The sequence below is a fragment of the Myxine glutinosa genome, chromosome 14 (assembly GCF_964187855.1).
Source record: "Myxine glutinosa chromosome 14, kmMyxGlut1.1, whole genome shotgun sequence".
NCBI classification, from domain to species: domain Eukaryota; kingdom Metazoa; phylum Chordata; class Myxini; order Myxiniformes; family Myxinidae; genus Myxine; species Myxine glutinosa.
The window spans coordinates 88,798,408-88,870,496 of record NC_136274.1 but is presented as its reverse complement, the minus strand read 5'-3'; the positions used below and the strand labels follow the sequence as shown (position 1 = coordinate 88,870,496).

Here is a 72,089-nt window from a genome sequence, read left to right as displayed (position 1 = left end):
GTTTCGAACAAAATAAAGGGGATGATAAGAAGGAAGCTGCATGTGACGATGAGCAGCTAAACGAATGAAAACGATATCCATGTTTCTGATCCTGGGGAGATTTGTGCCTCAGAAATAAGTTTGCATCAGGAAGAAAATGACAAAGATGATGCGTTTGATTTTGATGAACCCTACTCTACCCTGGCAGGTAGTGGGTTTTGTGCCCAAGAGGATGAGGATGGGGACACTGTCGTTACAGAAGATGAAATTTAAAAATTCCTCGATGAATCCTTCAGGAAAAGGAATGTTAGAATTCAGGATTATTTCCGAAACCTACATGCTTTTCTAAAAACTACTAGAAACATGATTCGTGAACCCCAGCGAGTTGGGATCTCCGAACCTCAATTTCAGCTGTTGAGGAAGTGTGCCACTAAGGCAGGAAAAGAACTCCAAGAGGAGGAAAATTAATAAAGAGTAAATGAAGGTAACGTCTCTCAACATAAACGGAGGGCGCAACCGTATGCGGCGTCTGGAGGTGTCACAACTATTTGAGAAAGAAAAGTTTTTATATTTTCATGTTACAAGAGACACACATCAACCAATCTTGTGAAGACGAGTGGCGCAGAATGTTTAAAGGGTGCCATGTTTTCTCCAGGGCGGTTGAAGAAGCGAAAGCGGGGGTGGCAATAATCTTGTATCCTCGCCTTCAACCATCTGAGATTCACAACAGAGAGATTTGTGAGGGTTTCTTGATGGTGGTGGATTTTATTAGCAGCAATCAAATGGTTAGCATTATTAATGTGTATTGCCCCAGTGACAGTGCTGAAAGGGCTCTATTTCTTCCAAAGTTAGCGGATTGTTTAAGCACTGTTGATTTGACTTGTGTAATTTGTATGGGGGGAGACTATAATTGCACACTCAACCCTCGACTGGACAGGAACACTCCTGAGCCACTTGTACCCAGTGCAAAGTCCTTGGCACAACTTGTGAAAAATTACAAACTTAGAGATGTATGGCGATTACAAAATCCAAACACCCATCAGTATACATGGGTGTGCTGTGCATAAAACCAGTTAACCATGGGTCGACTGGACAGATTGTACGTGAACCAAGGAATGGTGAATCTGCTTCAGAGAACATGTACAACTCCATCTGGCTTTTCTGATCACCATATGATTGTAATGGAATGTATGTTACCCTATCATTGCTGTAAGAGTGTACACTGCACTTTCAATGTGAAATTGTTGCAAGATGAACATTTAAAAAATGTCTTCAGACTGGTATGGGAAGGATTAGAAAAGAAAAAGTGTTCCGATATCAATATGCGACAGTGGTGGGACTGCACCAAATCACAAATTCAGATTTTCTGCCAGCAATATTGCTCATATGCCACCAGTATTATGTCTGGGTTGATAAGTGCTCTAAAAGCAGATGTACTTAAATATGAACAAGAAGCTGGAACATCTTGGGGAAATGACCAATATCAGCAGCTGATAGAAAAAAAAGACCCCGCTCGCCGAACTCGTCAAAGAGCGTGCGGCTGGAGCAATGATTCACCTGCGGATGAGCAGAATACACCTCGAGACTCCAAACAAAGATTTTTTGTCCCCCATCGCACCGCGGAGTGAAAGGGGGACTATGGTTTTCCCCTCCGTACGTCCATGCGTGCGTGCGTGCATACATGCGTGCGTGCGTGCGTAAGTGAAGGACCGCATTCGAATTTGGTGTGTGGGTGCAACCCACGTCAAAATCCAAGATGGCCGCCGCAATGTATGTCTGATGCCATGTATATCTGAACCTTGTGAGCTGAATATCTTGAAAAACAAGCATTCTGAGTATTGCGCTGCAATACATGTCCCCTACCAAAGTTCAAAGTGCCATAACTTTGTCAAAAATGATGGAATATGCAAATGTATGCACGGTTGATTATGGTTTTCAAACTTCATCTGAGGTATGCTGAGACACGTGTGTCACGCCTCGCCTCGTTGATAAGCCCGCAAGGTCGCTCCGTGGAGCGGCCTGCACGTGTTGCACTGTGTGAATTATATAAATTATTACCAACTCACGGTATGAGGTACTAGCGATTCAAGAGATATCCATTTTTTAAATATTTTCGTTTAATTAATGATATCTGCCAAACCACGTGCCCTATCAAATTCCAAAAGGACATTTAAGTAGACTGACATGCTGAACAGATTTGTGAAGTTTCCCCTCGATTGGATCAAAAATGAGGGAGGGGCTCGGTTTTAAAGGTTCATGCTTAAAAACGTCATAACTCTGAAACCATCAGTAATTTATTATATTTTTCAGTTCACGATCAATGATCGATGTGCATATATATGTTGCTCGGCTTGGCTCCGCGCCTCCGGAAAGCGCGCGCGCTGTGTCGCGCTGTTGACGTTCGAGAGACGAGGCTGAAGACGCGCAGTGCGGCTTGAGGAGAACTCGAGAATAAACAAGAGATATCCATTTTTTAAAATATTTTCATTTAATTAACGATATCTGCCAAACCACGTGCCCTATCGCAAATTCCAAAAGGACATTTTAGTGCTGAACAGATCTGTGAAGTTTCCCCTCGATTGGATCAAAAATGAGGGAGGAGCTCGGTTTTAAAGGTTCATGCTTAAAAACGTCATAACTCTGAAACCATGTGTAATTTATTATATTTTCCGGTTCACGATCAATGATCGATGTGTATATATATATGTTGCTCGGCTTGGCTCCGCCCCTCCTGAAAGCGTGCGCTGTGTCGCCCTGTTGACGTCCGCGAGACGAGGCTGAGGACGCGCAGTGCGGCTTGAGGAGAACTCGAGAATAAACAAGAGATATCCATTTTTAAAAATATATTCTCGTTTAATTAACGATATCTGCCAAACCACGTGCCCTATCGCAAATTCCAAAAGGACATTTTAGTGCTGAACAGATCTGTGAAGTTTCCCCTCGATTGGATCAAAAATGAGGGAGGAGCTCGGTTTTTGAAGGTTCATGCTTCAAAACGTCATAACTCTGAAACCATGTGACGCATGACGTCATGCTCGCTAACTTTTTTGTTCGTCATGGGTATCCGATTCTGCCTGCAAAGTTTGGCCTCGACCTCTTCAGCCATTGCAGAGAAAAATTGGTTTTCGTGTTTTCACGAAAAACAATATGGCGGCTGAACCACGTGACCTGTGACGTCATAATTACCATTAAAATATTCTACAGACCGAGTCCATCATATGGTGAAAATTTTATCTCAATCGGTCCTATTATTGCAGAGAAAATCTTTTTTAAAGGAAATTAAAACTTAAAATGGCACTGAGTTAAGGATCATCAGAATTATCAGAATTACCAAAGTTCAAAGTGCCATAACTTTGTTTAAAATGATCGAAACGTCGTGAAGATCGAACTTGACCTGTAACTTATCATGAGGAAACCATGTGCCAAGTTTGAAATTATTAGCATTAAGCGTTTAGAAAAAAAGTCCGGAAAACTGTTCTTTGCGCGACGGACTGACAGACTGACGGACTGACGGACTGATGGACTGACGGACTGACGGACTGACGGACTGACGGATGGAGGGACGGCGTGCAAACCTATTGTCCCTTCCGGTGTACACCGGTAGGGGACTAATAAGCGAAGTACCAACTTATAATCTGGTGTGTGGGTGTATCTCTGCAAAAGGAAGAACACTATTGAAAATTGGGTCGCCACGTCAAAATCCAAGATGGCCACCACCATGTACGTCTGAACCTTGTGAGCGAAATATCTTGAAAAATAAACGAACTACTAACTTCTAATCTGGTCTGTGTGTGTATCTAGGCATAAGGAAGAACGCTATTGAAAATTGGGTCGCCACTTCAAAATCCAAGATGGCCGCCTCCATGTATGTCTGAACCTTGTGAGCGGAATATCACATCATAGCATGTTTTCTGCGTCTTCCACTTTGTCAACTCACATCACTTCCCCGACGGGGGACCTAGGCGTAACGCTTGTTTCAAAATGCAGAAGGCTGCCAACACTTCTCGGCAGATTCAGAGTCTACGCTCTTCCGACGGTGTTCTGACTTGCCAGAGTAACATTAAACATTCACTGCAAGAGTTTTACTCAAACTTGTTTACTCCAAGAACGGTGGATAAAACTATGGCAAATGAGATGATTGAACTTCTCCTATCTCTTTCTGAAGAGCAGCAACTCCAACTGGAATGTGACATTTCTCTTGAGGATTTCACAACAGCAGTGAAACAACTCGAAGACGGCAAGGCCCCCGGAATTGACGGACTTCCTGCTGAATTTTACAAAGTTTTTTGGAATGTTCTGTGTCCTGCTTTAATTTAGATGTTTCATGAGAACCTAAATCAGGGGGAATTGCCCCTGAGCTGCAGAAGAGCTGTCTTATGTCTTCTTCCCAAGAAAGGGGATTTGCAGCAGATTACAAACTGGCGGCCTGTGTCATTCTTAAATACTGACAATAATATTGTGTCAAAAATGCTTGCAGTGCGTCTTTAAAAGGTCAGCTCTTTCTTAGTTGGGAATGACCAAGTGTATTGCATACCTGAACGATCCATGTGTGACAGTATTTTCTTGGTTGGAGACTTGATTGCTATCGGTCAAACTGCATTGCATGCTTTTGGGTTATTACTCCTTGATCAGGAGAAAGCTTTTGACAGTGTGGATCACTCATTTTTGTTTGCAGTTCTTACTAAAGCAGGATTTGGAGAAAAATTCATTTCTTGCATTAAACTTTTATACAACAATGTGTCATGCCTGCTAAAAGTAAATAACAGTCTGTGTCATCCTTTCCCCTTTCAGCGTGGCATCCGTCAGGGCTGTCCACTGTCAGGCATATGTTGTACACACTGTCCATCGAACCCTTACTGGCTCTCCTTCGTACCACCTTATCTGGTTTGTCTTTGTCAAACAATTCCAAAATTGTTACGTCAGCATATGCAGACGACCTGTGTGTTGTGGTTAAAAACCAGGAAGATGTTTTTGAGCTATCCCGGTGTTTCGCCAAATTTGAACTTGCTTCATCAGCAAGAGTAAATTGGAACAAGAGCGTAGCTCTTTCTCTGTACCCAGATACCCTATCTGTGTCACAGGCTTCACATATGGGTCCCCCAACTCTTCCAGGAGGAATGTCATGGAAAATGGATGTGTTTAAATACTTAGACATCCATTTGGGAACTACAAGCTATATGAAGAAAAACTGGGATGGTTTCCGAAATAACGTTAAGCAGAAACTATCAAAGTGGAAAGGGATGCTCCATATCTTGTCACTTAAGGCACGGGTAACGATAATAAACAACCTGGTGCTTCCAATCGTATGGCATAAGATCATAGCACTCCAGCCTCCTCAAGCTCTGATCACCAACATTCAGAGGGGCCTAGTTGACTTCTTCTGGGGAGGCCACCACTGGCTTAAGCCAGATGTGTTGTGCAGACCACGTAATTCAGGTGGCCAAAACCTGGTGCACATCCCGAGTCGAATAATGGCTTTTCGGCTTATGACATCTGCTATACAGCGAGGTTGTGCCCTGGCGTCCTCACGAATGCCTTGCTCAGGCAAGTAGGTAGAATGGACTATGACCAGGAACTTTTCTTTATGGACTTGAAGCAGGTCGATTGAGCTCGGCTCCCTGCATTTCATCTGTCTCTCCTGAACGCCTGGCAAGCTCTAGGAGTGCAGCGGTTGGAGATCTCTTACGATCCCAGGAAGTTTGTGCATGAGCCATTGTTCCAAAACTCCTTATTCACTGAAATATCTACCAGCCGAGCTTTTATGGAACATCTTACGAACAATGGGATTAATAAAGTGCACGATCTTATGGAGCTATCCTTGAAGCGATGGTTGTCTGCCAGCACTGTTTCTGAAAAAATTGGCTTGCGTTCAATTATAATAGTGAGCAGGGTCATAAATATTGTATCCAAGACTTTGTTAGATTTAAATATTGGGTGGAATGGGGTAAATGAGGAAGTAGATTTTCGTTTAACCTTCCCTGAACTCTCAGTCACTGCCCAGGAACAACATGGTGTGTTTTCCTCCAACAGCGAAGAATCCGGTGTGTTCCACATCATGGGGAAAAGGGCAATGTACAGAATTTGTCTGGAGGTGTACTTACCGGGCTGTGCAGCACCCTTAAGAAACAAGTGGAAAGAGCTTTTACCTTCAGGAGCATTTCTCACTCCAAATTGGGATGAAATGTACAGGTGTCCGACTGTCGGACGAACAGGAGACCTAAATTGGAGCCTGGTCCATCATGCCCTGGCCACACTGGTGTTAGTTCAGAAGTTTAACCCTGCTGTGTCTAATTTATGTCCTTTTTGTGGTAATGTTGAACATTTGTATCATGTGTTTATTGAGTGCATGAGATTGTCATCTCTGTTTCTGTATCTGAGCCGAATCTTTTGCAAATTCAAAATTGTTTTTTTCTGTTACAATCTTTGTTTACGGATTTGCATGTAATACGAGGAAAAACTCTGTGATTTTGCTTTTGAATTTTTTGCTTGGAATTGCTAAGCGTGCAATTTATAAAACCAGAAAAGCGAGATTAGGCAGTGGAAATAATGAAAATGCACTTTTTTGTTTTATCCGGATGGTGTCAGCACGTATAAAGCTCGAACATGCTTATCATGTAAACATGGGGAACCTTCTTGTGTTTGAAGAGTTATGGGGCAGGGGGGGGGGGGTGTTTTGTGCAAATGCATTGGAAATGAGGTTGTGATTTGTATGTAAATTGGAGGTTGAATACTTTTCATTTTATACTTTTATAACAAAAAGACACCAAAGTAAAGTCTCTCTCCCTCTCTCGCCCTTTTTCCTGTTCATTTTTTCCCCTACTTGTGTCCACCTGTGGCCATCTATCACCTTGCTTTCAATGACCTTTGCAAGCAAATTTTTATCTTTATCATTTTCTGTTTATTTTAACAATGAAACATTGAAAAACAAAACAACTTTTAGTCAACTCGTGTTTTCTCAAAAATGAAAAATCTCATTGCCTCGCTCTTGTATGTTTCTGTCTGATGTGTGCAGGTTCACTCGCTTCCCAAATTCATTATCTGAGGAATCGTCCAGAAAGAGAGTTGTGGTTTCCCATGAAGCAGGTGAGCGGAAGTTGGTTTCAGCCTCAGTGTGATGTTTATGACGTGGTTTGAAATATAACACAAAGAATTGCACTCAAAATTGTAAAATCTCAACAACCACAATCTGTGTTCATGTTTGAATATTTCATCTCCTCCCTCCAGATGGCTGATGCTTTTGAGTACATGCACTCCCGGAACGTTGTGCACAGGGATATAAAGGTAACCAACTGCACCAGTGCAGACCGTGATACGTTCTGCGTAACACTGCAATGAAAACCATTTTTGGTGCACCAAAGGAAGGAATGGGAGTGGGAAGTGGAGGGGGCAGGAAAGAACAAAATTCATATTGTTGGGTAAAACCTACAATGGAGGGAAAGAGGGGCGGGATCTGTCACATATGGACCCTTTTGTGTTCATTACATAATGATTTAAACTTCAAATATAAATAGAAAGTAAGAAATCAAAATTTAATACTCATTCCAGCTCGGTTGTAGTCTGTGAAAAAGTTGGAATTTGTTTTTAATTTTGATATCTCTACTATTTACCGCGACATTGTGAAGATGTTGTTGCACATTTCCTCCTGGAAGGTTGCCCATTTCTCGGATACTGATTACAACAACAACAACATGCATTTGAAGGCCATTTTCCCTGCGAGAGCGGGGGTTAGCCTTGCGGTCCCAATGACAATCTTCTCCATTTTGCCCTATTTTCTGCATCTCTCTTTGTTAACCCCCTTGTCCGCATTTCTTCTTCCACCATCTTCAACCAAGTCTTTCTCGGTCTGCCCCGTCCTCTACTTCCTTCTACATTCATTTCCATCACTCTTCTCAACCAGTCACTTTTATCCTTCCTCAACACTAGACCAAACCACCTCAACCTGTTCCTCTTCACAACATCAATCACAGGTTCTATTCCCATCATCTTTCGCAATTCATCATTTGTCTGCCTCTCTCTCAACGATACTCCGCACATCCACCGAACCATTCGCATTTCCATCCTTTCCAGCCTTCGTTGCTGCTCTACGTTCATTACCCATGTCTCGCTCCCATAAATCATAACACTTCTCACACATGCAGCATACACCTTTCCCTTCAGCTTCAACGACACTCCCCTCCTTGTCAGCACGCCACTCAGTTCCCGAAACTTCTTCCATGCACATCTCACTCTTGCAACCGTTGCCGAGTCTGATCCACCTTCTCCATTCAGCATGTCTCCGAGGTAGCAAAATGTTTTCACACCTTCCAGCTTCACGCCGTCTCCAAGATCCAAATCAACATTTCCTCCATCTGCAGCTCCCTCTGTGCACACCTTACATTTGAATGTAGCTGCCACACTGGTTAATGACCCTCTCAGACCACTACATTTTTGATGAACCCACTCAGCGCACATTGTACATTGAATGGAGTTCACTCCGACACCCTTCCTGCACACAGCACATGGCCACTTCCCAGTTCTTTCCACCTCACCACATGCTTTACCACTTGCCATCACCTTCGTCTTTCCGATATTCACCTTCAGACCTTTTGTCTCCATACATCCTTCCACTTGTTCATCTTTTCCTTCAGTCCATCCATACTTTCCGCAATCAACACCAGATCATCTGCATACAACAACTCCCACGGTAAACCCTCCTTTACATTCTGAGCCAGCACCTCCATCACAGCTACAAATAGTAGTGGACTTAGTACCGGCCCCTGATGCACTCCCACCTTCACCTCAAACTCACCACTGTTCCCGTCCTTCGTCCTTACAGCTGTGCGCGCTCTTTTGTACATTGCCATCACTACTCTGGTCAACCATTCCTCCACTCCTAACTTCCTCAATGCCCATGTCAATACTTTGCGTGGAACCCTATCGAATGCTTTCTCCAGATCAACAAACCCAAGAAACAACTTCTTCCTCTTCTCCATGTACTTCTCCTGCAACTGCCTCACAATAAAGAGCGCGTCTGTCGTTCCTCTTCCTGGCATAAATCCAAACTGCATTTCATCGATCTTCACCTTCTTCCTTATCCTCCTCTCCAACACCCTTTCCAATACCTTCATTCCATGCTCCAATAACTTTATCGCTCGGTACGAGCCACACTCCAGCGGGTCACCTTTCCCCTTGTATAGAGGGACGAGGATACTCAGTTCCCAATCCACTGGAATGCGGCCTTCTTTCACCACCAGATTACAGATCTCTGTAATTCTCTTCACACCCCAACTTCCTGCTGCCTTCAACATATCTCCCACAACTTCCGTCGGCCCTCCCGCTTTTCTACTCTTCATTGCTTTTGTCGCTTCCTCAACTTCCTTCTCGGTTATCTTCTCTGCCGGTCCTAAAACTGGGTTACTCTCTATGTTGCCAGCCCATTCATTCTCTGTATTCAACAGCATTTCCATATATCTTTTCCATCTTCCTTTAATTCCATCTGTGTCCACAACGATTTGTCCCACTTCATCCTTCAAGCAACTCACCCCCATCACATCACACCTCTCTTTCGCTATCTGCTTTGCAATCCTGAATACCGCTCTCTGACCCTCTTCCGAATCCAAGCGTTCTCCGATCATTTTCCTACGTTCCTCCTGCACCTTTGCTACCTCTTTCTTTGCAGCCTTCTTGGCTGCCTGATAACTTTCATGCTCGTTCTCGTTCCAAGCGCCCCTTCCCCAATGTCCTTCTGCACGCTGCAGTTCTCGGCAATGCGTGCCGCGCGCTCGCGCTTTGTAAGCTGGTTGCCACAACGCGTCTCTCCCTATCGTACTCAACTCTCGTACCAGTCCTTCTGAATGCGCTCTTTATACCACGAAGTTCTTCTGGCCAGTCCTCATATAATGAGTGCAGTTGCGTCAGTCCTTTTGAGGGCTTTGTGTCCGCGCTTTTATAAGCCAAGCCAGCGAATGCTCTCGAAGCCCCAACCACGCCCGGTCAGGCGATCTCCCCTCAGCCCTGGTTGGCTGGTGAGGGCTTACCGGCTCCGCCTTGATGGCTGCTTGACATGGCCGCACCTCTATCCTTGCACTCCGCCCCCTTTTTCCGGGCTTCACCTCGTGGCGTTTGGGCTGCTTTGAGCGAGCCCAAGGGCAGCGAAGGCTGCTGGCCAAGGAGCGTAACAAATTGGGAGGGCCGATGGGGTATAGACTGAAGAGCGGTATAGCTCAGTGGCGTCACTTGGAGTGAGGCTGCCAAAATGAACGAAAGGGGCCTACTCTTATTTGTTTGACACAACGCAGATGCAACTACTGGACATGGCCTTATCTAAACACATACTAAGAAATAACTACCGTCCTAATGTGACCTACGTGTTGCTTGTGGCCTATCTATGGGGTGCAACCTTTAACCTTTAATGATGTTATTTGTGTGGGTTCTCAAAACCGCAACAGTAGGTTTAATTCAGTTTTGATCTCTGGCAACACCAGTAAGAAATAATCAAGCATTGTATCAGTATTTCATAATCATGGGAGTAGCAATTAATAGCAATTAGTGCAAGCAAGCCTGGATCATCTAGATATACGCACCATTCGAGTATACACTATCACACAGAATAAATGCCACAGGAATGTCTCGGAGCGATGTTCGTCCGAGTTCATATAGAAGCCTCTCAGTGGTTGGAGACAGCATAACACCTTTGTTCAACTTAGACACAATTTCATTACATTCTCCCCGCCATTAAAACTACACTTCCGCTAAGGCAGAAATCAAGCTAGCAGCACATAGTAGCAGAGTAATATCAGTGAGCAGCAGTTTCCAGTCCATGTCAGTCAGACCCAACCATAGTGATCAGGGCAGCGAATCTCTCTCCCGGCACGGGTCCGGTAACTACCGGGTACTACATCCCCAAGACCGGAGACCCCCGTGTCAGAGTAGCCGCCTAAATCGGGTGATGGCGGTGGCCCCACCAGGCTAGCCGGATCGGGTGCATGTAGCGGCGAGGAAACCGGCAGATACTCCATAGGCTGCTCAATGGGCGGATCAACGGAATCGTAAGCTGGTTCGTCAACTTCCCCGCATGGGGCCGGGTGGCGTACTGAGACCGTCGACTCCCGTCCATTGGGCAACAACACACGAGCGTGCTCGGGGTTAGCTTGGAGAACTTGCACCTTATCTACCAGCAGGTCATATTTACTCATGTGAACTGCCCATTTGAGAAAAGCCGGTCCCGGCTCAGCAAGCCAACCCGGTAAAGGTCGGGCACTACCCGAATACCTCGGGTAATGAAACATCCGTTGCTAGGGAGTTTGATTGGTAGCAGTACACAATAAAGTCCTGATAGAGTTTAATGCCCCAGGTAGTGACCAAGCCCATTTGTCTAGTCCTCGGCCGCGACTTAAGACTCAGAGTAACTGCCCTCCATATAATGCCATTAAAGCGTTTGACCTGTCCATTCGCCTGTGGCCTATACAGAGTAGTATAGCTTGAAGCGACATTATGCTGGAGCAAGAAGTTCCTCACGTCCTGGGACAAGAACACCGCCGCTCGATCGGTATGCACATAGGCCGGATTCCCATACATAGAAAACAAGTTCTGCAAGCACCGGATAACCGTAGCAGCCGACATATCTCCGCACGGGAAAGCAAAAGGGAATCTAGAGAACTCATCAACGATCGTGAGTAGATAACGAGAATTACTCGAAGCCGGTGACGCCGGCAGTGGTCCTTTGAAATCCATCGCCAATCTCTCCGACGGCCTGGTGGCTTGGACTAGCGTGCCCATAGGAGGGTTGTAGAAGCGAGGTTTGAGTTCAGCGCATACGGAACAAGTGCGACAGAGCTGACGAATATCCTCAACGGAATAGGGCAAGTTACGACTGCGCACGTAATGAGCGAAACGCGTCACACCGGGATGGAACAAGGTGTCATGAAGAATGCGCAGGTCCTCAACAGAGGTGAGGCTCGCACACATCGCCGGCCGCGATAAAGCATCGGCAACAAGGTTATCCCGCCCTGGGCGATATTTGGTTGTGTAGCAGAAATCGGTGAGCTCGATCCGCCAGCGAGTGATTTTCTCATTCTTAATGCGTTGAGCATGCTGTGTGTCGTACATAAATGCAACGCTCTTTTGATCTGTGATAATTTGGAAACATCGTCCAAGCAAATAGGGACGCCAACGCCTGATCGACTCAACGATGGCATACGCCTCCTTTTCGACTGACGAATGTCGCTGTTCCACGGAGGAGAGAGTCCTTGAAAAGAAGGCCACAGGGCGCCCCCCTTGAGAGAGCGTCGCAGCTATCGCATGATCCGACGCATCGCTTTCCAAAACAAAGGATTTATTTTCGTCAATCATCGACACAGCGGCGCCAGCGATGTCAGACTTAAGGCCATGAAAAGCGGCCTTGGCAGCGAGACTCATGGGGAACGCATCGCAGTCCACAAGTGGGCAGAGCTTCGCGGAAAATGTTTGAACCCACTTGGAATAATGAGCAAACAGCCCGAGAGCACGCTTCAAGGAAGCACGATCGCAGGGCGGGGCCATGTCGAGCAAGGGTCGCAGACGCTCCTTATCCAGAGCAACAGAGCCATGGGTCACGGTGTACCCCAGGAGATCTATCGTGCGAGCAGAGTAGCGACATTTAGCCTCATTCATAGTCAAGTGATACCTGTGCGGTGTGCGCAACCTCGAGGAAGCGCTTCAGATTAGCATCATGATGTTCTTTGTCATACCCGCAAACCGTGAGATTATCCAGCTAAACAAAGACATCGGTTAAGTTCTCCTTAGCGATGAGGTCGTCCATAGCCCTTTGAAAACACGCAACTCCATTCGTGACCCCAAAAGGTAGCCGGGTGAACTGGTACAACCTCTGGCCTAATTTGAACACAGTATAGATGCGATACGCCGCAGAGATGGGGATCTGATGATACGCACTACGTAGATCGAGAGTGCTATAGACCGAATACTGTGCCGCCTGTCGAACCAGGGAGTCCATTCCCGGGAGTGGGTAGGCATCCAATTGGGTAAACCGATTAATCGTCTGCAAATAGTCGATTACCATGCGTTTGCGATGTGATTCGGTCCGAACCACCAGAACCTGGTCCCTCCAAGGCGACCGACTAGGTTCTATGATACCTTCCTTTAGTAGCTGCACAGTCTCTTCCGCAATGAATTGCATGTCAGCTCGTGAGTAGCGTCGTGATTTAACCGCAACAGGTGTACAGTCTGTGGTCATATTGGGAAACAGCGACAGTGGCTCAATTTCCATCACTGCAAGAGCACACACAGCAAGAGTATCAGTACCACCAAATTCCATTTCCAAGTGCCCATGTCGCTAGAGAAAATCATGTCCTAACAAAACTGCATATAATGCTGGTAAGACCATTAAATGCACATCCGGAAACATTCGACCCTTTATGACAAACTTCAGTCGATATTCCCCCTTTGTGCTAAGCCATAGCCCCTGAGAAGCCATGAAGATTCTGAGTCTTGTCCCAAGAATTGGCCATCCATGTCTCTGTACAAGTCGAACATCTACATAACTATCAGTGAAGCATTTGCAAAAAATTCCTTCAATCATGAGTGGGATAATCGCGCGGGCCAGGCCAGTGGCCCTGTAGATGTCGAATCGTCGAGGGGAGGCGCGCGAGCCTCGCGTGTGGATCCGACGCCAGCTAATGTCTTCCGTGCCGTTGAATTTGCTTGTAGGCCAGTCCTGCCGCCTCCAGAGGGCGCTCGTGCCACCCACGAAGATCCCAGCCTTCGTGCAGTCAAAGTCGATTGGAGGTCGATCGTGCCGCCTCCAGAGGGCGCTCGTGCCACGTGCGGAGTTTCAAAGCCAGCGTTCACCGATCGGGTGGCCGATCCCGGAAGTTGGCTGGGCATCGAAAGAATTCGTGTCAAGGACGGTCGTGCTGCATACTGAAGTGATCGCGACACTTGTTTAGTCGGCGCGGCGAGTCTCATCAAGGTCGAGCGCTCAGCTCGGGGCCCACGGAGGGCGAGGCGCGCCAGGCGCCGTTCGTACTGCGGGCGCGGAGATAAGCACATTCAGCGCCCGAGTGAGCTCGCCGGCCTTGTGATGCTCGACAAACTTTAGCAAAGTGACCCGTCTTTGCGCACAAATGACACTTTGCTTCCTTAGCCGGACAAACTGACCTGAGATGGTTCCGGTTCCCGCAGAAATAGCACTTAGCGTTACTTCCTGGCTTGGGTCCGGCAGCAGCTGCCGCCGTCAAACCCGGATCGGGATCCTCGAAGGTATCCGTTGTCCCCGATTCCGGTGGAGGTGCCGGTGCTGCATCCTCAAACTCGGCGGTAGCTCTCCCCCGATAGATCTCCTGGGGTACCCTCTCCCCTCCCCTCTCCCGCTTTTCCTCCTCCTCTCTCCCTCTCCCTCCCTCTACCTCTCTCTCCCTCTCTCACCTTCTCTCCCTCTCCCTCCCTCTCTCTCCCTCTCCTCCCTCTCTTTCTTCTCTCTCTCTCTCTCTCTCTCTCTCTCTCTCTCTCTCTCTCTCTCCCTCTCTCTCTCTACGCGTCTGCTACGCTGTGTGCTTCATACCTATGTACAGCTTGCACCTAACTGGGAGCAAGTCCAAGCAGACAACGAACAAGGTGCTTCTCCTGCTACCTTTCCTGAACTTATTTGCAAGTTTTCTCTTGCCAACTCTCCTCCGTGTACCCCCTTTAGCATAGGATTCAATGGGTTTCCTAAACAAAAAGACCTCTATTTGGGTTGCGTAAGTTTCCTTTTGCAAGGGCAAATGACACAGCCGAGGGTTCGATGGAGAGACCTCTTACCTTGTTCCCCCCCATATTTTCCTAATTGGAAAGGATTCTATCATCCTCCTGTGCCGCCACGACATGGTGACCTCCAATGGAGACTTGCACACTGGATCCTCCCCTCTAACCACTTGCTGCACCGCTTCTCAAGTCTCCTAGCAGATGAATGTCCCTTTTGTAAAAGGCCTGAAAACCTCTTTCATATTTATGTTGAATGTCAACGGTTGGCTCCTTTATTTATCTTTCTTAAGAATTGTTTTGGCAGGATTGGCTTGGTTTTCAACACTTGTGTTTTCATTTATGGCTTAGACATCTCACACAAGAATATGAATGATGTGTTAGGTAATTTCCTGCTTGCACAGGCAAAAATGGCAGTGTATAAATCAAGAAAAAGAAAAGTTGATGATCTTGGAGCTAATGAGGAAAATGCCTTGTTCTTGTTTAAAAATCTTGTGACGAGCCGTGTAAAGTTAGACTTTGCCTTTTTCTCCATAACAGGAAGGCTGCCACAGTTTGAGACCAAATGGTGCGTGAAAGAAGTCATTTGTAAAATCCTGGAGAAACGTTTATTGTTTTGTGAAATGTTTTGTGCATAATTTTACTGTATTAATATTTTTTGTTTGTTTCTCTGCTTGAAATGAGAATGTGACCCCTATTTGGGGGTTTTATTTTTCTATTTTTATAATAAAAAGATACAAAAGTCTCTCTCTCTCTCTCTTTCTCTTTCTCTTTCTCTCTCTCTCTCTCTCTCTCTCTTTCTCTTTCTCTCTCTCTCTTTCTCTCTCTCTCTTTCTCTCTCTCTCTCTCTTTCTTTCTCTCTCTTTCTTTCTCTTTCTCTCTCTCTCTCTCTCTCTCTCTCTCTCTTTCTCTTTCTCTTTCTCTTTCTCTTTCTCTCATTCTCTCATTCTCTCATTCTCTCATTCTCTCATTCTCTCTCTCTCTCTCACTCCTCTCTCCCTCTCTCCCACCCCTCTCTCTCCTTCTCTCCCTCTCTCCCCCACCTCTCTCTCTCTCATTCTCTCTCTCTCCTCTCTCTCTCATTCTCTCTCTCTCTCTCTCTCTCACTCCTCTCTCCCTCTCTCCCACCCCTCTATCTCCTTCTCTTCTCCCTCTCTCCCACCTCTCTGTCTCTGTCTCTGTCCCACCCCTCCTTCCCTCTTTATTCTCTCTCTATCTATCTATCTATCTCTCTCTCTCTCTCTCTCTCTCTCTCCCTCTCTCTCTCTCTCTCACTCTCACTCTCTCTCACTCTCACTCTCACTCTCTCTCTCTCTCTCTCTCTCTCTCTCTCTCTCACTCTCTCACTCTCTCACTCTCTCCTCTCTCTCTCTTCTCTCTCTCTCTCTCTCTCTCTCTCTCTCTCTCTCTCACTCTCACTCTCACTCTCACACTCTCACTCTCACTCTCACACTCTCACTCTTTCTCTCTCTCTCTCTCTCACCCATATCAAGCCAATGAAGCCTTTGTCACCCCTGTGTGAAGCGGGGCCATCGCCGTGAAATATAAAACACACAGGAAATGGTACATTGTGCCGAGGCGCGGCGGTGATGGTCATGGTTAACCCTTGGCCATCCAAAGATCCCCGGAGGGTTAAACAGCACGGTGAAGTCTGCATGGCCGTTTTGTACATTGCTCTTGTGGGGATGGTAGCCTTCGTGAGGATGGTCACTGTGGAAATGTAACTCATTGATTAGAACTGGTAAATCATTGATTGGAACTGGTAACGAGGAAGAACCAACGACTTGAAATGAATGTCAGGAATGTGCACGAAAGTAGTAATGACTTGTTCACCTGGTCACAGCCCCAGGCTAGAGCACTCTCCTATTGTAAGGCAAATATAACTCACAGCAGGAGGGGAGCGAGTTGGTGCCAGTAAGGCGAGCGGGATGACAGAGCAACCTTTCAGCGGAGAAGGGATTAACTCAAGCGTGCCGATATAAACCAGAACAGTCTTTGATTCAGGAGCACTTGTCCTCAGAAGCCCTGCCCGACGAACGAACGAATACCAACGAGTACGGCGCTACGGAGAAACATCGGCTGAGAAAGAGGGACTATGCGGATAGAGCTATCTGGTCCATTGAGTTAACGGTAGTTATTAGTATTTGAATGAAGTGAACAACTAGTTAATAAAGTCTGGATCTTTGTAAACCTGTTTTCCGGTCATTGGTCTTGAGTCCCAAACCACTTCCACGACAATATGGAGGCACCGCTGGCATCAAATGGACACAAACAAGATCTTTAAAAGGTAAGTGTGTCTTGTTTTTGTCCAGTATGATTTCCGAACCTGGGAATAGTTTTTGTACATACATGGTGGAGGACGTGGTGTGGGGCTTCCTTGCGCACCGATGCCGCGATATAGGTGGTGTAACGAAGTCACGGATGGAACATCGACAAACGATTGTAGCTATTATTCGTGTTTTTCTAAATGATTTCTGTAAATACGTATTTTTTGCGCTGTCTAAATAAAATGCGCCAGGTCGGCGCTGGTCATTAAGGGCCTTACTGTGACCTGGGAGCAAACGGGGCATGAGTGCACCATGCGACCATTTGCTTCCAGGTCGTGTAAGGCCGGTACACTCGTTTACATACCCGTACATGTGTAAAGTAGTTTACACTTGTTTTTTTGCACTTGCTCAAAGCACGCGACTTGCTCGGCGTGCGACAGGGAGCAGGGAAATGGAGTTATATTTATATATATATATATTTTCCCTCATTCCAATTTATGGTATTGCAACAAAACGGCTTATATCTTTGGAACGGCTGGTCGGATGTAGACAAATTAAACGGAATTGTGTAGGACGAAAGCCGTGGGTCCAAAGTAAAAAAAAAAAAAAAAAAAAAAAAAAAAAGGGGGGGGTGGAGGAGAGGGAAAATTTTCGCAAATTTTTTCCCACCATTTTATAACACCTAAAAATCGTTCGATCAACATATAAATTAATGACAGACAACGCCATCTCATGCCGGTCCAGAATTATTATGAAAGATGGCGATTGGATGAAAATTGCATACCGACACTCCCTCACTGTCCCTCATTGTCCCTCATGTCCATTCCGGCTACCTGTCTCTTGCTCCCGCTCCTTCCCCCTCCCTCTAGTTCCCATTGGCGGACGTTTTGCGAGAAGCAAAGCGTTTTGCAGGAAGCTTCCAGGAAGCAAAACCAGTGCTGTTGTTTTTTGATGAAATTTGTCAGACAGATAGCATGGGTTGTTGTGGTTGGGTCGATTTTACGAAATGAACGTTCTTTGAACAAATTAAATGGTGAATCGGATGAAAATTGAGGATTTTTGAACTTGCTGTTGGAACTTGTTGTTGGTACTTGTTGTTGGAACTTGTTGGAACTTGTTGTTGGAACTTGTTGTTGGAACTTGCTGTTGGAACTTGTTGTTGGAACTTGCTGTTGGAACTTGTTGTTGGAACTTGTTGTTGGAACTTGCTGTTGGAACTTGTTGTTGGAACTTGTTGTTGGAACTTGTTGGAACTTGTTGTTGGAACTTGTTGTTGGAACATGCCGTTGGAACTTGTTGTTGGAACTTGTTGTTGGAACTTGTTGTTGGAACTTGCTGTTGGAACTTGTTGTTGGAACTTGTTGTTGGAACTTGTTGTTGGAACTTGCTGTTGGAACTTGTTGTTGAACTTGTTGTTGGAACTTGTTGTTGGAACTTGCTGTTGGAACTTGTTGTTGGAACTTGTTGTTGGAACTTGCTGTTGGAACTTGTTGTTGGAACTTGTTGTTGGAACTTGTTGTTGGAACTTGTTGTTGGAACTTGTTGTTGGAACATGCCGTTGGAACTTGTTGTTGGAACTTGTTGTTGGAACTTGTTGTTGGAACTTGTTGTTGGAACTTGCTGTTGGAACTTGTTGTTGGAACTTGTTGTTGGAACTTGTTGTTGGAACTTGTTGTTGGAACTTGCTGTTGGAACTTGTTGCTGGAACTTGTTGTTGGAACTTGTTGTTGGAACTTGTTGTTGGAACTTGTTGTTGGAACTTGCTGTTGGAACTTGTTGTTGGAACTTGTTGTTGGAACTTGTTGTTGGAACTTGTTGTTGGAACTTGCTGTTGGAACTTGTTGCTGGAACTTGTTGTTGGAACTTGTTGTTGGAACTTGTTGTTGGAACTTGTTGTTGGAACTTGCTGTTGGAACTTGTTGTTGGAACTTGTTGTTGGAACTTGTTGTTGGAACTTGTTGTTGGAACATGCCATTGGAACTTGTTGTTGGAACTTGTTGTTGGAACTTGTTGTTGGAACTTGTTGTTGGAACTTGTTGTTGGAACATGCCGTTGGAACTTGTTGTTGGAACTTGTTGGAACTTGTTGTTGGAACTTGTTGTTGGAACTTGTTGTTGGAACTTGCTGTTGGAACTTGTTGTTGGAACTTGTTGTTGGAACTTGTTGTTGGAACATGCCATTGGAACTTGTTGTTGGAACTTGTTGTTGGAACTTGCTGTTGGAACTTGCTGTTGGAACTTGTTGTTGGAACTTGTTGTTGGAACATGCCATTGGAACTTGTTGTTGGAACTTGTTGTTGGAACTTGTTGTTGGAACTTGTTGTTGGAACTTGTTGTTGGAACATGCCGTTGGAACTTGTTGTTGGAACTTGTTGGAACTTGTTGTTGGAACTTGTTGTTGGAACTTGTTGTTGGAACTTGCTGTTGGAACTTGTTGTTGGAACTTCTTGTTGGAAATTGTTGTTGGAACTTGCTGTTGGAACTTGTTGTTGGAACTTGTTGTTGGAACTTGTTGTTGGAACTTGTTGTTGGAACATGCCGTTGGAACTTGTTGTTGGAACTTGCTGTTGGAACTTGCTGTTGGAACTTGTTGTTGGAACTTGTTGTTGGAACTTGTTGTTGGAACTTGTTGTTGGAACTTGTTGTTGGAACATTTTGGGAACATTCAAAGTTGGGTTTTGCTAACGTTTCCACAACGTCGCTACAACGTTTCACTTTCGTTGTTGCAACGTTTTGCTCCAACGTTTTGGGAACATTCAAATGTTGGGTTTTGCTAACGTTTCCACAACGTCGCTACAACGTTTCACTTTCGTTGTTGCAACGTTTTGCTCCAACGTTTTGGGAACATTCAAATGTTGGGTTTTGTTAACGTTTCCACAACGTCGCTACAACGTTTCACTTTCGTTGTTGCAACGTTTTGCTCCAACGTTTTGGGAACATTCAAATGTTGGGTTTTGCTAACGTTTCCACAACGTCGCTACAACGTTTCACTTTCGTTGTTGCAACGTTTTGGGAACACTCAAATGTTAAGTGAATCGGATGAGAATTCACGAGTTATTTAATTATTAGAAATTAATGAAGTACTTATTTAATTAATTACATTTTTTCTCTTCTGACCATGAACTTGGTGTCGACCTGCAGGCCAAACCGTTGGTCAGATGAGCTTGATACCTTGACCAATCATCGTAAGTCACTTGATTGGATGCATACATTAATTATGACATCATAAGTCACGTGACATGGCGGCCATGGTGGATTTCTTGAAAACCTTTAAAATGCATCCCTGCGTTCATTTTCCGATCAATTGAGTTGAAATTTTGAACAATCGGATCTGCACTGTCGTTGTTAACGACTCTGGCATGCACCCGTCCAATCAGGATGGAGCGGTATGGTCCCCGGATCATCACTGCCCGCAGTTTTAATTCGTTTTACTTTTACCTTTCACTCTTCTGTTCATTGTTGTTGTGGTCATACAATTTTTTGAAGACATGCACATGTCATGATATAGGAAATGTTTGTTCTGTTGAACGGAAGAAATGTTTATGGGTAATTTAATTCAATGTGGTAGGTGGGCAACACCACAAAGCATACCTCTTTTAAGGTGTGTATAAACCCTGGAACATTCCAGCAATCAATACGATGCTAAAATGGTGTAATTTAATTAAATGTGGTAATTTAATTCAATGTGGTAGGTGGGCAACACCACAAAGCATACCTCTTTTAAGGTGTGTATAAACCCTGGAACATTCCAGCAATCAATACGATGCTGAAATGGTGTAATTTAATTCAATGTGGTAATTTAATTAAATGTGGTAGGTGGGCAACACCACAAAGCATACCTCTTTTAAGCTGTGCATAAACCCTGGAACATTTCAGCAATCATGACGATTTTCTCATGTCACCTGAAATGGTGTAATATTGTGTAATATGGTCGACCTTGGGTTTGTTTGGGTTTGTTTATTTTTGTGGGTATATATTTTTGTATATTTTGTATATATTTTCACGACAAATTCCAGTTAACATCCTCCAAAATTTGCTCGTTTTTCTGGCCGAATCGAAATTGCGTTGAGTTCCTATGGCATGCGCCATTAAAAGCGCCGTGTAATGGTTGAGCTCCCTTTATTTCGTTTTGGTCACGCGAATGAGCAGACAAAATGACGAATGCTGCGGCTGGAGCAGTAGAAGCGATTTTTCTTTTAATTGTTTAATGATTATTCGATATTGTTATGACTTATTGTCAATAGGAATACTAAGTGGTCAGGAGGTAGCCTTTTGCTATGTACAGTTTATTTATTGTTGAGTATACCACATAGCTGTGGTGATAAAGGAAATGTTTGTTTTTCAAATAGATGATTATGATATGACCATGATTATAAAATCATGATGATTATTATGAATGATATCATAGGGTTCCGATGCAGAATGATTGCACGAACTTGGGAAAGAACTTTCAAGCCCTATGGGATAAATTGGGTATTACAAGTGATGGAGTTTCAAAATTTAGCATGATTGAAGGAATTTGACAGTCCCATTTCAGGAGTTTTACGAAATTTATATTGCCAAGAGATTTTGGGTACTATTAAAAGAAAAATGATGAGATATTTTTCCCAAAGAACTTTAATATCTGCCATCCATTTTGGCTGTCTCACGAATGAAGGATGAGTTGCCTTTAGTGGTTGCAAAGAAAATTTGTGGAGACCAGACAAAATGGGAAAATATGTCAGATATGACCCTAGGACAGAACAGTGATTCGTCAATTGACATGAGATATGAACTAGAGGTGACGACCGATGATCTTCAATCTCAGTCAATAGATGGACCTGTCCTGACATCATTGGGGAAAGGGCTTATGCAAGGAGTCATCCAAAATGATTAATTTGATTTATTGATGAATATTGATAAATTAATTGAAATTGAATAATTGAATTAAACTGAATAAATTTAATTGAATAAATTTAACTGAATAAATTGAACTGAATAAATTTAATTGAATGAATTTAATTGAATAAATTGAACTGAATAAATTGAATTGAATATATTGATTGTTTGATTGATGAAAATGCGGCCTCAAGAAAGAAGTTTTGATATCTTTGTGAGATATTATCAATGTGAAGACAACCTTGGAAAATTGAGCAAGGTGGTGAGTTTATATATAGATATTGTTGCGGATATGGAATTTGGCCTCCGTATCCGCTTGTAAATATGCCCCTATTTCCCCAATACTCCCCAACTCTCCCTTACCCCATTCCTTAGTCCCATTGTCTGTAAACAATACCCAGTAGAGCCGATCTTCCCCTTCATCCCCCCATTAAATGTCGTGCCCAGGTCCACCACAGCTCACGTAGACAACTATAGGACATCTTGCTAGTTATTCTTAGTCTATGTCAGTTAAGGACTTGTTTCCATTAATCTTGACTCTTCGTTGCACCAGAATGTGATTATATGGCACCTGTTAGGAAGTTTAGGACCTCCCCTTACCTCCCCGCATCTCTTCCTCAACAACAACAACAACAACGAAGCAGCAACACCAACTACAACAACAGCGGGGGGCGGCGCGGCGGCGGCGCGGGGAGTGCGCGCCCTCACTCCGGCTCGGTTAGCCGCCATGGCCCATGTGCTCCAGGTTACGGGGTTACCACGAAGGGGCTGGCCGTCAGTCCCTCGTCACTGGGCGGAGCCCAGTAACCCCCCTCCCGCACCCAATGAGATGCCATGGGCCGATGCCATATGGGGCGGAGCTAACGAGCGAGGGCGTGACTCCCCGCCGGATATACGAAGGGACTCACCGGAAGTGAGGGGAGATGCGCCCTGAACCTGGAGACGAGAAGACGCCACCGCCTGAGCGCTGCAATACCTCCCCGCATCTCTGGACCGGACCGGACCGTGTGGATTCTGCCCCGGAGCCAAGGTGCACCTTGAGCCACCAACTACCTGCCCTTCCTTGCCATCGATCCCTGTGTGAGTCCGTTTTTGTCCTGTTTATCTGTCGTCTGTCTGGGGCTAACATAAGACCGCGAATAAGTGCCCACCTTTCTATGCTGTCCCTCTTGTCCCTGTAGTCTGAACCTTCCGCAATCTTGTAATAATAACCTCTGAGAACTGTACCCTTGGTGTCGTAGTCATTTATCCCAGCCGTTGTGTCCTTTCCCTTAATTGATTTAGCATAGCGCGACTTAGTCAACGTCCGGGTACAATCGGGGTAACTTGTACGGATACGGCGGCCATCCCGCTCGGCCCAGCATAACATCTTAAGTCGTGTCCGTAACAATTGGTGTCAGGAGTGGGATTCGATCCGGAGCACGTTTTTACGCGCTCGAAATTATAACGGCGAAATTTGATTGTGTTTTACAAAATATAAAAACCCGAATTTTGAAAGTCGCGCTATGGCGAACCAAAACGGCTGGGTTCCGGTAGAGGAGAGTGGGGTAGAATCGACCCAGGACCCCAGGGAAGAAGTGGGGAAAATGGTGGAGGAGAGTAAAGAAGGTGTGGTTGAGGAGATATCAGACGCACAAAATGGCGCTCTCGCGCACGTGGTTGAGGGGGCCGCGGAACCAATGAGCGCGGCCCAAATGCAAGACTTCATGGCGCAATTCACCGAGATGCTGAGAATAAACGAGGAGAAATTGAGTAATAAAATGGAAGCAATAACGAACGAAAGGAGGGCTAACAGTGAGCGATTGGGAAACCAAATTGAAGAAATAACGAACGGAATGAAGGCCGATAGAGAGGCAAGGGAGCAGAGGGACAGAGACCGCAAGTTGGGAGAAAGGGTCCCAGGGGTGCACGAGGAGGTAAAGCGGGTCGAAAAGCGCTGGTTGAGCGAAGCGGAGGAAAGCACGGGTACAATGACGGGGGTAGAAATCGCGACACGGGGTTTGGAAAAGCCGGCGACCGCTGAGGAAGAAGAGGAGGGTGTTTTATTAAAGCCAGCGGTTGCCGAGGTTAATAAAGAAAAAGCAGTGCTGGGAATTAAAATTGAAGAGATGACGGAGGTAGCCCGGGAATTGCAGGGAGAAATGGATTATGTGCAAAGTCCCTGCTCACATCACGATGCTGTGCTTAACCCAAATGGAAGTTTGCAGGTTCGCGTGGAGAAAAGGATCCCCCAGGTGAGTCGTGCTGTGGTGTATTGTGCGGGGAGATTTTGTAAGAGGATGTTTGGCGACAAAATAATTTTCACGCGCTTGGGATCGAGGAAGCATCCGGGCGTTGGTGAGGGGTCCCGTGTGAGTGGAAATGGCACGCGTGGGAGGAAAAAGTGTGCGTCGGCGAGTGGGTGTGTTATAAAGTGTGGGAGTAAAACCGAGTGCGAGCGAGAATGCACGTCGGGGTGTACGGAGTGTACGTGCGAGGGTGAGAGTGACACGAGGAGTGAGTTGGTGGTGGAGCGGGTGCGAGAATGCACGCTTGGAATGGTTGAGGGTGTGCGAGAAAGCACACCTGAGTTGGTAGTAGCGCGAGTGTGGGAGAGCCCATCTGAGCGCGTTAGTGGGTGGATGCCAGAGTGCACGCCCATGGTGAGTGTTACGGAGGACGTAACGGAGGAGAGGTGTGGACCGAGGTGTGCGCAAGAGTGTGTGCGAGAGGTGTGGTGTGTAACAGGGAGTACGTTGGTGGAATGTACGGACGGCGTTGGAACGTCGGGTTTTGTGAGGGTAAAAGGGGTAGCGTATGCGTGTGAGCATGCCGGTGAAGCATCGACGGTGACCGGGTTAGCGGTTAGGGCGACGGATAGCCGATGTGAGCACTCGGGGCGCGGTGTGATTTGTTGGATGCAGGGCCCGGCGCGGATCGAAGCTGCGTCGCTTCTCTTCGAAGCGTCGTTGCCGATTCGGGCTTGGCCCCGCCCCGCACGGTCGAGTCCGGGCCTTGGCGGGCGGGGCGACCGGTCCGGTTCAAGGGCGAGTGGGAAGAGGCGGAACGGTGCCCCCTCGTGGGGACGGGGTTCCGACCGGGGGAGATTGAGCCATCGGGCCCGGGACCGCAAGGTGCCGCGCCGAGATGGTGCGTGGAACCTCGGTCCAACCAAACCACCTCCCTTGAACCGAAAGCCGGACGGATTCAACCTGCAGGCGGCCAAACCACCCGAATTCATTGCTCGGCTTTGTGAAGCCGAGTTTAATGTCATGGCGCACCGAGAGGATGTAATAAGTGGACTGTGGTGATGGTGATAGTGATAGTGGATTTGATACGAAATTTATAATAGTGGGTAGAATTGGCAGTAAATGGAAAATTTTTGATTGGTTGGAATTTGGATGTGCAAAATTTATAGTGAGACCCCCGATGTGGTGGGATGGCAAATCCACCATCCCTCACAGACGTGGGGCAAATGCGCAATAGATTATGGGGTGTATGGCAGTGGAAACTAGCCCGGGTGGGTTAGGATATTGATAGGGACCTAGAAGATGACATTAGGTAACGTTAAGGTTAGTTAGTGACTGATACCTGTAGTGGGGACGCAGGTAGTTTAGTGTGTTTGATAATGACGTGGGAGCGCAATAGTTTAAAGGGACGACGGGAAAGCGCAAGTTTCAGAGGGGAGTAGTTAGATGAGATGATGCTGTGTGAGAACTGGACAGGTGTGTGGAGCAGCGTATGAGTAGTGAGTGTGTGGATCAGCGCGAATGCGCTTGGGGAGAGAAGGGTGCAGGTGGCACCAGGTGTGAGAGCACAGGTGTGCAAGTACAGGTGTGTGGAATACATGGAGTAAGTGGTACGGAGTGGTGTGCATGGTGCGAAGGTGTGGATGGGGGAAGAGTGGACCCCTTTCACGAGTACCCGGGGTGGGTAGTGTAAGTGTTAGGTAGAGGGTATAGGTAAATTGTGGTTGGATATTGGCATCTGTGGTGCGGGTTGCAGAATGGTATTGTGGAGGGGTGCATTAGTGTTGTGGAAATGGCTGGGCGTGTAGCCTGTTAGTGTGTGTAGTTGGTTGGGCACTCCACCACTGTGAGGATGTCGGCCAGGTGAGGCCGCAGGTGGGCTCTGGGAGCCGGTAGAGTTGTGGATGGGGCCCGAGGATCCGGAGGACGGACCCGGGTAGCCCAGTGCCAGAGAGGGCACCGAGTGGGGAGAGCGCCAGAGGGCCTTCCCCAGGTAGATAGGTTAGGGTAAGGAGCAGGTAAGCTCGGAGGCAACTGCAGTGGTGGAGGTGTGCAGGTGGGTAGACCTGCTGGGAGAGCTACACGTCGCGGCCCAGAAATTGTGCGAGGGCACCGAGTGATGAATCGGGGGAGTGAGACCCCAAATTGAGAAGCACCACAGTTTGGTCAATGGGAATTGGTTTTTAGAACCCATAGTGTAAGAGGGCCAATGGTTTGGCAGGGAAAGACCCCGGGTAATGTAAAGTTGTTAAAATCATTTAGAGGATAGTTAGGATGAAGGATCTCCTCGCACCATCTGCATCCACTCACCTGAGGTGACAGGTAACTCCACACCATGCCATGTTTGATTATTTTTTACTGTGCAAATGTTGGATTGTGAGACGCATCATGACGTGGGTGTGACATTGTGCGTAATTCCATCTCTCCCTCCTTATGAGGATTGATGACGAATTGGGTGATGGCAAATTTTGAAGTAGAGGGATTGTGGAGACGAATTTGGTATAAGGGAAATATGGGGAAGACGTGACAGTAGTGACGAATTTGTAAATGTGTAGATTTTGTAAATATGGGGTAAGGGCAAGGGTAGGGTAGGTGACAGGGGGGGTGACGTACGGTAGGGACGAGCTTTCTTATTTCGCTCTCCGTACGCATTTCGCCTTGCATTGCCTTGTTGATGTGTACCCTTGTGACCTTACCCCTCGCTCATCTGTCTGTTCCCCCCTTTGTCTCCCACATGAGGACCTGTGCGCCATCGGGCGCCGAGGGGAGCGTGCGTGAGTCGGCCATTGTGCGCCCGAAATTCCCAGAACCAGCTGTCTGCATCGATGCACCACATTGTGGACCACATGCCTGTGGCCGAGCACCACTTATGGACCCCATGGGTTGGGGCGTGGCCCCTCTGCTGGAACCGGCCCGGCCATGAGGGCCCGAAATCTTGCTGGCGGACCTTGGCCACAGGGCACCGATGCCCCACAGGTGAACCACACTAGTCGGCCCTGTGGGCCATAAATAAATAAATAAAAATGGACACTTTGGGTGCATTTCATTTTATGCTCAAATAGGCCGCCAGTAAGAAAATGAAATGAGAAAGACAACAACTGGAAGACAATAATAATAATAACCAGCAGAGGGAGCCGAAGAGCAAGAGACACCTGCAGGGTTTGGGTTTGTTGGTTTTATTTTATTGATGAACAGTGATGACTGTGCACCGATTGGTGCTTGAGGGTGCTTGTATTGGTGCGTTTTTGGGTGCTTTCATGGTGCGTTGATGCAGAGCAGACTGTCTCCCCCCAGAAAGAACAATCACAGGTCCTGGGTTAGTTTTGTAAATAAAAGTAGTGTCAACTGTAAATAATGCTCCCTACCGGCTGTATGTTTAGTTTGAGGATTCTTTCCGGATTCGGTTATCCTGTGGGTGTGTTTCTGTGAGGAGAAGGGTGCAACGTCGCAGGGGGACATATTTACTCATTTGTGAATATCTGTAAAACTGTCGCACTCAGGGTAGAGTTAATAGTAGAGGGAACTACATCTGAGTGCCACACTAAACTAGGTAAAAATTTATCGGGTCGGGACGCCCCGAGGGTAGAGAAGGGTGCAATGTTGTGGATATGGAATTTGGCCTCCGTATCCGCTTGTAAATATGCCCCTATTTCCCCAATACTCCCCAACTCTCCCTTACCCCATTCCTTAGTCCCATTGTCTGTAAACAATACCCAGTAGAGCCGATCTTCCCCTTCATCCCCCCATTAAATGTCGTGCCCAGGTCCACCACAGCTCACGTAGACAACTATAGGACATCTTGCTAGTTATTCTTAGTCTATGTCAGTTAAGGACTTGTTTCCATTAATCTTGACTCTTCGTTGCACCAGAATGTGATTATATGGCACCTGTTAGGAAGTTTAGGACCTCCCCTTACCTCCCCGCATCTCTTCCTCAACAACAACAACAACAACGAAGCAGCAACACCAACTACAACAACAGCGGGGGGCGGCGCGGCGGCGGCGCGGGGAGTGCGCGCCCTCACTCCGGCTCGGTTAGCCGCCATGGCCCATGTGCTCCAGGTTACGGGGTTACCACGAAGGGGCTGGCCGTCAGTCCCTCGTCACTGGGCGGAGCCCAGTAACCCCCCTCCCGCACCCAATGAGATGCCATGGGCCGATGCCATATGGGGCGGAGCTAACGAGCGAGGGCGTGACTCCCCGCCGGATATACGAAGGGACTCACCGGAAGTGAGGGGAGATGCGCCCTGAACCTGGAGACGAGAAGACGCCACCCCCTGAGCGCTGCAATACCTCCCCGCATCTCTGGACCGGACCGGACCGTGTGGATTCTGCCCCGGAGCCAAGGTGCACCTTGAGCCACCAACTACCTGCCCTTCCTTGCCATCGATCCCTGTGTGAGTCCGTTTTTGTCCTGTTTATCTGTCGTCTGTCTGGGGCTAACATAAGACCGCGAATAAGTGCCCACCTTTCTATGCTGTCCCTCTTGTCCCTGTAGTCTGAACCTTCCGCAATCTTGTAATAATAACCTCTGAGAACTGTACCCTTGGTGTCGTAGTCATTTATCCCAGCCGTTGTGTCCTTTCCCTTAATTGATTTAGCATAGCGCGACTTAGTCAACGTCCGGGTACAATCGGGGTAACTTGTACGGATACGGCGGCCATCCCGCTCGGCCCAGCATAACATCTTAAGTCGTGTCCGTAACAATATATATGTGCGGTTACCATTGTGTGATTTCCCCTTCAACAGAGCGGACACCTGAGGATTCACCCATTTCATACTGACCCTCTGGCTCATCTGCAAATACTGATCTGTGAGATTGGATTGTGCAAAAGCCACAGGTGAGAGAGATTCTCTGGAAATCACCGTTTGAACAGGTGGAGAGATCCTTCCTGGAGGTACGAGTGAAGCTTTAGAGGAACAAGCTACAACACATCCAACGCTACTTTGATAAAAGGCAGAATGGGAAATGGAACCTGCAAGAATACACAAGGACAACCAGAGATTCCACAAAAAGGTACTTGTACATATCATATGTACGACCGTTATGGTGCCGAAGCTATAAGGCAGGTCGAGAATTGGTATTTGTGGACAAAGGGAAATGCTGAGGAGTTTCCAAGAGATGGTACATTTGAGCGAAGTCGATTGGAAAGATTGGGACAAAGATTGAAAGCCAGGGAGAGACAGAATCTAACGGTAGATTGGCTTGCATTCCATCTTTGGGATGGTGAATCCAGACAACGGGAACAGCAAGAACGGATAACGGATCTAGAATTTAAAATAAAAAGGATACAGGATACAGTGGAGGAGACAAATGCACAACTGCCCTCGAAATTAGGAATGAAAATGACAGTTGTCCCATCTGATTTCCAGTTGTCTCCCCAAAAAGGACGATACAGAGAATTTTTTCGTGTTTCAGGAGATAACGAGAGATTGCAGTGGCAACTCAGGGATGTAGAGATGCAGCCCAGCAATACAAGTGCACAGGTGCACAGACCAGGCAACGACAGAAACCGGTGTTTCAAGTGTGGACGGATGGGACATTGGAAAAGAGGATGTCCGTATTCCAAAAGGAAGACAAGTTCATAGGGTAAACCAAGATCAAGGGTACCAGTGCTGACCGATACCTCAGACAACGATTAGGCCTTCATTGTGACAAATCCCAAATGACGATTGGCCTCAACAAATTAGATTACTGGACAAACATGAATAACTGTCGATGATTCTTGTGTCTGAAAAGTTTTCGGAGCAAGAATTATTCATTTTTTCTTTTGCTTGTAAGCAAATTGATAATTAATTGATCAAATGCTGAAATTGGATCTTTTATGTTGGGCACAAAATTTTAAATTTACAAAGTTTGGAACAATTGCTTTGCAATTTTTTTTTGGCAAACCAAGTGACAAGAGTCACATGATGATCAGGTGGGAATTTCGGACTATTGTTCTGCACGATTGATAGGTCAGTGGTCGACTGACATACAAATGGGTGGGTAGTCAAATTTGGATAAATTATTGTGGAAACTGAAAGGGTAATTTCAATGTGACATCATAGGGGTTTTCTAAGAATAGACTTTTAGTCTATTTGTGTATTAGCATTTTAAATTTGATGGACAAATTTTATGAAATTGAAATAAAATTGACACCCATCTTGATCTGTAAATAATGGTTCCAACGCAAACAAATATGCATAATGCATGTGTGTGTGTGTTTTTGTGTATCAATCTTACAAGATTGTTGACACCGACAGTGTGCCTTGTCTGAAAATAGATAGTTCCATGTGGATGGGATCACATATCGAGAGAATTCGTAAAATAAAATAGAAATATAATTTGATTATGAACATTATCATTTTTGTCAAGGGAGATGGAATATAAAATAATTTGATTTGCTGAGTTATGAGCAGCCATTCATTGATAGTAAATTCATTGATAGTAAAAATTGGGAGTAATCTTGAGATTCCATTTTGATAGAATTTATATGAGAATCAAAGCTATTTATGGATATGAGCTTCATAAAAATGTGGGAGTACACAATTAGCCAAATTTGGGAGAGGTCTTACACTGACTTCCCAGAGTACTCTGCTCATGGATTTTTATATATATAAACTTGAATTTTATCAGCATATAAATTGTGCTGTATGTATGGATGTGTATTAGGCATAGATGATATGGGAAAATAGTAAAGAAAATTTTGCTGGTTTGAACTATTGTGAGTTTTGAGTTCTGGAGTTCAAACAAAGTCACTGGTTAACAGATGAGAAAGGATAGTAAATAAATTATTCGATGCTGGGTAAATTAAGTACGATATTACTAAGAATTATGAGAGCTATTGTTCTTCCTTGCAGCAGTGGGAAATTATTGAAAAATTAGATCCAACATAATGAATCTATAAATGAATGTGATAGGGATAATATCCTCAATTTGTACTAATTATTTGATTGTGGGTAAAGGAATTAATTTATCATAGTGGATTGTTAACAGCAGCCTGAAAATGTCCTGAGTGCATCCATGTAATCAGAAATCCCAGATTTGTTTTTACAAACAACATTTTGGTAGCGGTCTTGTGTGGACGAGCACTTCCTTGGTAGATAAAAAACGGTACTGCATGCTGGCAGCCACTTTTGCGGCCAGTTAGGCCAAACAAATTGAGAGGATATTGTAGTTAAATACGTAAGTTACACATGGCTATTTGTAAAAAGGAAATTTGTTGAGATGGGAAACATTTTTCGAAGGTTTATTAAAGTGTTATAATATGGCATGTGGCAAGGCAAACTATTGGATGGGAAAATTAGATCTGGTTATAGAATAAATTTATTGACCCCTTGAAGATAATTCTTCGAATCATTGTTTCACTGGCATTTTTGTTCACATTGGAAATAGTTTGGTAGAGCTTTGGTTAAAACCTTTGGTTGCGGTATCTTGGAACAAATTGATAAACCATAGGAGATTGATAAGAATAGGAACAAATATGGACCCAAAATAGAAAGTTGGATTCATGCCTCTCATTGCAAGCAAGCACATGGGGCTAAGATGGACGATCCCACAGAAAATGAGGCTGCACCTAGCAGCCCAGCAGAACATTCAGTGGCGGATAAATGATAGTCGTGATTTACATTCATTTGAATTACATTTTAACACCTCTTGCATTGATAAACATTACATTTTCAACATTTAATATTCCGACTTGAATTAGGGAAGATAGTGACATTTATTTGCCTACATGACATACCATTATCTACTGATATTAGCGCAACATGAGGGATAATGTATCACAACTACACTCATGATTAGGGGATTTAGTTCGACCACGGGAGATAGGGGGATCAGGGTAAGACAAATAATCTGATTTATGTTACATATTAAGGGATTTTCTTTATTTACCTTTTAGGAAGCTTGTTAGTTTGGTATATAATGTTGAATGTCATCGACATATAATGATGTCATAGGTATGAATATATACAAGGAGTAGCAGACTTGTTTGTGGGTTTAGTAGTTATATTGGCAATTGTTTTAGTGGTGGCTTGCTTGAAAGCCTTAGTGACGGTGTGTTTGAATAAGGTAACCAACAACACGATGATAACGCATGAAGTTACAAATGAGGAAAGAAATGTGGAACCAGAAAAGGAAGACTTTTATGGCGACATAAATACTGAGATTAAAAGATTAAATCAAGTGATGTTGCAAATGAATACAGTAGAATTAAGATAATGGCATAACGACAATGTTATGAGTTGTGTCAATTACAAGACCAGTGAACTCATATCACCACGACTGACACACTGTTAGAAAAGAAAAAAAAAAAAGGGAAAAGAAAAAGTGGAGAGGAATTATGGTAATAATACATTATGCTTAATTTGTTGGTTTGGGAAAATTGTTGTTGGGAATTAGATATTCCCGTTTGTGATTGTAATCATATACAATTTATTTTCTTAGAGTAGTGCTAAAATACCTGCATGAGTTAATTTTTGAACTATATTAACCTGAAAGCATTTGTGGATGCTATTCTTAGTTTAGTAGTGAAATACATACCTGATTGAATATTATTTGTGTGACGCATATAAATGAATATAACTTTTAAATGTTTTAAGGAAAAACAACAAATTGTTGAATGTGAAACTGTCGGAAGACATACATGATTATGCTGATTTCATGGTAAGATGTACCCTATCTGATTCAGTGTGTGTGGAAAGCAGATTCAGATGTGACTGAGCATAAGGATAAGACGAGATCACATTTTGAAGGGAGTGCTAACGGAAGTGGGAAGAAGTTCGAGAAAGAAAATTTGTGGCTAAAATGAAGTTAATCGCGGCATACACCCTCTTTCTCAAAAAATGATGAAGACATTCTCCCGTGTAACTTGGAGATGGATGCTTACCTTCACCAAGGAAATTTATGTGACCATTTGCCTGGATCACACTGCAACATATGAAAGGAAGGCGATCACTTACTCTTGTTTGAAGGCTTCGAACATTCATCACATCAGAAGTTGCAGGACAACGACATTTTACCTGCAACCTCTGTGAAATGCGGGGACATATGTTATTACTTCAACAACTTCCGGGGAACCAGCATGGAGCTGCAAACAAACGGCTGTGCCCTTGTCACAACAGCTGTGCGCGATTCTGCTGGTTGCTCCTGGTATGGACCATGAATGACCTGAACACCATGGTCCCAACATCATTGTGGATGCATCCGGCATCCCTGTTCCACATCTTGCTGGCCAATCAACGTCACACCAATACTTGCTGCCCACTCACAATGAGGGAGGAGGCAAGTCGACTACAACTGGGCAAAGGCCTTGTTCAGGAAATTACTATGCTACAGCAAGAGTGGCAAGAATGCTACATGGAGAGCAGGGTCAGTCTATGACTCCGTGCAGTTATTACAACAGCAAGACCCTACACGAAGTAGTGCAGGTGCTATGAAGACATTAGGAGAAAATGTTTCATACCTGGATTCAAACACAAGTGATCAGCCCTTCCTTTCAAACAAAGAGTCAACATTTGTGTAGAGGCAAACATTTTTGCCAGATGTTGCAGATGCTTTACAAAACTTGAAGATGAAGTGAAATTGTTGTATCTTGGTGATGGTGAAGTGTTGTTTTGAAAAGATATTTGTGATGCAAATGCAATAGATCGAACAATATGGAAGGAGTCAATGACCAACGAAATGTTTTGTGATTCTTGCAGGAGGACGGTGTATGCCTAAGGGAAGTGGATTACCAAAGTTATGGTTTGAATACTTGTATTGATATTTACCTGTAGTGATTGATTATTTACTTATACTTGTATTGATGTTTACATGGAGTGATTGATTGTTTACTTATATTGATGTTTAGATTAATGGTTAATATAAACAAAAACAAAAAGATGAGGGAATTGTGGAAATGTAACTCATTGATTAGAACTGGTAACTCATTGATTGGAACTGGTAACGAGGAAGAACCAACGACTTGAAATTAATGTCAGGAATGTGCACGAAAGTAGTAATGACTTGTTCACCTGGTCACAGCCCCAGGCTAGAGCACTCTCCTATTGTAAGGCAAATATAACTCACAGCAGGAGGGGAGCAAGTTGGTGCCAGTAAGGCGAGCGGGATGACGGAGCAACCTTTCAGCGGAGAAGGGATTAACTCAAGTGTGCCGATATAAACCAGAACAGACTTTGATTCAGGAGCACTTGTCCTCAGAAGCCCTGCCCGACGAACGAACGAATACCAACGAGTATGGTGCTACGGAGAAACATCGGCTGAGAAAGAGGGACTATGCGGATAGAGCTATCTGGTCCATTGAGTTAACGGTAGTTATTAGTATTTGAATGAAGTGAACAACTAGTTAATAAAGTCTGGATCTTTGTAAACCTGTTTTCCAGTCATTGGTCTTGAGTCCCAAACCACTTCCACGACATCACCCTGGAGGTAGAAATCTAACCAGCGATATTCATTTTGAGGCCACTCTAGTTAGACCTTTGCGATTATTGTCAGTTGTTCCTCCCTGTTTATAAGCTATAATTCTGCACAGTGCACTTTATTCTTCCAAAACTAAACCATAAGAGTGTATTTTTAAGTGACATCATAATTTTGTTGCACACTGTGGCGTGTGGCAGTTGAGTGGTCATTATATGTAATTCATCCTGTATTATTATGTTTATTGTCAGTATTTTTGTTTTGGCATAAGTGTTTTCTTCTGCAGGAGAATGGACTTTTAAAAATACAATACTGTTGTGAATTTTGGGGTAGAGTAATATATAGATCAGGTAGATCTGTGTCGATATCATGCTCCCGATTGTTGTGAAGAAGAACAAGCATTTTGATGTACATAAGTAGAGGACTTGTCTAGCCCGGATGTCGGATTAAGCTCGTACATTTGTGGTCATACAAGGATGGCCTCGTGTTCACTCGAGTCGGGATTATGCTAATTCCCCTGTGTGTGAGACCTTGTGATTTATCCATTGTCCCTTATGGCACTACACCAACAGACACTAGGTATGCCCAATAGCAGCACACACACTAATAAAATTCCCCCCACAATAAAACTCACCGGAAGTGCAGGCAGGAAGCGCCCACGCATTGCGCCAACATGGCGATAAAACATTGAGCAAGCAGGCAATAGACATGCCCAGAGGGCAGCTATTGGACGAGACACCACTAATAGGGAGACGAGGCAGGATGAAGCCCGCCGATTGGTAGAGGGTGGGGCAAGAAGCTTCCCTCTGATTGGTGGAAGGAAGGCTGAGAAGGAAGCCGAGGACCGATTGGCTGGGATTTATTATTTTATTTTTTGGGGGAAAATCTTTTTTTTCAACTTAAGTTTTCAACTTCAATTGTTTATAAAATGTGATATCACGTATATTACAAATACATTTGAATATTGAATATTTTGAATTATTGTTTGAATTATGATTGGTTTAAACCATGACAAAACGGCAACTCGGGTACAGTCATTTGTCTATATATCTACACATCTGGGCAGTGTCTGTGTTCTCACTTAACGACGCCCTAAAACTTTTGTTTCCGTGGTTGTGAAGTGTTTTTAATAACGTTGTGGTGGTTTTGAATCATGTGGTGGTGAGGTATTTTGAATTATGTGGTGGTGAGGTGTTTTTAAATGACGTGGTGGTGAGGTGTTATTAAATCACATGGTGGTGAGGTGTTTTTAAATCACATGGTGGTGAGGTGTTTTGAATTACGTGGTGGTGAGGTATTTATAATTACGAGGTGGTGAGTTGTTTTGAATTATGTGGTGGTGAGGTGTTTATAATCATGTGGTGGTGAGGTGTTTTTAAATCACATGGTGGTGAGGTGTTTTGAATTATGTGGTGGTGAGGTATTTATAATTACGTGGTGGTGAGGTGTTTTGAATTATGTGGTAGTGAGGTGTTTATAATTATGTGGTGGTGAGGTGTTTTGAATTATGTGGTGGTGAGGTGTTTTGAATTATGTGGTGGTGAGGTGTTTTTAATTATGTGGTGGTGAGGTGTTTTTAATTATGTGGTGGTGAAGTGTTTTTAATTATGTGGTGGTGAGGTGTTTTGAATTACGTGGTGGTGAGGTATTTATAATTACATGGTGGTGAGGTGTTTTTAATTATGTGGTGGTGAGGTATTTATAATTACGTGGTGGTGAGGTGTTTTGAATTACGTGGTGATGAGGTGTTTTGAATTATGTGGTGGTGAGGTATTTATAATTACGGGGTGGTGAGGTGTTTTGAATTATGTGGTGGTGAGGAGTTTATAATGACGTGGTGGTGAGGTGTTTTTAAATCACATGGTGGTGAGGTGTTTTTAAATCACATGGTGGTGAGGTGTTTTGAATTACGTGGTGGTGAGGTATTTATAATTACGTGGTGGTGAGGTGTTTTGAATTATGTGGTGGTGAGGTGTTTATAATTATGTGGTGGTGAGGTGTTTATAATTATGTGGTGGTGAGGTGTTTATAATTATGTGGTGGTGAGGTGTTTTTAATTATGTGGTGGTGAGGTGTTTTTAATTACGTGGTGGTGAGGAGTTTATAATTATGTGGTGGTGAGGTGTTTTTAATTACGTGGTGGTGAGGTGTTTTTAATTATGTGGTGGTGAGGTATTTATAATTACGTGGTGATGAGGTGTTTTTTAATTATGTGGTGGTGAGGTGTTTTTCTGCATGGTGTGTCTCACAGCATGGATGTGTGTATTTTCTGAACATGACGAGCACATCTCAACTTTAATGTTCCACTTTGTTATTGAACGACCAATTCAGTTTTGAGCTTTACCCATTGAAATTTGTCATCAAGGGAAGAAGGGATGTGTGTGGGGACAAAGCAAAAAAATAAATAAATAATTGCTCTAGAGATTTCAAAACTGTTTTTTTAATTACTCTTCCAGAAAATCTGCTAATCTTGCCAACTTAGCACCTGGTACCCAGCCACCTTTCCTGACCTTCAATGGTGGAGTGAAAACAGACACACTCAAGATTGAAGAGTTCCTTGAAGATATCCTTTGCCCTCCAAGGTTTGTTTGTCTCTGTCTCTGTCTCTGTCTCTCTCTCTCTGTAACATACCTGCTTGAATGTTTGGCTACCATGGTGTATTCCCTTATGGAGAATGCAACAACTTTCATAAACAATGCAATGGAAGCAGTTATGTCGAGCATATATGACAGCAGTCAGTCATACATGCCTGGCATCGTATGAAGTAATTTGAGCAATACGTAACTTTAGCATCCTAGTTATGATAACACTTCAAAGTCGAGATACAAAGACTACACAACATGTAACATGAATTTATTCATTGTAATATCAATGTTATTATTACTCCCGCCAGGGAGTAATGCATTCGATCGTGTCCGTGTCCGTGTGTGTGTGTGTGTGCGTGTGTGTGTTCGTGTGTTTGTGAACAAGATATCTGCAAAGGTTCTGAACTGATTTGGATGAAAGTTGGTGGGATGATTGCCCTTGGGATAAGAAAGAATTGATTAGTTTTTGGTGAAGCTCAGGATATTATTCCGGATCCAGGAATTTTTTGAAGGATTGTTTACCATTGGAAGACAGGGCTCATTTTTTTTTAACATTATCTTCTATATATTCTATATTTAACATTGTGATATGAAAATAGTTTTCATATTTGTTGTAAATGTCGTTTAAACTCGTGGTTACGCATTAGAGCGGTGTATTTTGTTAGCAGCGTCGTCTTCAAGGTTCTTTTTTTTTTCTTTTCTAATAAAGACATATTCTGTCATTTTAAAACCACCAAAGTGTGTATTAGGTTTCCCCGTTTCATAAAATGTATCGTTTGATACGTATAATGCTTTAAAACTGTTTTTTTTAACCTCAGAAGAGATATCAACATTTATCTAAGCGAATTTCATTCACGGTGTCAGTATTTGATGAACTTATAAAGACTTAGTTCCAGATTTGTCAATGGCTGAGGTATATTAACAAACGAATAAAACAGATTTGGCAAATTCCAACTCTTTTTTAAAAGATCGCATATTCACCCAGGGTTGTTAGAGGCTGAAGAAGAAGGAACCTCGCATGGCCTTCCCAGGCCAAATAAATCATTCTGGTTCTGGCTCTGCGGTTTTCGGGTTTATTACTCCTGCCAGGGAGTAACGCATTCGATCCTGTCCGTCCGTGTGTGTGTGTGTGTTTGTGTGTTTGTGAACAAGATATCTGGAAAAGTTCTGAACGGATTTGGATGAAAGTTGGTGGGATGATTGCCCTTGGGATAAGGAAGAATTGATTAGTTTTTGGTGAAGCTCAGGATATTATTCCGGATCCAGGAATTTTTTTGGGAAAGATTTTTTTCTGTTTTACTGCATTAAAGCTTTTATTCTTATTCTTAAATGATGTTTTTCTCCTCTAATCCCGAGATATATCAAAACAAATTCTCTGACCGTTAGGGCTTACTTTCTTTTTCATTTATTGTTTTGGGGAGAGGGGATGTTAGACAAAACGTATTGTTGCGGATCTCGGATTACGGCGCTCCCCTTACCGAGGGGGGTTTAATCCCCTCGTCTATTAAGCTGGCCGTCCGAGTCCTAGAAGATATCGCGCTCCTTTGCGGGGTTGAGGTTGATCAGGGTGACTGGACAACGGGTTCCCAGATACCTTTGCCAACCTCTTCGCAAAGCAGGGCGATACTTCTGCTCGAGCCACGGACAAGATGGAAGATTGCCGAGTGGTTTAGCAATCCGAAGCTCGAGCCGTTAGCAATAAAATTAACCCGATCCTGAGCGTTGGCCAAATCGTGCCATGTATATCAATGGAGAAATCACTAAAGCAACTGGATGAGAGGAAACCCAAAAGAATAAGAAGGAAGAACACAGGTTTATTAATTATGTACAAAACCAAGGAAGAAACAAAAGGTAAGACTGTACAGGAAGAGGAAGAAGCAGATACACAGGGCAATCCTTAAACACTCTTATTTTATCACACGCCCAGTACAGTACAAACACACTTACACGAATGGGGAATAGCAGGGATGAAAGTTCCAGGCGATGGGGTCCGGTCCAGGCTCCGGATCCGCTGCAAAGAATGGCAGGCAGCTTCGCGTGTCGTCGGCGCGCGACTGGACCTTATAATTATGCGAGGGACTGGGACGCCACGTACATAATCTTTGTGGCAACTCTCTCTCGCCCAACGTTCATCTCAGAGGGTACCCTCGCGCAGATCGCTCAATGCAGTGACAATCAATCGAGTGCTCCCCACGCAGTTAGTTCACAATTACCTCCCCTCGCGCAGTCCATCAAAGGGCTTGGCGCTCGCACTTATATGATCGCGCGTTGAAATCAAGCTGCCCTCATAGGGCTACGCCCACTAACGAGCTCACCTCAGCCCTGTTTGGCTGGTGGGGGCTTACCGGCCACACCCTGGTGGTGAGTTGACGTGGCCACACCTCGTTCTTGCCGCTCCGCCCCCTTCTTCTCCAAGCCTGACCTCATGTTCAATGGCGTTTGGAGCCAGCGCTAAGGCAGCGATGACGGCTCAATGCAGCGAACGCTGCTAACCCAGCCACGTGATAATTTGGAGAGAGAGAGAGAGAGTGCATAATGAGCGAAATGGGGCCTATCTTATTTGATTAATGCAATGCAGATTCAACTATTGGGAACAGATCCTTAACTAGAACACATACTAATGAGATAACTAAAGAAGAAGCCTATGGTGTCCTTCGTGTTGCAATATGACCTAACTAGGGTGCGACCTTTGACCTTTACCCAAAAATGGGAATATTTACAGGGGATTATTTATAAGGGATATTACAATATTTACAAAGTGGAGGGTTCTAAAAACCACAACACTGCACCCTCATTACCTCCAGGGCCGTCCCGGCCCGACAGAACTTTAACTTAGTGTGACACTCAGGTGTGGTAACCCTCTACTATTAACTTCACCCTGAGTGCGACATTTTTAAAAACAACTAAGTATGTCCCGCCTGCTGCATTGCATTCTGTCTATCAGACTCATGCCCACAGAATAACAGAATCACGGAATTAATTTTCAAACTACACATTGACGGTGGGGAGCATTATTTACAAAGACACTAGTTGGTATTTACACGCGAACCCAGGACCTGTGTTTTTGGAAACAAAAAGAAGATCTTTTGAGAAGTGGAAAGGCATACACCGCACTGCACCGATACCACCAGCACCAATAAGCACCAAAGCACCAAAATGCCAAAAAGCACCATCCGGTGCACAGTCATCACAGTTCAAATAATAATCAGCAGATGACGTGCGATGTATTCTCTGCTGGGCCGATGTTTTTGGCTGCTGGGCCGATGTTCCTGGACGACTTCTTGCTTGCTGCCTAGTTGGTACTAAAAAGAAGGCACAAAACATGTCCATTTCTTTAATTATGGCCAGCAGGGGCCAACTAAGGTGGTCCACCTGCATGGCTTAGGTGCCACCTTTACCATGGTCCGCAAGCAAGCTCTCCCTGGCCACAATAGCCGGTCCCCAGCAGAGGTGCCAGGCCCCAAAATGTGGGGTCCATGAATGTGGTACTTGGCCACAGACCTGTGGTCCATATGGTGGTGCTTGGCCACAACAACGTGCGGTCCATACGTGTGGTACCGGTCCAGGCAGGCAGCAGTGAGGGCGCGGGCACACAACTGCGACACCTGCACACTTTCCCCTCTGCACACAAAGACCACGGTCCATGAGTGAGGAAAGACGACAGAGCAGGGTTAGCGGGGTGCAAGGGCGCAAGAGCACACATCAACACAAGGTAATGCAGAGGTGAGGTGCGCAGGAGAGCGAGCCGAGAAAGCTCGTCCCTACCATACGTTCCCCCCCTGTCACCTAATCTACCCTTGCCCTTACCCCGTATTTACACAATTTACAAATTCGTCGCTACGTCTTGTCTTCCCCATATCTCGCCTCTATACCAAATTCGTCATCAATCCCAATTTCTCATTAATCCCTCTATTCCAAATTTACCATCAATCTCTCATAAGGAGGAAGAGATGGAACAATGAGCAATGTCACACCCACGTCATGATGCGTCTTACATACCAGACATTTGCACAAACCGGTGGTGGGGAGTCCTGTCACCCTGGTGAGTGGATGCAGATGGTGCCAAGAGACTTCCAATCCTAACTACCTTCTAAATGACTTTAAAACTTTTACTCTAGCCGGGTACTTTCCCTGCAAAACCATTGGCCATTTTACACTATGTGGTTCTAAGAACCGAACTCCCATTGACCAAACTGTGGTGCTCACCAATTTGGGGTCTCACTCCCCCGATCCTACTCCCTGTGCCCTCACACAATTTCAGGGCTGGGTCGTGTGGCGCTCCCAGCAGGTCTGCTCACCTGCACACCTCCGCCACTGTAGTTGTCTCCCGAGCTTACCTGCTCCTTACCCTAACCTACATGGGGAAGGCCCTCTGGCACTCTCACCCCACTACCGCCCTCTCTGGCGTCGGGCTACCCGGGTCCGTCCTCCGGATCCTCAGGCCCCATTGAACTCTACTGGCTCCCAGAGCCTACCTGCGGCCTCACCTGGCCGACAGACTAACAGTGGCGGAGTGCCCATTTAACCATACGTACTAACAGGCCACACGCCCAGCCAATTTACTCCACTAATGCACCCCTCAAAGCAGTACTCTGCTTCTCTCGCACCACAGATGTCAATATCCAACCACAATTTACCTACTCCCTCTACCTACTTTTAAACTACCCTCCCCGGGTATTCGTGAAGGGGTCCATCTTCCCACATCCACTCTTCCGCACCATGCACTCCACTCCACATATTCCACACTACTCACTCCACACCATCGATTCCATACTCCATTTATTCCATACCATCTATTCCATACAACCATTCTCCATACACCTGTACTTTCACTTGCACACCTTGTGCACACACACCTGGTGGCACTTGCACCCTCCTTTCCTCCAGGCACATTCACTCAATCCAAGCAATGACACACATCTCTCACGAGCATTGCCTCACTTCATCACCCTCACCACAAACACACAGCATCATCTAAGCTGACTACTCCCTTCTGAAACTCGTGCTCCCCATCTTCCCTTATACTAATCACTCCCTCATCGTTATCATCCAAACTAAGCTATTCTGCGTCCCCACTACAGGTATAAATGTCGCTACTTAAAGCTACAGTTACCTATTGTCAGCTATTTCCCGAATCATTAACCTAACCCTCCCGGGCTAGTTTACACAGCCAATCCCCATAAAAATATAGCTCCTTTGCCCCAGGCGTGTGAGGGATGGTAGGGATATCACCCCCCGATACTGGGTATCAATTTCCAACCATCACTATTCCGAATTTCGAATCACTAGTAATTTCAAGCCAATTCCCTATCAATTCCAAACAATAACACCATCATCATCACAGTCCGCTATATCTGAGCCTCCTCGGTATGTCCATGCATTCTTTACAGCTCGGCTTCGCAAAGCTGAGCAATGCATGCGGGTGGTTTGGGTCTACTGTAGGTTGAGTCCGTCCGGCATTCGATTCAGGGGAGGAGGTTTCGTCGGGCCAAGGCTCAAGGCACCATCCCGGTGCAAGGCTTTGTGCTGCCACGCGCGATGGCCCAGCCTTCCCCGGGTGGAGCGCCACCATCACAAGGGGGCGCCGCGCCGGCCCCTCCTACCTCCCCTCAAATCGGGCCGCCCGCTTTGCCTGGCAAAGCGCGGAACCGACCGTGCAGGGCGGGGCCCGGCGCGGATCGCGCACGGCGGTTCTTTTGAAACCGCCGTGATTACGACCCTCGCCGGTTCCCCCAGTACACAACGAACACCGTGCACCGAGGGCTCGCGTCGGCTATACGTCGGCCTAAACGCTGTCCCGGTCAACGTCGATGCTTGACTTGCATGCTCACATGCATACGCGACCCCTTTTACACTCACACATCCAGGTGTCTCCATACACTCCGTACATTTCGTCACCGCCCTCTCTCTCCGTGCACACCACCCAGGCACACTCATTCCGCTCACAGACTCCATTCCACACCTCTCCTCCGTTACGTCCTCCGTAACACTCGTGGGTGTGCACTCTTACCACTCACTCGTGGGTGTGCACTCTTACCACACTCACGGTGTGCACTCTTACTCTTGCACATACCCACTCACGCGCTCTGATGTGCCCTCCCGCACATGCGCCACAACCAACTCAGGTGTGCGTTCTCGCACACCCGCCACAACCAACTCACCCTCTGTATCACAATCACTCCCACTATCACACTCTGCCGTGCATTCTCCCTCGCACTCGGTATCACACTTGCGCTTCGGCGCCGTTCGCACACGCGTGCCATTGCCATTCATAACGCGCACCACGGACCTTTTACGAGCTCCCGGGTTACGCCTGCACCCCAAGCACGCGAAAATTCTTTTTGCACCAAACACAACCCGACTCACCTGGGCGCTTCCTCTTCTTTGTTCCTCCACCACCTGCAAACTTTCATTGGGGTTAATAAGCACGGCATCATGATGCGAACATGGACCTTGGGCACATTCCATTTCTCCCTGTCGCGAGTGCTTTTCTACGTCCGGCGTCTTTTCTAACCCAATTTCCACTATTTCTTTTCCAATTTGAATTAATTATTTTTCCTTGTGAAGCCCGACGACCGCTGGCGCGCTTACAATTTTTTCTACTTCGGCGGTCGCCGGCTTCCCCATACCCCAGGTCGCGATCTCTATCCCGGTCATTTTAACTGCGCTCTGCTCTGCCTCGCTCAACCCCGCGCTCCTCGAGTCGCGTTACCTCGCTGCGTACCGATGCGCCTCTCCCGCCTGCCATGTGGTCTCGGTTCTCCCCACATTTTTGTATGCGGTCACTCATTCTGTTTCCAAACCCCTCAATTTAGTTTCCTAATCCCCCCAATCTGCTTCCTAATCCCCCCAATTTGCTTCCTAATCCCCCCAATTTGCTTCCCAAATCATTTTTAGTCTGCCAATTTGGTCTGCCATATCATTCCTCAATTCATTTCTCAATCCCATATTCCCCATTTGTATGGCTGCATGAATCTGCGCCATGAGGTCCTGCACATTCATCCCCCCGATTTGTGCAGCGGGCGCGGCCCTCGTTGCCACGTGTGAGGTGCCGCCATCTTGTGCACCTGCAACCCCCGCTACCGCACCTTCTTTGCTTTCCTCCTGCATTACTCCCACCTCTTCCCTGGGGTCCTGGGTCGATTCTACCTCCTCATTCTCCCCTACCGGCATCCAATCGCCTTGATTATCCATGGCACGACCTTAATTTGGGTTTTAAAAATAATTTTGGCCTCTCCTAATTTTTTCGACCAAATTTTTTAGATGAATTAAAAACTGTGGTTCGGGTCCAATCCCACTCCCCGACACCAATTGTTGCGGATCTCGGATTACGGCGCCCCCCTTACCGAGGGATGTTTAATCCCCTCGTCTTTGAAGCTGGCCGTCCGAGTCCTAGAAGATATCGCGCTCCTTTGCGGGGTTGAGGTTGACCAGGGTGACTGGTCAACGGGTTCCCAGATACCTTTACCAAACTCTCTGCAAAGCAGGGCGATACTTCTGCTCGAGCCACGGACAAGATGGAAGATTGCCGAGCGGTTTAGCAATCCGAGGCTCGAGCCGTTAGCAATAAAACAAACCCGTTCCTGAGCGTTGGCCAAATCGTGCCACGTATATCAATGGAGAAATCACTAAAGCGACGGGATGAGAGGAAACCCAAAAGAATAAGAAGGAAGAACACAGGTTTATTAATTATGTACAAAACCAAAACCAAGGAAGAAACGAAAGGTAAGACTGTACAGGAAGAGGAAGAAGCAGATACACAGGGCAATCCTTAAACACTCTTATTTTATCACATGCCCAGGACAGTACAAACACACTTACACAAATGGGGAATAGCAGGGATGAAAGGTCCAGGTGATGGGGTCCGGTCCAGGCTCCGGATCCGCCGCAAAGAATGGCAGGCAGCTTCGCGTGTCGTTGGCGCACGACCGGACCTTATAATTATGCGAGGGACTGGGATGCTGCGTACATAATCTTCGGGCCAACTCTCTCTCGCCCAACGTTCGTCTCAGAGGGTACCCTCGCGCAGATCGCTCAATGCAGTGACAATCAATTGAGCGCTCCCCGCGCAGTTCGTTCACAATGACCTCCCCTCGCGCAGTCCGTCAAAGGGCTTGGCGCTCGTGCTTATATGATCGCACGTTGAAATCAAGCCGCCTTCATAGGGCTACGCCCACTAACGAGCTCACCTCAGCCCTGGTTGGCTGGTGGGGGCTTACCTGCCACGCCCTGGTGGTGAGTTGACGTGGCCACACCTCGTTCTTGCCGCTCCGCCCCTTTCTTCTCCAAGCCTGACCTCGTGTTCAATGGCGTTTGGAGCCAGCGCTGAGGCAGCGATGATGGCTCAATGCAGCGAATGCTGCTAACCCAGCCACATGATAATTTGGAGAGAGAGAGAGAGAGTGCATAATGAGCGAAATGGGCCTATCTTATTTGATTAATGCAACGCAGATTCAACTATTGGGAACAGATCCTTAACTAGAACACACACTAATGAGATAACTAAAGAAGAAGCCTATGGTGTCCTACGTGTTGCAATATGACCGAGCTAGGGTGCGACCTCTGACCTTTACACAAAAATGGGAATATTTACAGGGGATTATTTATAAGGGATATTACAATATTTACAAAGTGGAGGGTTCTAAAAACCACAACAGTATTATTCCAACTAAACCCACGGCGGGAATATGCGCTCTACTGAGTGGCGTTCTAGTTTACCAATGGATTTGAAAATGCTACTTGTTGCTTACTTGCTTGATGCTCAGAATTTAAAAAGGATATAGCATGGACAAACAGCCATCGGTTGGCAACCCTTGTGCAGGTGCTGATGGCCTTCTCCTGCAATGAAGTTCCTTTTGTCAGGGATCATATTATTATATAATTATGGCCCCTGTCTCCCAACCATCTCTATAATAATAAAAGATAAAGTGTGCTTGTGTATCAGTGTGTCTCCTCCATAACTCCAAAACCATGAAACCTAGCGGCCCCAAGCTTTGCATGCATATGAACGGACCTCCACGGGAGTGCAGGAATGAAAACCGGATGTATGGGTGAATTTAAACACACCTTTTGAAGATAATCAGCGAGATGATCATCATCAAAATACAAAAGAAATCCTTACCAGGATTGCGGTGCGCCATCTTGGTCAGTCTACTGTCACCTCGCAGGAGTCTTAAGCCGCCATTTTGTTGCAGGCCTTTTTTCATGCCTGGTGGAACTGGTTGGGCACATTTGGTATTCTTTAATTAAATTTATTTAATAAACATTTTTTTCATCTTTTTGTGCGATCTGCTTTCATTATATATAGATACCGATTTTAAAAAACCCCAAAATGCCCAACATCGAATCAAACCTCATGTTCGGAACTCTGCCATGTTGGTTCTAGCTGTGAACACATTTTGTGAGCTCTGTGGCTTGATAAATATTTGAATTTAATTCACCAATTTCCCACTTGAATTTCACTTTTAAAGAACTCGAGAGATAAACCTTTGTGGTTGTTGTTTTGGTATACTTTGTGGCTTGCCTTTTTCTTGCTGTTCGGTCCATGCAGCAATGCAATGGAACTTGAAACAGGCCACAACGGTTTCTGAATGATAAAGCACTCAAAATTTATTTTTGCAATGAAAGCAATATGGAGGTTACATATTGAATAAGATCCTGGGTGCATGGTGGGTATCCTTGAATATGTTGGGTAGAGATTGAATAAGATCCTGGGTGCGTGATGGGTATCCTTCATTATGTAGGGGAGAGATTGAATAAGATCCTGGGTACATGATGGGTATCCTTCATTATGTAGGGTAGAGATTGAATAAGATCCTGGGTGCATGATGGGTATCCTTGATTATGTAGGGAAGAGATTGAATAAGATCCTGGGTACGTGATGTGTATCCTTCATTATGTAGGGTAGAGATTGAATAAGATCCTGGGTGCGTGATGGGTATCCTTGATTATGTAGGGTAAAGATTGAATAAGATCCTGGGGACGTGATGGGTATCCTTCATGATGTAGGGAAGCGATTGAATAAGATCCTGGGTGCATGATGGGTATCCTTGATTATGTAGGGTAGAGATTGAATAAGATCCTGGGTACGTGATGGGTATCCTTCATTATGTAGGGTAGAGATTGAATAAGATCCTGGGTACATGATGGGTATCCTTCATTATGTAGGGTAGAGATTGAATAAGATCCTGGGTGCATGATGGGTATCCTTGATTATGTAGGGAAGAGATTGAATAAGATCCTGGGTACGTGATGTGTATCCTTCATTATGTAAGGTAGAGATTGAATAAGATCCTGGGTGCGTGATGGGTATCCTTGATTATGTAGGGTAAAGATTGAATAAGATCCTGGGGACGTGATGGGTATCCTTCATGATGTAGGGAAGCGATTGAATAAGATCCTGGGTGCATGATGGGTATCCTTGATTATGTAGGGTAGAGATTGAATAAGATCCTGGGTACGTGATGGGTATCCTTCATTATGTAGGGTAGAGATTGAATAAGAACCTGGGTACGTGATGAGTATCCTTGATTATGTAGGGTAGAGATTGAATAAGATCCTGGGTGCGTGATGGGTATCCTTGATTATGTGGGGTAGAGATTGAATAAGTCCAGGTTTACATGATGGGTATCGTTCATTATGTAGGGTAGAGGATTGAATCAGAGCCTGGGTGCGTGATGAGTATCCTTGATGATGTTGGGAAGAGATTGAATAAGATCCTGGGTGCGTGATGGGTATCCTTGATGACGTTGGGAAGAGATTGAATAAGATCCTGGGTGCGTGATGGGTATCCTTGATTATGTGGGGAAGAGATTGAGTAAGTCCAGGTTTATGTGATGGGTATCCTTGATTATGTCGGGTAGATATTGAATAAGTCCAGGTTTACGTGATGGGTATCCTTGATTATGTCGGGTAGATATTGAATAAGTCCAGGTTTACATGATGGGTATCCTTGATGATGTTGGGAAGAGATTGAATAAGATCCTGGGTGCGTGATGGGTATCCTTGATTATGTGGGGAAGAGATTGAGTAAGTCCAGGTTTATGTGATGGGTATCCTTGATTATGTTGGGAAGATATTGAATAAGTCCAGGTTTACGTGATGGGTATCCTTGATTATGTCGGGTAGATATTGAATAAGTCCAGGTTTACGTGATGGGTATCCTTGATTATGTGGGGAAGAGATTGAATAAGTCCAGGTTGATGTGATGGGTATCCTTGATTATGTCGGGTAGATATTGAATATTGTTGCCACTCTACCACTGGAGTGCCTTCGTCCCCTGTTTGATGGCATTCTCCCATTTCCAGATAGATTTAAGTGCATGATTCTTTGGTGAGGATGGAAAAGTTGATGGTGGAAAGTTAGATCCGCTGTCGTGAAAAATCTTTTTCCCCACTCTGTTTTTCCACTTTTATTTTATATATATCTTTCCTCCTCATTTTCCTCCTCTCTCTCTCTCTCTCTCTCTCTCTCTCTCTCTCTCTCTCCCCTTCACATTTCTCCTTTCTGTTCTCTCCTATTTTAAATATCTATTATATTTTAATTGTTTTAGTTTATTTATTTATCATATCTATATTTCCCCCCCCCCCACCCCCCCAAACAGCCCTGCTATAAAAAAAATTACCTTTCGTTTTTATTTTGCATTTTCAAAAACACTCAAATTAACTGCACATGTCTCTGCCTTTCACAACCCTGTTTTCCTTCAAGGTATCCCAAGCTGGCGGTGCAGTACCCAGGATCAAACTCTGCAGGTCGTGACATCTTCTCAAGATTTTCGGCATACATTCGGAACACCAGCCTGGCGAGCAATGCTGGTACAAACATTCCAGCAAACACCTCAATCCATTTATAGATGTGTATCTTATAGATAAAGCTCCATGACATAACCACTCACTCACTGATATAAATGTTTAGTGCCTTCTAGATGGGCTAGAAAGTATAAATTTCACATACTGATGTAACTCCAAAACACAATTCCAGGAGAAAAAATCACAAAACTCCATAAATGAAAATATCCGTAAATACAAATTGGCCAGTCGAGCTTCGCTCCCTCGGCTGGGAGAGTGGTGGACCTGGGACTGTGCGAGTTGTGCGTACCTCAGCCGGGAGAAAGGAGTTTGGGGGGAGGGAGAGTGGGACTTGTATTGTACACACAGTTTTTAAAGAGTACGAGTACTGCTCACGCATTCTTCAATTAATTGATTTATTTATTGAATAATTCAAGCAAAAGCCACTTTTATGTAGATTATGTGCAATGGATGTCTCTGTGTCTTTAACTGACAGCAACTAAGCCAAAAGTGCACTTTATCTTTAATATCTGCTTTCCCGCTTGAAATTCAGAAAGCCGCTTAACTATATAATTGATGCGCAAACAGGATGGACGGGTGGCAGATGTCCCACTGGTCATGATGTTTGGAGTCAAGTGTTGGTGTGGCACAGAGTCAATGCTCTCAACATTTAATGTGTCATCTATAGATATAATCTTAAGAGGGACAGGTTAGTAGCTCAATTTCTGGTAAATAAACTCTACACTGATGATGACCAGTGACCCAGAAACACATCTGTTTTCAGAGAATTTTTTCAGAGATGATAATTTCAGTCAAACATTCATTTTCACATTGTCCAATTTGGTTTTGTGTTTTCTTTCCGGTTCTATGGCTATAGCACAGCAGCGGGCACTCATGCATACCTTGGAGATCCTTGATTTGTACCTGACGAGTCCACTGCCCAGAGAACCTGGTGAAGGTCCATCAAAACGTTCGTTTCTAGATGGAAACCATCTCACACAGGCAGACTGCACTCTCCTACCCAAACTGAATGTTATCAGGGTGAGAACACGTTTGCCTGTTTGAAGTGTGGTGTATGTACTTGTATAGGAAGTAGATTAATGAGGATTTCACTCACTCAAATCTTAGGGTTTAATATCAACTTGATTTTTGATTGAATTTCAGTATAAAATTGTATCATTATGACCATATTGTTATTACCTCCACCACCTAAGGTGGATGGACGGAGGTTATGTTTTCACCCCTGTCTGTCTGTGAGCAGGATATCTCAAAGAGTTGTGGACGGATTCGTACGAAATTTGGTCGAAAGGTTTGGTATGTGAGGACAAATTCATTAGATTTTGGTGAAGATCCAGATCTGGATACTAGAATTTACAAGTGATTCTTCACCATTTTGAGTTCGGGCCAATAATAATATGTAGCACAATATCTCAAAAAGTTATGGACGATTCGGACGAACAGGATGTGTGACAGAGAGGAATCGATTTGATTTTCATGAAGATCCAAACCTGCTCTGCATAAGAGATGTTTTAAATTTTGTAAATTAATCGACACCATTGAGTGTAAAACGATAAATAGCACGATATACCATAAAGTTATTGACGAGTTGTGACAAAACTAGGTCAATGAGTTGGGTAGGTGTCCAGAACAAGCCGATTCGATTTTTGTTCAGGTCCAGATCCAGATCCGAGCTATGTGTTCTACCGAGCGCTGTTCTAGCTGTAATTAAACGTATTTGTGCTGTCGGTGAGACAATATAATTGACATTTGCCGCATACCAACCAAATTTTTCAGGGTGGTGGTTGTGGTGGTGTGGTTTTGTAGTTGTACTTTTAAAAAACTCAACTGGACTATGTCCAGCTGAGTTTTTGTCGACACCCAGTGTCCGTCGTCCATCTGTCTGTCTGTCTGTCTGTCGTCTGTAAACAATTTGACATCTACGCTCTGAAAGACAAAAATATTGATGAAATTTGATGAAACTTGTTATGCAGCATCTTTAAGACATAAACTAATTTGGGATTGCATTTGGGCGTTACATGCCCAAAAATGGGCGCGGCAGGACGGCCATATTGAAAAATCAATTTTTGTCATATATTTTTAGCACATATAAACTATATAGTTTGTGGTTCTATTATGCATATTCTAACCATAGACCAGTTTTGTTCAGGTTCCCTGGAACCTCTAGTTTTTGTATACATAGTCGAGAAAATCAATTTAGGATGGATTCTTTTCATATCTGCTTGTTGTCAAAGATGGAAAGTTGTTTGTTTGGCATGGATAAATATTGTTTTGTGATTTCCTTCTTGCCATGACATGAAATATCTAACATTTTGCATAATCAATATGCATGACACAAATGACAATCAGTTATAACATTGCTGGTACAGAATCCCAACTTAATCTCTGATGCCAGTAGTAAGGTGTGGTATTAAAGCTTGCTCACGATTTCTATTGAATATCGAGAAGAAAGTCTGGTCATATTTGATGTTCTTCTTTCAAAAAAAGAAACAAAATGACGTGAAAATAATAAACAAAATTTAAATGACAAACAAGATGACCTATTACACAATGAAAGGTCTGAGGGACGTTTTGTACTCGGTTTTAGATAAACACTAAGGGCCAAATATATGAAAGGCGTTTAGGGAAAGTCTTGCTAACACACGCGTAACCCTTAAACGCTGAAAAAACATCATTGTACGAGCACAGCTAAGTCGCATGTTTAAATAGCAATTTACAAAGGGAGATAACCAGAAATATCATGCTCACAAACAAACAAACAGGAAGATGCCATGCAGAGCACTACTTGCAAAATCCACCTCCACCCCCCAAAAAAAGTTGCCATAGTTACATCAAATTGTCCATTTCATTAAGATTAAAATTGACCATCTTGATCATAGATCGGGTCAATCAGATTAAAATTGATGATTTTTCAGATGAAAATTGATATTAGAAGTTTGACCTTGAGTTGTACTTTGACCTTTGACCTCAAAAATAGTTGGGTTCCCATTTCAATTACGAACTATGTAATTGCTGTTTAATTTCAAGTTAATAGAATAAAAATTGATGATTTTCAAATGAAAATTGATTTTAGAAGTTTGACCTTGCATTGACCTTTGACCTTTTTACCTTAAAATAGTTGCTTTTACAATTCAGTGATGCACTATGTAATTTCTGTTTAATTTTCAATTTGATAGGATAAAAATTGATGATTTTCAAATGAAAATTGATTTTAGAAGTTTGACCTTGCGTTGACCTTTGACCTTTTTACCTTAAAATAGTTGCTTTTGCAATTCAGTGATGCACTATGTAATTTCTGTTTAATTTTCAATTTGATAGGATAAAAATTGATGATTTTCAAATGAAAATTGATTTTAGAAGTTTGACTTTGATTTGACCTTTGACCTTAAAATAGTTGGTTTCCCAATTCAGTGAGGTACTTAAACAGCAAAACAATTGCTGTTTAATTTTCAGGTCAATTGGATGAAAAATGACAATTTTAGAAATTTGACCTCAAGATGACCTTTGACCTCAAAATCAATAGGCTTCTTCCGTATGACCAACTCTACCATCTGGGGAAGTTTCGTGAAGATCGGTTTAAAATTGTGACCTGTAGGCAATTGATAGACAGACAAACAGACAGAATAACGCACAAGACCAACCAACATACTTGAAAAATCTTCAATTTTGCAAGTAACAAACAAACAAACAGGTGAAAACTTGTGGAATTTGTGAAAAAACTTGTGAATTGTGTGGAAAAAACACTTTTTGCACTTGTGATAGTGTTGAAAAACCACTTTTCGCACTTGTGTTGGTGTTGAAAAACCACTTTCGCACTTGTGTTAGTGTTGAAAAACCACTTTTCGCACTTGTGTTGGTGCAGGAAACCACTTTTGCACTTGTATTAGTGTGGAAAAAACACTTTTCGCACTTGTGTTAGTGTTGAAAAACCACTTTTCGCACTTGCGTTAGTGTGGAAAAACCACTTTTCGCACTTGTGTTAGTGTTCAAAAACCACTTTTCGCACTTGTGTTAGTGTTGAAAAACCACTTTTTGCACTTGTGATAGTGTTGAAAAACCACTTTTCGCACTTGTGTTAGTGTTGAAAAACCACTTTTCGCACTTGTGTTAGTGTTGAAAAACCACTTTTCGCACTTGTGTTAGTGTTGAAAAACCACTTTTCGCACTTGTGTTGGTGCAGGAAACCACTTTTGCCTTTGTATTAGTGGGAAAAAAACACTTTTCGCACTTGTGTTAGTGTTGAAAAACCACTTTTCGCTCTTGTGTTAGTGTTGAAAAACCACTTTTCGCACTTGTGTTAGTGTTGAAAAACCACTTTTCGCACTTGTGTTGGTGCAGGAAACCACTTTTGCACTTGTATTAGTGTGGAAAAAACACTTTTCGCACTTGTGTTAGTGTTGAAAAACCACTTTTCGCACTTGTGTTAGTGTTGAAAAACCACTTTTCGCACTTGTGTTAGTGTTGAAAAACCACTTTTCGCAATTGTGTTAGTGCAGGAAACCACTTTTGCAGTTGTATTAGTGTGGAAAAAACACTTTTCGCACTTGTGTTAGTGTTGAAAAACCACTTTTCGCTCTTGTGTTAGTGTTGAAAAAACACTTTTTGCACTTGTGTTAGTGTTGAAAAACCACTTTTCGCACTTGTGTTGGTGCAGGAAACCACTTTTGCACTTGTATTAGTGTGGAAAAAACACTTTTTGCACTTGTGTTAGTGTTGAAAAACCACTTTTCGCACTTGTGTTAGTGTTGAAAAACCACTTTTCGCACTTGTGTTAGTGTTGAAAAATCACTTTTCGCACTTGTGTTGGTGCAGGAAACCACTTTTGCACTTGTATTAGTGTGGAAAAAACACTTTTCGCACTTGTGTTAGTGTTGAAAAATCACTTTTCGCACTTGTGTTAGTGTTGAAAAACCACCTTTTGCACTTGTGTTGGTGCAGGAAACCACTTTTGCACTTGTATTAGTGTGGAAAAAACACTTTTCGCACTTGTGTTAGTGTTGAAAAACCACTTTTCGCACTTGTGTTGGTGCAGGAAACCACTTTTGCACTTGTATTAGTGTGGAAAAAACACTTTTCGCACTTGTGTTAGTGTTGAAACACCACTTTTCGCACTTGTGTTGGTGTTGAAAAACCACTTTCGCACTTGTGTTAGTGTTGAAAAACCACATTTCGCACTTGTGTTAGTGTTGAAAAACCACTTTTCGCATTTGTGTTGGTGCAGGAAACCACTATTGCACTTGTATTAGTGTGGAAAAAACACTTTTCGCACTTGTGTTAGTGTTGAAAAACCACTTTTCGCACTTGTGTTGGTGTTGAAAAACCACTTTCGCACTTGTGTTAGTGTTGAAAAACCACTTTTCGCACTTGTGTTGGTGCAGGAAACCACTTTTGCACTTGTATTAGTGTGGAAAAAACACTTTTCGCACTTGTGTTAGTGTTGAAAAACCACTTTTCGCACTTGCGTTAGTGTGGAAAAACCACTTTTCGCACTTGTGTTAGTGTTCAAAAACCACTTTTCGCACTTGTGTTAGTGTTGAAAAACCACTTTTTGCACTTGTGATAGTGTTGAAAAACCACTTTTCGCACTTGTGTTAGTGTTGAAAAACCACTTTTCGCACTTGTGTTAGTGTTGAAAAACCACTTTTTGCACTTGTGTTAGTGTTGAAAAACCACTTTTCGCACTTGTGTTGTTGCAGGAAACCACTTTTGCCTTTGTATTAGTGGGGAAAAAACACTTTTTGCACTTGTGATAGTGTTGAAAAACCACTTTTTGCACTTGTGTTGGTGTTGAAAAACCACTTTTCGCACTTGTGTTAGTGTTGAAAAACCACTTTTCGCACTAGTGTTGGTGCAGGAAACCACATTTGCACTTGTATTAGTGTGGAAAAAACACTTTTTGCACTTGTGTTAGTGTTGAAAAACCACTTTTTGCACTTGTGTTAGTGTTGAAAAATCACTTTTCGCACTTGTGTTGGTGCAGGAAACCACTTTTGCACTTGTATTAGTGTGGAAAAAACACTTTTCGCACTTGTGTTAGTGTTGAAAAACCACTTTTCGCACTTGTGTTAGTGTTGAAAAACCACTTTTCGCACTTGTGTTAGTGTTGAAAAACCACTTTTCGCACTTGTGTTGGTGCAGGAAACCACTTTTGCACTTGTATTAGTGTGGAAAAAACACTTTTCGCACTTGTGTTAGTGTTGAAAAACCACTTTTCGCACTTGTGTTGGTGCAGGAAACCACTTTTGCACTTGTATTAGTGTGGAAAAAACACTTTTCGCACTTGTGTTAGTGTTGAAAAACCACTTTTTGCACTTGTGGTAGTGTTGAAAAATCACTTTTCACACTTGTGTTGGTGCAGGAAACCACTTTTGCACTTGTATTAGTGTGGAAAAAACACTTTTCGCACTTGTGTTAGTGTTGAAAAACCACTTTTCGCACTTGTGTTAGTGTTGAAAAACCACTTTTCGCACTTGTGTTAGTGTTGAAAAACCACTTTTCGCACTTGTGTTGGTGCAGGAAACCACTTTTGCACTTGTATTAGTGTGGAAAAACACTTTTCGCACTTGTGTTAGTGTTGAAAAACCACTTTTCGCACTTGTGTTAGTGTTGAAAAAACACTTTTCGCACTTGAGTTAGTGTTGAAAAACCACTTTTCGCACTTGTGTTGGTGCAGGAAACCACTTTTGCACTTGTATTAGTGTGGAAAAAACACTTTTCGCACTTGTGTTAGTGTTGAAAAACCACTTTTCGCACTTGTGTTAGTGTTGAAAAACCACTTTTCGCACTTGTGTTAGTGTTGAAAAACCACATTTCGCACTTGTGTTGGTGCAGGAAACCACTTTTGCACTTGTATTAGTGTGGAAAAAACACTTTTCGCACTTGTGTTAGTGTTGAAAAACCACTTTTTGCACTTGTGTTAATGTTGAAAAACCACTTTTCGCACTTGTGTTAGTGTTGAAAAACCACTTTTTGCACTTGTGATAGTGTTGAAAAACCACTTTTCGCACTTGTGTTAATGTTGAAAAACCACTTTTCGCACTTGTGTTAATGTTGAAAAACCACTTTTCGCACTTGTGTTAGTGTTGAAAAACCACTTTTCGCACTTGTGTTGGTGCAGGAAACCACTTTTGCACTTGTATTAGTGTGGAAAAAACACTTTTCGCACTTGTGTTAGTGTTGAAAAACCTCTTTCCGCACTTGTGTTAGTGTTGAAAAACCACTTTTCGCACTTGTGTTGGTGCAGGAAACCACTTTTGCACTTGTGATAGTGTTGAAAAATCACTTTTCACACTTGTGTTAGTGTTGAAAAACCACTTTTCGCACTTGTGTTAGTGTTGAAAAACCACTTTTCGCACTTGTGTTGGTGTTGAAAAACCACTTTTCGCACTTGTGTTAGTGTTGAAAAACCACTTTTCGCACTTGTGTTAGTGTTGAAAAACCACTTTTCGCACTTGTGTTGGTGCAGGAAACCACTTTTGCACTTGTATTAGTGTGGAAAAAACACTTTTCGCACTTGTGTTAGTGTTGAAAAACCACTTTTCGCACTTGTGTTAGTGTTGAAAAACCACTTTTCGCACTTGTGTTGGTGCAGGAAACCACTTTTGCACTTGTATTAGTGTGGAAAAACACTTTTCGCACTTGTGTTAGTGTTGAAAAATCACTTTTCGCACTTGTGTTAGTGTTGAAAAACCACTTTTCGCACTTGTGTTGGTGCAGGAAACCACTTTCGCACTTGTGTTAGTGTTGAAAAACCACTTTTTGCACTTGTGATAGTGTTGAAAAACCACTTTTCGCACTTGTGTTAGTGTTGAAAAACCACTTTTCGCACTTGTGTTAGTGTTGAAAAACCACTTTTCGCACTTGTGTTAGTGTTGAAAAACCACTTTTCGCACTTGTGTTGGTGCAGGAAACCACTTTTGCCTTTGTATTAGTGGGAAAAAAACACTTTTCGCACTTGTGTTAGTGTTGAAAAACCACTTTTCGCTCTTGTGTTAGTGTTGAAAAACCACTTTTCGCACTTGTGTTAGTGTTGAAAAACCACTTTTCGCACTTGTGTTGGTGCAGGAAACCACTTTTGCACTTGTATTAGTGTGGAAAAAACACTTTTCGCACTTGTGTTAGTGTTGAAAAACCACTTTTCGCACTTGTGTTAGTGTTGAAAAACCACTTTTCGCACTTGTGTTAGTGTTGAAAAACCACTTTTCGCAATTGTGTTAGTGCAGGAAACCACTTTTGCAGTTGTATTAGTGTGGAAAAAACACTTTTCGCACTTGTGTTAGTGTTGAAAAACCACTTTTCGCTCTTGTGTTAGTGTTGAAAAAACACTTTTTGCACTTGTGTTAGTGTTGAAAAACCACTTTTCGCACTTGTGTTGGTGCAGGAAACCACTTTTGCACTTGTATTAGTGTGGAAAAAACACTTTTTGCACTTGTGTTAGTGTTGAAAAACCACTTTTCGCACTTGTGTTAGTGTTGAAAAACCACTTTTCGCACTTGTGTTAGTGTTGAAAAATCACTTTTCGCACTTGTGTTGGTGCAGGAAACCACTTTTGCACTTGTATTAGTGTGGAAAAAACACTTTTCGCACTTGTGTTAGTGTTGAAAAATCACTTTTCGCACTTGTGTTAGTGTTGAAAAACCACCTTTTGCACTTGTGTTGGTGCAGGAAACCACTTTTGCACTTGTATTAGTGTGGAAAAAACACTTTTCGCACTTGTGTTAGTGTTGAAAAACCACTTTTCGCACTTGTGTTGGTGCAGGAAACCACTTTTGCACTTGTATTAGTGTGGAAAAAACACTTTTCGCACTTGTGTTAGTGTTGAAACACCACTTTTCGCACTTGTGTTGGTGTTGAAAAACCACTTTCGCACTTGTGTTAGTGTTGAAAAACCACATTTCGCACTTGTGTTAGTGTTGAAAAACCACTTTTCGCATTTGTGTTGGTGCAGGAAACCACTATTGCACTTGTATTAGTGTGGAAAAAACACTTTTCGCACTTGTGTTAGTGTTGAAAAACCACTTTTCGCACTTGTGTTGGTGTTGAAAAACCACTTTCGCACTTGTGTTAGTGTTGAAAAACCACTTTTCGCACTTGTGTTGGTGCAGGAAACCACTTTTGCACTTGTATTAGTGTGGAAAAAACACTTTTCGCACTTGTGTTAGTGTTGAAAAACCACTTTTCGCACTTGCGTTAGTGTGGAAAAACCACTTTTCGCACTTGTGTTAGTGTTCAAAAACCACTTTTCGCACTTGTGTTAGTGTTGAAAAACCACTTTTTGCACTTGTGATAGTGTTGAAAAACCACTTTTCGCACTTGTGTTAGTGTTGAAAAACCACTTTTCGCACTTGTGTTAGTGTTGAAAAACCACTTTTCGCACTTGTGTTAGTGTTGAAAAACCACTTTTCGCACTTGTGTTGGTGCAGGAAACCACTTTTGCCTTTGTATTAGTGGGGAAAAAACACTTTTTGCACTTGTGATAGTGTTGAAAAACCACTTTTCGCACTTGTGTTGGTGTTGAAAAACCACTTTTCGCACTTGTGTTAGTGTTGAAAAACCACTTTTCGCACTAGTGTTGGTGCAGGAAACCACATTTGCACTTGTATTAGTGTGGAAAAAACACTTTTTGCACTTGTGTTAGTGTTGAAAAACCACTTTTTGCACTTGTGTTAGTGTTGAAAAATCACTTTTCGCACTTGTGTTGGTGCAGGAAACCACTTTTGCACTTGTATTAGTGTGGAAAAAACACTTTTCGCACTTGTGTTAGTGTTGAAAAACCACTTTTCGCACTTGTGTTAGTGTTGAAAAACCACTTTTCGCACTTGTGTTAGTGTTGAAAAACCACTTTTCGCACTTGTGTTGGTGCAGGAAACCACTTTTGCACTTGTATTAGTGTGGAAAAAACACTTTTCGCACTTGTGTTAGTGTTGAAAAACCACTTTTCGCACTTGTGTTGGTGCAGGAAACCACTTTTGCACTTGTATTAGTGTGGAAAAAACACTTTTCGCACTTGTGTTAGTGTTGAAAAACCACTTTTTGCACTTGTGGTAGTGTTGAAAAATCACTTTTCACACTTGTGTTGGTGCAGGAAACCACTTTTGCACTTGTATTAGTGTGGAAAAAACACTTTTCGCACTTGTGTTAGTGTTGAAAAACCACTTTTCGCACTTGTGTTAGTGTTGAAAAACCACTTTTCGCACTTGTGTTAGTGTTGAAAAACCACTTTTCGCACTTGTGTTGGTGCAGGAAACCACTTTTGCACTTGTATTAGTGTGGAAAAACACTTTTCGCACTTGTGTTAGTGTTGAAAAACCACTTTTCGCACTTGTGTTAGTGTTGAAAAAACACTTTTCGCACTTGAGTTAGTGTTGAAAAACCACTTTTCGCACTTGTGTTGGTGCAGGAAACCACTTTTGCACTTGTATTAGTGTGGAAAAAACACTTTTCGCACTTGTGTTAGTGTTGAAAAACCACTTTTCGCACTTGTGTTAGTGTTGAAAAACCACTTTTCGCACTTGTGTTAGTGTTGAAAAACCACATTTCGCACTTGTGTTGGTGCAGGAAACCACTTTTGCACTTGTATTAGTGTGGAAAAAACACTTTTCGCACTTGTGTTAGTGTTGAAAAACCACTTTTTGCACTTGTGTTAATGTTGAAAAACCACTTTTCGCACTTGTGTTAGTGTTGAAAAACCACTTTTTGCACTTGTGATAGTGTTGAAAAACCACTTTTCGCACTTGTGTTAATGTTGAAAAACCACTTTTCGCACTTGTGTTAATGTTGAAAAACCACTTTTCGCACTTGTGTTAGTGTTGAAAAACCACTTTTCGCACTTGTGTTGGTGCAGGAAACCACTTTTGCACTTGTATTAGTGTGGAAAAAACACTTTTCGCACTTGTGTTAGTGTTGAAAAACCTCTTTCCGCACTTGTGTTAGTGTTGAAAAACCACTTTTCGCACTTGTGTTGGTGCAGGAAACCACTTTTGCACTTGTGATAGTGTTGAAAAATCACTTTTCACACTTGTGTTAGTGTTGAAAAACCACTTTTCGCACTTGTGTTAGTGTTGAAAAACCACTTTTCGCACTTGTGTTGGTGTTGAAAAACCACTTTTCGCACTTGTGTTAGTGTTGAAAAACCACTTTTCGCACTTGTGTTAGTGTTGAAAAACCACTTTTCGCACTTGTGTTGGTGCAGGAAACCACTTTTGCACTTGTATTAGTGTGGAAAAAACACTTTTCGCACTTGTGTTAGTGTTGAAAAACCACTTTTCGCACTTGTGTTAGTGTTGAAAAACCACTTTTCGCACTTGTGTTGGTGCAGGAAACCACTTTTGCACTTGTATTAGTGTGGAAAAACACTTTTCGCACTTGTGTTAGTGTTGAAAAATCACTTTTCGCACTTGTGTTAGTGTTGAAAAACCTCTTTTCGCACTTGTGTTGGTGCAGGAAACCACTTTTGCACTTGTATTTGTGTGGAAAAAACACTTTTCGCACTTGTGTTAGTGTTGAAAAACCACTTTTCGCAGTTGTGTTAGTGTTGAAAAACCACTTTTCGCACTTGTGTTGGTGCAGGAAACCACTTTTGCACTTGTATTAGTGTGGAAAAAACACTTTTCGCACTTGTGTTAGTGTTGAAAAACCACTTTTCGCACTTGTGTTAGTGTTGAAAAACCACTTTTCGCACTTGTGTTGGTGCAGGAAACCACTTTTGCAGTTGTATTAGTGTAGAAAAAACACTTTTCGCACTTGTGTTAGTGTTGAAAAACCACTTTTCGCACTTGTGTTAGTGTTGAAAAACCACTTTTTGCACTTGTGTTAGTGTTGAAAAACCACTTTTCGCACTTGTGTTGGTGCAGGAAACCACATTTGCACTTGTATTAGTGTGGAAAAAACACTTTTTGCACTTGTGATAGTGTTGAAAAACCACTTTTGGCACTTGTGTTAGTGTTGAAAAACCACTTTTTGCACTTGTGTTAGTGTTGAAAAATCACTTTTCGCACTTGTGTTGGTGCAGGAAACCACTTTTGCACTTGTATTAGTGTGGAAAAAACACTTTTCGCACTTGTGTTAGTGTTGAAAAACCACTTTTCGCACTTGTGTTAGTGTTGAAAAACCACTTTTCGCACTTGTGTTAGTGTTGAAAAACCACTTTTCGCACTTGTGTTGGTGCAGGAAACCACTTTTGCACTTGTATTAGTGTGGAAAAAACACTTTTCGCACTTGTGTTAGTGTTGAAAAACCACTTTTCGCACTTGTGTTGGTGCAGGAAACCACTTTTGCACTTGTATTAGTGTGGAAAAAACACTTTTCGCACTTGTGTTAGTGTTGAAAAACCACTTTTCGCACTTGTGTTAGTGTTGAAAAACCACTTTTCGCACTTGTGTTGGTGCAGGAAACCACTTTTGCACTTGTATTAGTGTGGAAAAAACACTTTTCGCACTTGTGTTAGTGTTGAAAAACCACTTTTCGCACTTGTGTTGGTGCAGGAAACCACTTTTGCACTTGTATTAGTGTGGAAAAAACACTTTTTGCACTTGTGTTAGTGTTGAAAAACCACTTTTTGCACTTGTGTTAGTGTTGAAAAATCACTTTTCGCACTTGTGTTGGTGCAGGAAACCACTTTTGCACTTGTATTAGTGTGGAAAAACCACTTTTCGCACTTGTGTTAGTGTTGAAAAACCACTTTTCGCACTTGTGTTAGTGTTGAAAAACCACTTTTCGCACTTGTGTTAGTGTTGAAAAACCACTTTTCGCACTTGTGTTGGTGCAGGAAACCACTTTTGCACTTGTATTAGTGTGGAAAAACACTTTCCGCACTTGTGTTAGTGTTGAAAAACCACTTTTCGCACTTGTGTTAGTGTTGAAAAACCACTTTTCGCACTTGTGTTAGTGTTGAAAAACCACTTTTCACACTTGTGTTGGTGCAGGAAACCACTTTTGCACTTGTATTAGTGTGGAAAAAACACTTTTCGAACTTGTGTTGGTGTTGAAAAACCACTTTTCGCACTTGTGTTAGTGTTGAAAAAACACTTTTCGCAATTGTGTTAGTGTTGAAAAACCACTTTTCGCACTTGTGTTGGTGCAGGAAACCACTTTTGCACTTGTATTAGTGTGGAAAAAACACTTTTCGCACTTGTGTTAGTGTTGAAAAACCACTTTTCGCACTTGTGTTAATGTTGAAAAACCACTTTTCGCACTTGTGTTAGTGTTGAAAAACCACTTTTTGCACTTGTGATAGTGTTGAAAAACCACTTTTCGCACTTGTGTTAATGTTGAAAAACCACTTTTCACACTTGCGTTGGTGCAGGAAACCACTTTTGCACTTGTATTAGTGTGGAAAAAACACTTTTCGAACTTGTGTTGGTGTTGAAAAACCACTTTTCGCACTTGTGTTAGTGTTGAAAAAACACTTTTCGCACTTGTGTTAGTGTTGAAAAACCACTTTTTGCACTTGTGTTAGTGTTGAAAAACCACTTTTCGCACTTGTGTTAGTGTTGAAAAACCACTTTTCGCACTTGTGTTAGTGTTGAAAAACCACTTTTCACACTTGTGTTGGTGCAGGAAACCACTTTTGCACTTGTATTAGTGTGGAAAAAACACTTTTCGAACTTGTGTTGGTGTTGAAAAACCACTTTTCGCACTTGTGTTAGTGTTGAAAAAACACTTTTCGCACTTGTGTTAGTGTTGAAAAACCACTTTTCGCACTTGTGTTGGTGCAGGAAACCACTTTTGCACTTGTATTAGTGTGGAAAAAACACTTTTTGCACTTGTGATAGTGTTGCAAAACCACTTTTCGCACTTGTGTTAGTGTTGAAAAACCACTTTTCGCACTTGTGTTAGTGTTGAAAAACCACTTTTCGCACTTGTGTTGGTGCAGGAAACCACTTTTGCACTTGTATTAGTGTGGAAAAAACACTTTTTGCACTTGTGATAGTGTTGAAAAACCACTTTTCGCACTTGTGTTAGTGTTGAAAAACCCCTTTTCGCACTTGTGTTGGTGCAGGAAACCACTTTTGCACTTGTATTAGTGTGGAAAAACACTTTTCGCACTTGTGTTAGTGTTGAAAAACCACTTTTTGCACTTGTGTTAGTGTTGAAAAATCACTTTTCGCACTTGTGTTGGTGCAGGAAACCACTTTTGCACTTGTATTAGTGTGGAAAAAACACTTTTCGCACTTGTGTTAGTGTTGAAAAACCACTTTTCGCACTTGTGTTAGTGTTGAAAAACCACTTTTCGCACTTGTGTTAGTGTTGAAAAACCACTTTTCACACTTGTGTTGGTGCAGGAAACCACTTTTGCACTTGTATTAGTGTGGAAAAAACACTTTTCGCACTTGTGTTAGAGTTGAAAAACCACTTTTCGCACTTGTGTTAGTGTTGAAAAACCACTTTTCGCACTTGAGTTAGTGTTGAAAAACCACTTTTCGCACTTGTGTTGGTGCAGGAAACCACTTTTGCACTTGTATTAGTGTGGAAAAAACACTTTTCGCACTTGTGTTAGTGTTGAAAAACCACTTTTCGCACTTGTGTTAGTGTTGAAAAACCACTTTTCGCACTTGTGTTAGTGTTGAAAAAGCACATTTTGCACTTGTGTTGGTGCAGGAAACCACTTTTGCACTTGTATTAGTGTGGAAAAAACACTTTTCGCACTTGTGTTAGTGTTGAAAAACCACTTTTCGCACTTGTGTTAATGTTGAAAAACCACTTTTCGCACTTGTGTTAGTGTTGAAAAACCACTTTTTGCACTTGTGATAGTGTTGAAAAACCACTTTTCGCACTTGTGTTAATGTTGAAAAACCACTTTTCGCACTTGTGTTAATGTTGAAAAACCACTTTTCGCACTTGTGTTAGTGTTGAAAAACCACTTTTCGCACTTGTGTTGGTGCAGGAAACCACTTTTGCACTTGTATTAGTGTGGAAAAAACACTTTTCGCACTTGTGTTAGTGTTGAAAAACCACTTTTCGCACTTGTGTTAGTGTTGAAAAACCACTTTTCGCACTTGTGTTAGTGTTGAAAAACCACTTTTCGCACTTGTGTTAGTGTTGAAAAACCACTTTTCGCACTTGTGTTAGTGTTGAAAAACCACTTTTCGCACTTGTGTTGGTGCAGGAAACCACTTTTGCACTTGTATTAGTGTGGAAAAAACACTTTTCGCACTTGTGTTAGTGTTGAAAAACCACTTTTCGCACTTGTGTTAGTGTTGAAAAACCACTTTTCGCACTTGTGTTGGTGCAGGAAACCACTTTTGCACTTGTATTAGTGTGGAAAAAACACTTTTCGCACTTGTGTTAGTGTTGAAAAAACACTTTTCGAACTTGTGTTGGTGTTGAAAAACCACTTTTCGCACTTGTGTTAGTGTTGAAAAAACACTTTTCGCACTTGTGTTAGTGTTGAAAAACCACTTTTCGCACTTGTGTTGGTGCAGGAAACCACTTTTGCACTTGTATTAGTGTGGAAAAAACACTTTTTGCACTTGTGATAGTGTTGCAAAACCACTTTTCGCACTTGTGTTAGTGTTGAAAAACCACTTTTCGCACTTGTGTTAGTGTTGAAAAACCACTTTTCGCACTTGTGTTGGTGCAGGAAACCACTTTTGCACTTGTATTAGTGTGGAAAAAACACTTTTTGCACTTGTGATAGTGTTGAAAAACCACTTTTCGCACTTGTGTTAGTGTTGAAAAACCCCTTTTCGCACTTGTGTTGGTGCAGGAAACCACTTTTGCACTTGTATTAGTGTGGAAAAACACTTTTCGCACTTGTGTTAGTGTTGAAAAATCACTTTTCGCACTTGTGTTGGTGCAGGAAACCACTTTTGCACTTGTATTAGTGTGGAAAAAACACTTTTCGCACTTGTGTTAGTGTTGAAAAACCACTTTTCGCAGTTGTGTTAGTGTTGAAAAACCACTTTTCGCACTTGTGTTGGTGCAGGAAACCACTTTTGCACTTGTATTAGTGTGGAAAAAACACTTTTCGCACTTGTGTTAGTGTTGAAAAACCACTTTTCGCACTTGTGTTGGTGCAGGAAACCACTTTTGCACTTGTATTAGTGTGGAAAAAACACTTTTCGCACTTGTGTTAGTGTTGAAAAACCACTTTTCGCACTTGTGTTAGTGTTGAAAAACCACTTTTCGCACTTGTGTTGGTGCAGGAAACCACTTTTGCAGTTGTATTAGTGTGGAAAAAACACTTTTCGCAATTGTGTTAGTGTTGAAAAACCACTTTTCGCACTTGTGTTAGTGTTGAAAAACCACTTTTTGCACTTGTGTTAGTGTTGAAAAACCACTTTTCGCACTTGTGTTGGTGCAGGAAACCACATTTGCACATGTATTAGTGTGGAAAAAACACTTTTTGCACTTGTGATAGTGTTAAAAACCAATTTTGGCACTTGTGTTAGTGTTGAAAAACCACTTTTCGCACTTGTGTTAGTGTTGAAAAACCACTTTTCGCACTTGTGTTGGTGCAGGAAACCACTTTTGCACTTGTATTAGTGTGGAAAAAACACTTTTTGCACTTGTGTTAGTGTAGAAAAACCACTTTTTGCACTTGTGTTAGTGTTGAAAAATCACTTTTCGCACTTGTGTTGGTGCAGGAAACCACTTTTGCACTTGTATTAGTGTGGAAAAAACACTTTTCGCACTTGTGTTAGTGTTGAAAAACCACTTTTCGCACTTGTGTTAGTGTTGAAAAACCACTTTTCGCACTTGTGTTAGTGTTGAAAAACCACTTTTCGCACTTGTGTTGGTGCAGGAAACCACTTTTGCACTTGTATTAGTGTGGAAAAAACACTTTTCGCACTTGTGTTAGTGTTGAAAAACCACTTTTCGCACTTGTGTTAGTGTTGAAAAACCACTTTTCGCACTTGTGTTGGTGCAGGAAACCACTTTTGCACTTGTATTAGTGTGGAAAAAACACTTTTCGCACTTGTGTTAGTGTTGAAAAACCACTTTTCGCACTTGTGTTAGTGTTGAAAAACCACTTTTCGCACTTGTGTTGGTGCAGGAAACCACTTTTGCACTTGTATTAGTGTGGAAAAAACACTTTTCGCACTTGTGTTAGTGTTGAAAAACCACTTTTTGCACTTGTGTTGGTGCAGGAAACCACTTTTGTACTTGTATTAGTGTGGAAAAAACACTTTTTGCACTTGTGTTAGTGTTGAAAAACCACTTTTTGCACTTGTGTTAGTGTTGAAAAATCACTTTTCGCACTTGTGTTGGTGCAGGAAACCACTTTTGCACTTGTATTAGTGTGGAAAAAACACTTTTCGCACTTGTGTTAGTGTTGAAAAACCACTTTTCGCACTTGTGTTAGTGTTGAAAAACCACTTTTCGCACTTGTGTTAGTGTTGAAAAACCACTTTTCACACTTGTGTTGGTGCAGGAAACCACTTTTGCACTTGTATTAGTGTGGAAAAAACACTTTTCGCACTTGTGTTAGAGTTGAAAAACCACTTTTCGCACTTGTGTTAGTGTTGAAAAACCACTTTTCGCACTTGAGTTAGTGTTGAAAAACCACTTTTCGCACCTGTGTTGGTGCAGGAAACCACTTTTGCACTTGTATTAGTGTGGAAAAAACACTTTTCGCACTTGTGTTAGTGTTGAAAAACCACTTTTCGCACTTGTGTTAGTGTTGAAAAACCACTTTTCGCACTTGTGTTAGTGTTGAAAAAGCACATTTCGCACTTGTGTTGGTGCAGGAAACCACTTTTGCACTTGTATTAGTGTGGAAAAAACACTTTTCGCACTTGTGTTAGTGTTGAAAAACCAGTTTTCGCACTTGTGTTAATGTTGAAAAACCACTTTTCGCACTTGTGATAGTGTTGAAAAACCACTTTTCGCACTTGTGTTAATGTTGAAAAACCACTTTTCGCACTTGTGTTAATGTTGAAAAACCACTTTTCGCACTTGTGTTAGTGTTGAAAAACCACTTTTCGCACTTGTGTTGGTGCAGGAAACCACTTTTGCACTTGTATTAGTGTGGAAAAAACACTTTTCGCACTTGTGTTAGTGTTGAAAAACCACTTTTCGCACTTGTGTTAGTGTTGAAAAACCACTTTTTGCACTTGTGATAGTGTTGAAAAACCACTTTTCGCACTTGTGTTAGTGTTGAAAAACCACTTTTCGCACTTGTGTTAGTGTTGAAAAACCACTTTTTGCACTTGTGTTAGTGTTGAAAAACCACTTTTCGCACTTGTGTTAGTGTTGAAAAACCACTTTTCGCACTTGTGTTAGTGTTGAAAAACCACTTTTCGCACTTGTGTTGGTGCAGGAAACCACTTTTGCACTTGTATTAGTGTGGAAAAAACACTTTTCGCACTTGTGTTAGTGTTGAAAAACCACTTTTCGCACTTGTGTTAGTGTTGAAAAACCACTTTTCGCACTTGTGTTGGTGCAGGAAACCACTTTTGCACTTGTATTAGTGTGGAAAAAACACTTTTCGCACTTGTGTTAGTGTTGAAAAACCACTTTTCGCACTTGTGTTAGTGTTGAAAAACCACTTTTCGCACTTGTGTTGGTGCAGGAAACCACTTTTGCACTTGTATTAGTGTGGAAAAAACACTTTTCGCACTTGTGTTAGTGTTGAAAAACCACTTTTTGCACTTGTGTTGGTGCAGGAAACCACTTTTGTACTTGTATTAGTGTGGCAAAAACACTTTTTGCACTTGTGTTAGTGTTGAAAAACCACATTTTGCACTTGTGTTAGTGTTGAAAAATCACTTTTCGCACTTGTGTTGGTGCAGGAAACCACTTTTGCACTTGTATTAGTGTGGAAAAAACACTTTTCGCACTTGTGTTAGTGTTGAAAAACCACTTTTCGCACTTGTGTTAGTGTTGAAAAACCACTTTTCGCACTTGTGTTAGTGTTGAAAAACCACTTTTCGCACTTGTGTTGGTGCAGGAAACCACTTTTGCACTTGTATTAGTGTGGAAAAAACACTTTTCGCACTTGTGTTAGTGTTGAAAAACCACTTTTCGCACTTGTGTTAGTGTTGAAAAACCACTTTTCGCACTTGAGTTAGTGTTGAAAAACCACTTTTCGCACTTGTGTTGGTGCAGGAAACCACTTTTGCACTTGTATTAGTGTGGAAAAAACACTTTTCGCACTTGTGTTAGTGTTGAAAAACCACTTTTCGCACTTGTGTTAGTGTTGAAAAAGCACATTTCGCACTTGTGTTGGTGCAGGAAACCACTTTTGCACTTGTATTAGTGTGGAAAAACCACTTTTCGCACTTGTGTTGGTGCAGGAAACCACTTTTGCACTTGTATTAGTGTGGAAAAAACACTTTTCGCACTTGTGTTAGTGTTGAAAAACCACTTTTCGCACTTGTGTTAGTGTTGAAAAAGCACATTTCGCACTTGTGTTGGTGCAGGAAACCACTTTTGCACTTGTATTAGTGTGGAAAAAACACTTTTCGCACTTGTGTTAGTGTTGAAAAACCACTTTTCGCACTTGTGTTAATGTTGAAAAACCACTTTTCGCACTTGTGTTAGTGTTGAAAAACCACTTTTTGCACTTGTGATAGTGTTGAAAAACCACTTTTCGCACTTGTGTTAATGTTGAAAAACCACTTTTCGCACTTGTGTTAATGTTGAAAAACCACTTTTCGCACTTGTGTTAGTGTTGAAAAACCACTTTTCGCACTTGTGTTGGTGCAGGAAACCACTTTTGCACTTGTATTAGTGTGGAAAAAACACTTTTCGCACTTGTGTTAGTGTTGAAAAACCACTTTTCGCACTTGTGTTAGTGTTGAAAAACCACTTTTCGCACTTGTGTTGGTGCAGGAAACCACTTTTGCCTTTGTATTAGTGGGAAAAAAACACTTTTTGCACTTGTGATAGTGTTGAAAAACCACTTTTCACACTTGTGTTGGTGTTGAAAAACCACTTTTCGCACTTGTGTTAGTGTTGAAAAACCACTTTTCGCACTTGTGTTGGTGCAGGAAACCACATTTGCACTTGTATTAGTGTGGAAAAAACACTTTTTGCACTTGTGTTAGTGTTGAAAAACCACTTTTTGCACTTGTGTTAGTGTTGAAAAATCACTTTTCGCACTTGTGTTGGTGCAGGAAACCACTTTTGCACTTGTATTAGTGTGGAAAAAACACTTTTCGCACTTGTGTTAGTGTTGAAAAACCACTTTTCGCACTTGTGTTAGTGTTGAAAAACCACTTTTCGCACTTGTGTTAGTGTTGAAAAACCACTTTTCGCACTTGTGTTGGTGCAGGAAACCACTTTTGCACTTGTATTAGTGTGGAAAAAACACTTTTTGCACTTGTGTTAGTGTTGAAAAACCACTTTTCGCACTTGTGTTGGTGCAGGAAACCACTTTTGCACTTGTATTAGTGTGGAAAAAACACTTTTCGCACTTGTGTTAGTGTTGAAAAACCACTTTTTGCACTTGTGGTAGTGTTGAAAAATCACTTTTCACACTTGTGTTGGTGCAGGAAACCACTTTTGCACTTGTATTAGTGTGGAAAAAACACTTTTCGCACTTGTGTTAGTGTTGAAAAACCACTTTTCGCACTTGTGTTAGTGTTGAAAAACCACTTTTCGCACTTGTGTTAGTGTTGAAAAACCACTTTTCGCACTTGTGTTGGTGCAGGAAACCACTTTTGCACTTGTATTAGTGTGGAAAAACACTTTTCGCACTTGTGTTAGTGTTGAAAAACCACTTTTCGCACTTGTGTTAGTGTTGAAAAAACACTTTTCGCACTTGAGTTAGTGTTGAAAAACCACTTTTCGCACTTGTGTTGGTGCAGGAAACCACTTTTGCACTTGTATTAGTGTGGAAAAAACACTTTTCGCACTTGTGTTAGTGTTGAAAAACCACTTCTCGCACTTGTGTTAGTGTTGAAAAACCACTTTTCGCACTTGTGTTAGTGTTGAAAAACCACATTTCGCACTTGTGTTGGTGCAGGAAACCACTTTTGCACTTGTATTAGTGTGGAAAAAACACTTTTCGCACTTGTGTTAGTGTTGAAAAACCACTTTTTGCACTTGTGTTAATGTTGAAAAACCACTTTTTGCACTTGTGTTAGTGTTGAAAAACCACTTTTTGCACTTGTGATAGTGTTGAAAAACCACTTTTCGCACTTGTGTTAATGTTGAAAAACCACTTATCGCACTTGTGTTAATGTTGAAAAACCACTTTTCGCACTTGTGTTAGTGTTGAAAAACCACTTTTCGCACTTGTGTTGGTGCAGGAAACCACTTTTTCCACTTGTATTAGTGTGGAAAAAACACTTTTCGCACTTGTGTTAGTGTTGAAAAACCTCTTTCCGCACTTGTGTTAGTGTTGAAAAACCACTTTTCGCACTTGTGTTGGTGCAGGAAACCACTTTTGCACTTGTATTAGTGTGGAAAAAACACTTTTTGCACTTGTGATAGTGTTGAAAAACCACTTTTCACACTTGTGTTAGTGTTGAAAAACCACTTTTCGCACTTGTGTTAGTGTTGAAAAACCACTTTTCGCACTTGTGTTGGTGTTGAAAAACCACTTTTCGCACTTGTGTTAGTGTTGAAAAACCACTTTTCGCACTTGTGTTAGTGTTGAAAAACCACTTTTCGCACTTGTGTTGGTGCAGGAAACCACTTTTGCACTTGTATTAGTGTGGAAAAAACACTTTTCGCACTTGTGTTAGTGTTGAAAAACCACTTTTCGCACTTGTGTTAGTGTTGAAAAACCACTTTTCGCACTTGTGTTGGTGCAGGAAACCACTTTTGCACTTGTATTAGTGTGGAAAAACACTTTTCGCACTTGTGTTAGTGTTGAAAAATCACTTTTCGCACTTGTGTTAGTGTTGAAAAACCTCTTTTCGCACTTGTGTTGGTGCAGGAAACCACTTTTGCACTTGTATTAGTGTGGAAAAAACACTTTTCGCACTTGTGTTAGTGTTGAAAAACCACTTTTCGCAGTTGTGTTAGTGTTGAAAAACCACTTTTCGCACTTGTGTTGGTGCAGGAAACCACTTTTGCACTTGTATTAGTGTGGAAAAAACACTTTTCGCACTTGTGTTAGTGTTGAAAAACCACTTTTCGCACTTGTGTTAGTGTTGAAAAACCACTTTTCGCACTTGTGTTGGTGCAGGAAACCACTTTTGCAGTTGTATTTGTGTGGAAAAAACACTTTTCGCACTTGTGTTAGTGTTGAAAAACCACTTTTCGCACTTGTGTTAGTGTTGAAAAACCACTTTTTGCACTTGTGTTAGTGTTGAAAAACCACTTTTCGCACTTGTGTTGGTGCAGGAAACCACATTTGCACTTGTATTAGTGTGGAAAAAACACTTTTTGCACTTGTGATAGTGTTGAAAAACCACTTTTGGCACTTGTGTTAGTGTTGAAAAACCACTTTTTGCACTTGTGTTAGTGTTGAAAAATCACTTTTCGCACTTGTGTTGGTGCAGGAAACCACTTTTGCACTTGTATTAGTGTGGAAAAAACACTTTTCGCACTTGTGTTAGTGTTGAAAAACCACTTTTCGCACTTGTGTTAGTGTTGAAAAACCACTTTTCGCACTTGTGTTAGTGTTGAAAAACCACTTTTCGCACTTGTGTTGGTGCAGGAAACCACTTTTGCACTTGTATTAGTGTGGAAAAAACACTTTTCGCACTTGTGTTAGTGTTGAAAAACCACTTTTCGCACTTGTGTTGGTGCAGGAAACCACTTTTGCACTTGCATTAGTGTGGAAAAAACACTTTTCGCACTTGTGTTAGTGTTGAAAAACCACTTTTCGCACTTGTGTTAGTGTTGAAAAACCACTTTTCGCACTTGTGTTGGTGCAGGAAACCACTTTTGCACTTGTATTAGTGTGGAAAAAACACTTTTCGCACTTGTGTTAGTGTTGAAAAACCACTTTTCGCACTTGTGTTGGTGCAGGAAACCACTTTTGCACTTGTATTAGTGTGGAAAAAACACTTTTTGCACTTGTGTTAGTGTTGAAAAACCACTTTTTGCACTTGTGTTAGTGTTGAAAAATCACTTTTCGCACTTGTGTTGGTGCAGGAAACCACTTTTGCACTTGTATTAGTGTGGAAAAAACACTTTTCGCACTTGTGTTAGTGTTGAAAAACCACTTTTCGCACTTGTGTTAGTGTTGAAAAACCACTTTTCGCACTTGTGTTAGTGTTGAAAAACCACTTTTCGCACTTGTGTTGGTGCAGGAAACCACTTTTGCACTTGTATTAGTGTGGAAAAACACTTTCCGCACTTGTGTTAGTGTTGAAAAACCACTTTTCGCACT

At 42.9% G+C, this 72,089-nt stretch overlaps 1 protein-coding gene across 1 annotated transcript; it reads left to right on the top strand.

Annotated features, from left to right (window-relative positions):
* The first annotated feature begins 34,836 nt into the window (after positions 1-34,836).
* LOC144888806 (chloride intracellular channel protein 4-like) lies at positions 34,837-49,903 on the top strand. The gene is made up of 6 exons (XM_078768022.1): positions 34,837-34,875; positions 35,040-35,046; positions 36,719-36,797; positions 36,924-37,049; positions 48,759-48,865; positions 49,716-49,903. Exons 1-6 carry the CDS (start codon positions 34,837-34,839, stop codon positions 49,901-49,903), a joined length of 546 nt encoding a protein of 181 aa, XP_078624148.1.
* The last annotated feature ends 22,186 nt before the right edge of the window (positions 49,904-72,089 follow it).

What these genes read in the sequence shown, in the direction of transcription:
- LOC144888806 (XM_078768022.1), top strand. Translation starts at nt 34,837, where the DNA reads ATGCTCCCGATTGTTGTGAAGAAGAACAAGCATTTTGAT. An exon ending in GTTATTGAACGACCAATTCA is followed by an intron (nt 36,798 to 36,923) that starts GTTTTGAGCTTT and finishes TTACTCTTCCAG; the next exon opens with AAAATCTGCTAATCTTGCCA. An exon ending in CAGCCTGGCGAGCAATGCTG is followed by an intron (nt 48,866 to 49,715) that starts GTACAAACATTC and finishes CTATGGCTATAG; the next exon opens with CACAGCAGCGGGCACTCATG.